The sequence below is a fragment of the Pantherophis guttatus genome, chromosome 3 (genome assembly GCF_059756535.1).
Source record: "Pantherophis guttatus breed Tessera chromosome 3, ASM5975653v1, whole genome shotgun sequence".
NCBI lineage: Eukaryota > Metazoa > Chordata > Lepidosauria > Squamata > Colubridae > Pantherophis > Pantherophis guttatus.
This window is the reverse complement of record NC_142065.1, coordinates 130,206,348-130,278,436: the sequence shown is the minus strand read 5'-3', so window position 1 is coordinate 130,278,436 and position 72,089 is coordinate 130,206,348. Positions and strand designations below refer to the sequence as shown.

General features: G+C 38.5%; 1 long non-coding RNA gene across 1 annotated transcript; it reads right to left on the bottom strand.

Annotated features, from left to right (window-relative positions):
- Window positions 1-13,180: 13,180 nt before the first annotated feature.
- Window positions 13,181-61,223, bottom strand: LOC117662455 (uncharacterized). The gene is made up of 2 exons (XR_004590412.2): window positions 61,178-61,223; window positions 13,181-13,645 (listed from the first exon to the last, which is right to left on the bottom strand). It is a non-coding gene; the product is annotated as an uncharacterized LOC117662455 (long non-coding RNA).
- Window positions 61,224-72,089: the final 10,866 nt, after the last annotated feature.

The window sequence follows — 72,089 nt, the reverse complement described above, 5'->3', positions numbered from 1 at the left end:
AAGAAAGGGCCGCAACTGGTGAATCAGGCGAACCTGATAAAAGGTCCCCCTGGTAACAGCCGTCAGATGTTCCTCCAAAGACAGCTGCCTATCCAGGAGGACTCCCAGATTGCGGGCCCTTTCAGTGGGGGCCAAAGACTCGCCCCCAATAGTCAGTGATGGAGTCAACTGGCTATATCGGGATGCCGGGAGCCACAGCCACTCAGTCTTGGAAGGGTTGAGCCTGAGCCTGTTCCTCCCCATCCAGATCCACACAGCCTCCAGGCACTGGGACATCACTTCAAGGGCATCGTTGGCATATTAGAAAGTTTTCCATGATTGTATGAGCTAGCAGGAAATGAATTCTAATCATAGTATGCTAGAATACCCATATTTATTGTAACTAATGAATATATCTCTACCTTAACAGTTATAAGTACCTTTCTGTATTATATAAAGTATGGAAACCTGGATTAAATGCATTTGTTTTCCTGCATGTCTGCATCTGTCAAACTTTCCACAAGGGTACTTTTCACTGGTCATTCTAAAGACTTGATTGGAAGTTTTTGTCTTAATATACCCTCTGATTTAGGAACCTTTTTAATACTTCTGTAATGCTTAGCCAGCTATCCTGTCTTGACACAGAGTTTGTGACTTAAATCCTTAGTTAAATTATTGTACTCTTTATTTTAATCTCATCCTGTGAACGTGTAGAGTTATGACTGTGATGTAGTCTTGGCTGAATTGATAAGTGCCTTGGGTATAGTAACTCAGCAATGTTTGAACAGGAAACCTGACATGGACAAATGACCCCTTCAGGCTTTGCTTGGCTTCCTGACTATTTCTTTTGAACTTTTCCTGCAATCTTCATCTTCTCTGCTGTTTAACCTACATTCTCAGACCATCTTGTTTAAATTAATCTACTGCCTTTTCTGCTGCAAAACTTGATATATAAAGCATAAAGTAAAACTTCACAGCTTGTGAAGTGCTCTCTTTTTAATATGACACTCATATATCAGTTATCCAAACTTGCCTTTTTCCTACAACTTCCAGAAAGAGCCTTATGCATTGTTGTATCATGGACCTCTAAATCTTGATAGCGTATCATGCCAAAGACATATGGGGCTACCATGACTTTTAGTAGGAAAAAGATGTAAACATCTAGACTTCAAACTTGGTAACTTTGCCTCCACTGAAAAGAATTGGAGTATGATATTAGATATCTCAGTACTGGAATTAAATACGTTCCAAATTTACCTTTTCCCCTCCCCTCTTTTCTCCCCTTAATTCCATTCTCCATTTTATATTATTTTTCTTAGTTTAATTAGTCCATGTTTCTACTCAAAATTATGTGTTTGAATTGCAATTTACACCCTCCATGGATTATTTTCATTGCAGTAGAATTAAAAAAACCCACCTCTACCTTTTGCTTTACATTCTAAACATTTCAAACCATTTCCATAACAACAAAGTAATCTAATCATCAAAACCTAAAAGCAAATTTCATTTTTTTCAATTTCAAGCGAAAATCTAGAGTGTTTCCAAGTAGAAACAAAACTAGATAGATTATTCTCTTTAATTAAAACAATCAGTTTTGCCACCTCCGCCACCTCCATCACTTTTGCATTATTCCTCTTTCTTATTTGATTAATTGTAATTTCTAGCCCCTACCAACATTGGCTCCATCTTTGTAGAAATAGTCTAGCAGTCTAATGTTAGATGTATTTTACTAATTTCTAAGTTGTGATAACAATAAAGCTTACAGTGTGTAGTATAATGGAGTATAAGAATACTTTAAAATATTCTTTTGGAGCTAATTTTCCCACTTTCATCTAGTACAGTAAAGAATATCTTCGTTTGGGGCCTTTTACAGAAACGTAAAATTACATCTGTTCATATGAATGCAGATTCTCTTAAAATTGTAAATCAGAATTCTATCCTGCAACAGAAGTGTTATTGAAAACAAAATAGTATATCAAGAATAATGTTGCCAGGGTTTTGTTTGGAAAATAATTTCTCCCTAGGAAAACTTTTTAATTCAGTTACATTGATCAAATTAGAGACAAGATTATAAAAAAATAGAGGATGGAATTAAAACATTGATCATGGTAAATGTATCTCACTCTCTACCATTTCCTACAGCCTTGCAATTTTTCTAACATGAGACTTGGTCAAATTCACTGTGAATTTAATAGGTGAAGCATGATTAATTTCTCAGATATAACTCCATGGATTATCAATTTCGAGATTGTTAGGGAGATTATAGAAGAGTGGTTCATTGACCAGAATACAATTAGGTCTTCTAAAGGTTTGATTTGGTTTATGAATATGGTAAAAACCTATCTGAGATATCTCAAATTTCTGCAGAGCCATGTTTCTCCAATGTAAAATATTATACCACTCTTCTTCAATTTCAATCCTTCCATGTGCTTTGGCTATAGTTTCCAGAGTTCCAGCCAGTAGGGGATTCTCATTGTGAAACTGGGTTTCCTCCCAGATAAGGGCCTAAGAATTATATCGTAAGTATATTTAGATATCAGGACAATAAAATTTATTTATTTACACATATATGTATGCAGGCCACTTGCCAGCGAATCCTTGGAGTCCTAAAGACATTGCACAGAAACTTTTTTGAATTAAACTAGAATGAATGAACATGAGCATGAACTGAATATTAAAAAGTCATGAAATCTGCACCATTAACTCTAAGCTTCCTCAAGTTAATTTCCAGCATATAAATGTCCTGCTTAGCTTATGTGTTAATCAAATTGATACTTTTTAAGTGTATCTCTTCCTATAGGGGAAAATGCTGATGATTCTTTTAAGGTTGGCAATTGGCAATCAGGTCTTAAAAATGTAGAATATTAAGCAAAGGGTGTACCTAAGTCTAGACAGGTCACAGTTTTGAATACAATTACAATAACTAATAAGAACCTAAACACTGGCTATAATTCTTTGCCTCAATTTGGGGCTCAATTTATTTCATCCTTTGATAATTTCACAAATCCCTACTACCCTCACAACAGCTTTACTTCTCTATTTTCCTCTTGGCATGGCCCAACCAGTCTAAAGCAACTTAGAAAAAGATGCCAGCAGCATATGACTAGCAGAAGCAAAGAGTTTTCTAAACAAGCGGGGACACTTTACCTTTCTAATTACCCGGGATTCCATTTTTATCTGTCATTCCCCATAGCTGTTTAACAATCAGCCATCAAATAAATGCTGAAAACCAGTCGACTACGAAACCTCAGCTAGAAATGCAGTTTCTTTAAAATTTATACCTGACAAGAAAGCGATCTGTTGAAACTGCCATCAGAGCATTTCTGTGGGCTTTGAAGATTTCAGGTATGTACTGTTTCTGAAAACTGATCACACAATATATATATTTATAACAAAATTCAACTATAACCAAATTCATGTCTGCAGGGTAAACTGTTTATTTATCCCTAATTCCATAGTAACCTATGAAGCTTTATTTCCACTTTTTTCTTTTGAACTCCCCTTACCATTTCTTTGGATTATACCTGTTCTCAGTCCATATGTCCTTAGCCCTCTTTTCTTAAAACGCCTCTTCTGTCTGCTTCTTCAATACTTCTTCAGTCATTTTTGCTTGGCTGAGTAGACTATCTTCCAGATTTATATTTTGCCTTTAATGAAACTCAGATCAGCATTCTTGACGGTTTTCTCTATTGTATCAGCTAAAATCAGCTAATTATTTTTGACCAAAGAAATCTACAGACCAGAGTAGCTCCTGTACAAGTATCAAATGCTGTAGATATCAATTTCTTTTGAATATTCCTGTTTTTGTTCTAGGATTTATTTTAGGACAAATATTATTCCAATCTCTTTAGTGATTTAAGGATCAAGTATTTAGTTAAGAAATATGAGTTTGGCATCATGTCCTGCAAATTCACTGACAGTGAGAGTACCCAATACAGCAGGGCTGTCAAACTCATGGCCCGTGGGCCAGATGCGTCACACGTTGGCCACGCCCCCACCAGGTTTAGCGAAGAGGAAAAAAGTCCCAATACGTCATGTGATGCCACCGTGACAATGCACATTTGACACCCCTGCAATATAGGGATGGTGAAAAAAAATCTATGTTTCTAATCTCTTAATATTTAATTATTTTATAGCTAAATATGTGTGATTAACTTGATCAAGAGTCAAAGTTCTCATGCTGATGCTATTTTGGGTGCTTTGTACAACGATTAGTGTAGATATCAGTGTAGTTACTTTCAATCACATACTTTTAATGAGTGGGCTAGTTATTACTGTAAGCAAGATACATTTTCAGTTGTGTCCTGGAGGCTTATAATGACATAATTATTTTCTATAATGTAGGTTATAATATAATGTGTACAGGCTAGAAAGATATCAGAACTGGCCAAGAGTCAAGGCAATGTTAATCCTGATGCCTATACCTTGACTCAGTTCATAGTAGGATTAATTCTAATGAACTATTTCAAGATAAGCTATGTTATTCTTCCACAAGTGATTGCTTTGAACACTCAGAAATATTAGCCCTTTTGGTATACTGGAGATAGGCTCGTTCTCTATCAATATTTCAAAAAATCATGTTGGTATTAATGTTGGTTTTGCTTTTGTAATTTTAACTCTCTCTGATTGGGAATATAGACAGATAAAATATATATAGTTGCCAAGAGACTTTTGAAATACTTACAACATTATTACTATCCCTTCCAGACAGTTATGGGCAAGTTGAAGCAACAATTTAGCTGTATGACATATCATGCTTTCCTCAAGCAATTTGGCCATCGGCTAAAAGTAAATATTTTTAGGTGTCTACTACATATAATTTCCATTATAAAATTGATGGTTTGTACCTATGGATCAGAATAAAGTCTACTCACAGTTATCTCAGAGTAAATTGAACTGAAATGTATTTATTTATTTATTTTATTTACTTTAAACATTTATACAGCTGTCATCTTGTATTAAGCTCTGAATGGCCCACACAATAAAACTACATCTATCTACAATAGATTAATATTAAAACAAAAAAACATTAAAACCAGGAGACTTGGCACACAGTTAAAATTTCCCATGTAGCCTACAACAAATTCACTTCAGAGTTTAAGACCATATTCTGACCCCTGTGTTCAGCCCCAAGACCTGGTTTCCAGAACTTTGGTGGCTCTGAACTCTGGTTGCTGCTGCTTAAGGCCAGATCAGAGGGAAATCCAGTTATGAGCCAAGAAGTTTCTCACAACATGTTTGATTATGAGTTTATAGCCAGTGTGGATGTGTGATAGATTGAATCATTGCAACTAAATAGCAGTGGCAGTGGGATGTTCTTTGGTTGGATGAGGGAATGTGGAACAAATTGAAATTCTGCCACTATTTGTAAAAGGTGGAAGAGAACAGAAGTGATATATTGGATGGCTGCACAAACATAGTGTTTTATTTCTTTTTATTGTAGCAATTATATATTCTCAGTGTCATAAAAAAAAATTTAGGTGCACATTATTCATTGTGGGGCAAATCCACTAGAAAGATATTAAAGCATTTAACTTCACAGCACTCAGCTTCCCCTTCCTACCTTATGTGACCCAGTACTCATGCCTTGACGTGTAGTGTCTCTTCTCTTATGTAAACACCCTTTTCTATGAAGTTTAACAGCACCCCCTTCCTTAAACACTTAAGAACTGACTTTTCTGCCAAGTGCTGGGGTAAGGTGATTTTAGTGAAGTGAATTTGTTGTGGACTGCATGGGAAATTTTAGCTGTGGTGCCAGGTCTCCTGGTTTGCAGCTCTAACCTCTACTCTGTTCCAAAATGTATGAGAATAGGTTTTACACGATGTGGAACTGGCAGAATATGTGGTTACACATGAAGATATTATTGCATAATTTTATATCTGTTGCATATTCATATTGTTTTCCTTAATGTTTTCAGACTGTCTGGGATGATCCAAGAGTTGTTTCTGTCTACCATGAAAATGTAAAAAAAGAAACTATTGGAAATCCCAACTGTTTATCTGGGCACCAATGCCATTTAGGGCATAACCATACTCTATTCACCTATGAAAAGAAGAAAAAAAAGCTAGGCAAAGAAAAACTTTGGATTTAGAATATTCTTTATTCATATCTTTCAAAGTAGAAGAGGATTTTTTGAAAAGGAGCAGTGTATCTCAACTCCAGTCCACATTTAAGAAAATTGGAAAGAATGCAGAATGATATGCTTACTACATATGGAGATTAGAGATGCCACCTAGAAGCAAGTAGGACCGTATCTGTCCCATCACATGAAACTAATGAAGTGGGTAGAAGGAGACAAAGATCCAGTACAGAAAGTGGTCAAGGGGAAATGAAGGCAGAGTTTCGAAAGACTTAATATAGAATGCTAATATACTCAGTTGCAGCAGTTAAATAAATGTGGCCAGGAATTAAGCAACAGCTGTATCTTCGAAAGATGGCAATTATCCATCATATGCTGGAATACAATCAAAATACTCAAAATTATATGTTCATAAATAAAGACAGCATTATACTCTAGGTTACCAGGTTGTGAGACTTATATTGATGTAGCCAAATCAAAACCAGATCAAACAAACAAACAAAAATAAGCTTTATATTATCAGCGGATTGGAACAGCCTCACCCCATTTTTGTAAAAATCCCATGTTTTGCTGGGGATCTCTCAGCAAAGAACTTAATTCCCAAAACAGCCTACTTAAAACTGAGCATGTTCAGGGACATAGAATATTGTAGCAAGGAGACTCAAAACTAGGCTGGGTAGAACAGTATGGAAAGATTATAGGCACTTGGCTTGAATTTTGTATAGAAGGATTGTATTTTATAGCATTTCACTGAAATATTCAGGTGTAGAACCTATGGGATAGTTAATCCCATTTAACTCAGTGGGACATTGCTTTGTGTGCAAATGCGTAGAGTAGCAACTGGTTATTGAGTTAAATAACATAATAGGGTACATTGTTTATCTTTCTTGCCTTTGGTATTCTTGTTTCTTCTCAGACATATATTACTAGAAAACACTCAAAGCAATTTAAAAAAGAAAGGCATTCTTAAAAGAACTTTCCCTTGTAGCACCCTGGTTACAAGCCGTCACTGCAGTGTAGAGATAAAGGGAAATGCTTTTAAAAGGAACTTGTTAATGTAGTATCTGACAAACAGCAGAGCCCCTCCACAGCAGAACTGTTTGAATACCTTTGTAATTTAGCTATACAGAATTGATAAGAGAACAGCAGCATCACTGAAGTTTTGCACTTAAATGTTCCATGTTTGTTTTGAATCTTTTTCAAAATCTCCTTCCCTCTCCAAAGAGTATGAGAATCCATGTGAGCTGCCCGAGGCTGAGACTATGAACTGAAAAGCATTTGCTAGAGAAGCACTCTGTGGATGCAAACTTTGATCTAACTACATATGTCTATGGTAGGATAAAATCAATTCTATCCTAAGGCAGGGGAGTAATGCAGATTTAGGAATAAATGCAGGCTTTTCTTTTTCTCTTTCATTGGGAGATAAAGTTTTGCAGGTTTCGAGATAGAAGATGATTTCCTGGGCTTACTATGCTACAGTAGTTACTGTATATGTGTTTGTAATAAAAAGATAATGACAAAAGTGCCTTCAAGTAGAATTTTGGTTCCTGTAGTGGCTACTTGGATACAATCCCCAGTTGCTTTGCAATAGCATGGGATTGGTTTGCTATTTCCTGATTCTTTTTGTTTCCTTCTCCTTTTCCTCCTTTTCCTTCTCCATTGTTGAGTTGAGTCATTGAATCCTGGTGACTGCCTGAAACTGCAGTTTCCTTGGCAACATTTCAGGAAACAGATACTTCTTGATTGCCCAAAGCCAATCAGTTGGTTTTGTATCAACTGGCAGAAGAACCCAACCTCTTGATTTCCAGCCTGGTGTCTTAATCACTACATCAAATCAGTTCTTTTGGTTTGCTATCATCATCTTCACATAATCTTTTAGGAAGGTTGGGCTGAGCTTTCCATTATCCAAAGGTAAAATATCTCCTGTTCCCTAACTTCAGTATTTGAGAAAATCACCCTTGTATCGAAAGGTACTTAAATGAAATTAAAATACTAATTAAAAAGATGTTGGAGTAATCAGCTCCAAAATACATTGGGAAGAGCTGTATGTGTGTTCGTACTTACAAATGAGTACAGCCATATAACAAGATACTGGATCAAATTATATTTACTTCTTCAGTAAAGCTATAGCTTATGCCTTCAAGACTTTTCTGGACCTTGGCTCCAAAATGATCACTCTTTCTCATGACATTTGTTTTAACTTAGTTGGTTTACTTTCTGCATCAATTGAAGGTGATGCTGAACAAACAGATGCTTTTAGTAACTTCAAAGGGAAAAAGAGGGAATCTATAAAAGAGTAGCACAGATCTTTTATTCAACTTTTTTTTAAAGTTCCTGTTGTCATTCAGAGGTCATTCAGGCTTGTGAGATTGGGTCATATTCAGGCAACAATAGCAGCAGCCCTATAAACCTGCTCCATGATTCCAAATAACTCCTAGAATTTCAATGGCTTATTGATTTCTAGGATACTTAAAAAGGCAGTGAACACTCTCAGGAATGAGCAACCAATCAACATAAAAGATGTTCAGCTTTTCTGATATGAACCAACATTATAGCTTAGCAAGATGACTAAAAGCAATAAATTAAAGCTACTCTAAACATGGCCAAATGCTGCTTTAACGGTGGCGATTGTGGTGGTTTTCAATTATTGAATTTGTTACAATGTAGAGTCTCCCAGGTACCACAAACTTGGTATATCATGTATTTGTAATAAGTACTTTATGCATTTTATTTGTCCGTATGCATTATGAATGCTGGATGACAAGCGCAAAGCATCTGTCCATTATGTTCTAAATCTCAGAATCTGTTCCAGGGACAGGTAACATGATGCTAGTGGACAACTCCCTTTTCATCATCTAGAAACCCCTGAACCATCTGGGTTTTTGTTAATTCTAACTGAAACAATCTATGGGGAATCGGTAAGCTATTATGTAAAACTTCTGCATCTAGAAGCGTTTTTTATTAATGGTGCTATGTTCATATATTAGGTCAATATTCCATTTAAGACCATGGTAAGCACATCCATATGCAATGGAAATCTATAGTACTCATTCCTAGGAGAAAAATATCCTTCCTCTGTCAGTAGTTCATTTTCAAGCTGGGAAGAAATCTGATGCCAGACAACTGGTGAGGAATGGAGGAAGCATTTTATTCTGGCCAAGATCATAAGCGGATGTTAGACAGCACTTGTGCTGAATATATATTGTCATCTCTTTTAATAGGTTTCTATTTAACATCTTTTAGCCAATTGTTATCAATACAGACACAAATGGACCATCCATTTTTTCTGTCCATGTTCTTTCAGCATGATCACTACATGCTGTTTTCATGAGCATGAGCTAGCTGGTGCAGGTATCCTTCATTTTCAACACTTAGAAAATATAACTTGTTAACCACAGCATCTACAAAGGCAATATCTAGCTAATCATAACACATAAGCTGAAAGCATAAGCCATTGGTCTTTCTTGTACACAGCTTTTTTGGTTTTGCCCCCTACTTCTTTATAAAATGTTGTTGCTAGTGCTTACTATAGATTTTCTGCCAGCCCTTCATGCTATTCTAAGCATTTTTGCAAGCAAATAAAGAAAATATTTCAACAACCCTGGTCTCGGTGGTTGGAGTTTGGCAAATTGCTGCTGCTGATGCTTTCACAAAGATCATGTGGGAATTATTGTAATTTTGCGTTGACTTTTATTCCTGTGTTGCCTTTTCAACTGAACGCAGAAGATAATGTTTTTCTCATAAAGCCTCTTGTGAATTTTAAGTGAGGATATTGTTTCAGGTGCTCCCAGGTTCACCTTATGGTCACTCACTCAACGCACTCATAGTACTGCTCAACAGTTACATTCAAATCACTTTCAAATGAACACTGAGGCACAACTAGTCTTTTGGAATACACAAAGAGCCAGTGAATTTAAAGTAACAGCAAAACTTTACTGGTTGCAGTGTACAATTGCTCTTTTTTTCACACATATACATTCATCCACACTTATCCATATCCTTTTCAAGTAGACTTTCAGGCACTAACCAGAGGGACAGAAGCCACCAAATCTGAATCCAAAGAGAATTCAAAGAAGGGGTAGGTTTCAGGACCCCCTTTATTGCCCCAAATCCTTGCTTTGTTGATTCATAGATACCCTTGACTTGTTGATTTTCAAGTCTGGTAGCTGTTAATGAGACTTGGGAGTGGGGTTTCCATATGCTGAGGCCCAACTTTTGTCTGGTTCAGATGATATATTTTTCTCTTGTTTAACAACTTGGTTCCTTTTAAACTATCTATCTGAATGGATCTTTTAGACAAGATTTCTGCCTCTTGTCCACCCTGCTTACATATCTGCTTCATTTTTAGGTATGGCAACTTCAGTTTAGTCATAACACCAAACACCAAGGTCACCAGAATAAATCTTTTGATATTTCAGGATTTGTATGTGGGGTTTTTTTTTGACATTCTCGCATAGGATCCTGCAGTGATTGAGGTACAGTCTGCTAAAACCTCTATTTTAAAATTTTTATTCTATATATTGGTTTGCATTTGGTGCCTGAAAATGTTAATGACCCTCATAGTAGCAAGTTCCACTAAAATAGAAATTTAGCTATTTTTCTGTATAATCTGAGAGTTAGACAAATTTTTACAAGCCACCACGGAAGAAGCTGTAAACAGTCTTCTCATCATAAGTGCATGAATGAACTGAGGGATTGTATACTTAGCTAATAGTATTTAAAGTTAAAAACTTCAAGCAACGGTGCTTTCATGGAGAAATTCCAGCATGTAATTCCTTCTGGCAATGTTTCAGTGTTGAGGGAACTGATTAAGCAAAATATCTTCAAGGTATTCTTGTTTCTTTCTGCTTTCTGACCTTTAGAGCTACACAGTATTTGTGGCTGCAGTAATTCCTGGGCAACTGGATTATTGTACCTTTCCTTTAAATCTCATTGAACTGCCAAGGTGCATTTTCTATCCCTTAGACTTTGTCTAAGGTTCAACCTAGATGTGATACAGTCATATCACCCTCCAATTCCTTCAAATACTCCAATACCCTCAAACGATCCATCTGTTAAACTGCTGAAGTTCACAGATGACACAACAGTAATGGTGTAATTCGAAACAATTATGAACTCGCATACAGATGGGAGGTTGAATAACTAGACTCGTGGTGTGACCAGAACAATCTGGAACTGAACACACTCAAAACCATAGAAATGGTGGTAGACTTTAGGAGAAACCCTCCCATACTACCACCTCTTACAATACTAGACAACACAGTTTCAACAGTAGAGACCTTCAAATTTCTAGGTTCTACCATATCTTAAGATCTAAAATGGATACCTACCATCAAAAAAGTCATCAAAAAAACACAACAAAGAATGTTCTTCCTGCGCCAACTCAGAAAGCTCAAACTGCCCAAAGAGCTGCTGATACAGTTCTACAGAGGAATTATTGAGTCTATCATCTGCACCTCTATAACTGTCTGGTTTGGTTCTGCAACCCAACAAGACAGACACAGACTTCAGAGGATAATTAGAACTGCAGAAAAAACAATTACTACCAACCTGCCTTCCATTGAGGACCTGTATACTGCATGAGACAAAAAGAGGGCTGTGAAAATATTTACAGACCCCTCGCATCCAGGACATAAACTGTTTCAACTCCTACCCTCAAAACAACGCTATAGAGCACTGCACACCAGAACAACTAGACGCAATAACAGTTTTTTTCCAAATGCCATCACTCTGCTAAACAAATAATTCCCTCAACACTGTCAAACTATTTATACTAAACTTGCACTACTATTAATCTTGTCATCGTTCCTATCATCCATCTCCTCCCACTTATGACTCTATGACTGTAACCTTGTTGCTGATATCCCTACGATTTATATTGACTGTTTTCTAATATGATTTGATTGCTTATTTGTACCCCATAACTATCATTAAGTGTTGTATCTTATGATTCTTGATGAACGTATCTTTTCTTTTATGTACTCTGAGAGCATATTCACCAAGACAAATTCCTTGTGTCCAATTACAGTTGGCCAATAAAGAATTCTATTCTATTCTATTCTATTCTATTCTATTCTATTCTATTCTATTCTATTCTATTCTATTCTATTCTATTCTATTCTATTCTATTCTATTCTATTCTATTCTATTCTGCCATAACCTCTCCTTTAACCAACCAGGGCCCATGTACCATTATTTCACAACCTTATAAATAATTTAGCTAATCCAGTCTATCCTTAGTGTAATTTATGTAGTAGACAAGAGATTTAAGTCCAGCCCAACTTGAATTTCATTGATTCTTATTTACCACCAATTTGCTTTGACTGTTAATAGTTCAGATTCTTGTAGAATAGAGGTGTCAAACTTGATTTCATTGAGGGCTGCATCAGAGTTGTGTTTGACCTCGGAGGGCCGGGGGGCATGGGGCATGGCTATGGGTGTGTGGTCATGATGGACATGGCTGTTGGTGTGGCTATGGTGGGCATGACATGGGATTCGTGTCAGGGGCAGCTGTGGTGGCCAAGTGATAAGTCAGGAATTCCCTAAAATCTTCACTCTCCTCCCTATAATCTCCTCCCTCCCTCCCTCCCTCCATCCCTCCCTCCCTCCCTTCCTTTTCTTCTATTTCCTTCCCTCTTCATTCTTCTTTCTCCTTTCCTTCCCCTCTTTCCTTATTTTTTCTTCCTTGCTCTCTTCCCATCTTCCCATCTCTTTCTTTCTCCTTTCCTGTCCCTTCTTGCATGTTCTTTCCCTTTCCCTTTTCTCTTTCCCTTTCTCATTTCCTGTCCCTTCTTGTATGCTCAAATGCAAAAGGGGAAACATTTCTCCTTTTGTTTTATTTTTAGTTTGTTTTGATAGACCTCTGCCAGTGAAAACACAGCCCAGGTGGGCACGCACTGTTTTTGCTGGCAGAGGGTTGCAGGAGGCTGTTGTGGTTGAAAATGGGGCACAGCCCCCTGAGCTCCATTTTCACTAGCAGAGGCACCTCAGTCTGGTCCTTTGCTGTTTCCACGATGGCCCCATGGGCCAGATCTAAGCACCCCATGGGCCAGATCCCATGTTGTAGAGAGTTTAAGCTTGCAATAAACCTTTATATTCATTTGAATTGCCTTGACTCCTGATTTCCTGCATTTGACAATTTATTTAATGCGTAACATAAATATACATTCAGATACATACCCCACAAAACCCCATTCTAATGGAAGTGAAGGCTTGATGGAATTCTGAGGACACCTTTCACTATAAACAACAACTTCAATGAAAGAAAAATATCTGCTTTGGCTCAAGACTCCATTTTGTGAGCAGCCAGCTGTGTTACGCTTCATTTTCTTCATAGTCTGTATCTCATTATTGGTTGTTAACAACTGCAAGCAAGTTGGTTAAGAAGTGTCTTCTTTAGGTTTTTTTTCCTTCTTCTGACAATTTCTGGCTGTGTTGCCTTCAGATCTTCCTTTCTTTTACCTTTTTAAAAGAACATCTTCCAACAGTGTAATTAGCAGGTCTCTGGACTCATTTAATGTGCAAAAAGGAAAGGATGGTGATAATCTCCAGCTGGTTTACATTTTGCATCAAATGAAACGTTGCCACTTTTGAAAAGAGAAAACATTTCCAGAAATACACACTTTAGTAATTTTTATAAAGTTTCACTCAGGGTAAATATACAGAGAACAAAAGTACTTTGTCCTACATGGCTTGCAGTTGAGAAAGACTGAGTGTGTCATAATTCATACTATGACCCTCTTTGTTTGGCTCGTATTCAGTGAGACTTTACAGGAACTCAGTCAGTTAGAATCTCTAGGCTGGCTTTGTTTATCCTTTGTGCTAAATTAAATCAGACTGCCTAGAAACTAGGATGAAACATTGGGAAGTGTTTTTTGTATTATTCATGTGAGAATTTAAAGAATATATTGCAGTGCAGAATCATCCCATGGCAAATTCTCAACTAGCTTTGTCCACTTCTAGAATACATTTTTCCCTCTTCACACTTTTCCCTTTTCAAAGGGCAGCCAGAATGTTATGCCCATGACTATTATTTATTAACTAGTTTCCTTCCAAGCTTTTTCATACCTCTCTCCTCTTAACAATGCTGTCATTTCTGCTCCAAAAGGATCCACATTCAGTTTTTAAATAGATAGATTACAGAGACCACATGTAGAACATTCGTTAGGATTTAGCAGACAGTAAAATAACCCAAACAACCAAAAGAGTCAGCTTAGTTGCCCTTCCAAAGCATTTAGGCCTCTATATCAGATCGCAGTGATACAGCAAGTTATTGGATCACTTTAATTACAATAGTAAAGGCATCATTTTCTGTGACACAGTAGAAGGCAAAGGTAAATCATTTTGCATTTTACTAAGAAAGCCACAAAGATAATAGGCAAGATAGTTTGATTAGAACAGGGGTGTCAAACTCAAGGCCTTAAATCTGTTTAAATGTGGCCCGCAGGGCGGGCCTCGAAATAGCAAAGGACCAGCCCGGGGTGCCTTTGGCAGCCAAAATGGTGTGTGTGTGGGGGGGAGGGCTTGTGCACACACCCATGCCCTGTTTTGACTGGCAAAGTGCTGCATGATCCTCATGCAGCCTCCCTGTGCCCCATTTTGGCCAGCAATGTGCTGCAGGAGGCCGCACAGGCTGAAAACAGGGTGTGGGGAGGCCACATGAGACTTCCCTCTCTCCGTTTTCAGGCTGTACAGCCTTCTGCAGCACTTGGCTGACCAAAATGGGGTGTGTGTGAGAGGCCCCACATGCCCTGTTTTGGCCAGCAGGATGATGCAGGAAGTGTTCATCCTGTCTCACTCCTCCCCCCAGGCTGGCCTGTGGAGGAGAACTCCAGTGCTGATCCAGCCTTTGAAGAAATCCAGTTTGACACCCCTGGATTAGATAGTGCCAGATGATAGGCTTTTCAATTGGATGGCACTCAATATGCTACTGAGGAAATGGTGAGGATTTTCAGAGTACTAATTTTGTTTATGCAATGAGAGTTTGAAGCTTTCCAGACTTCTATTGCCATGCAAGAAAAGAAAATGCAAAAGTGCAAAGAGAGAATTGCAGTGGGAACATGGGAAACCTAACACAATACACATTCACACTTAGATATCAGAAAATTAAAATGGACAAGAATTCAGATAGAAGACCATACTCTTCCCTACTCAGGATCTAAAAAACAAAGTGGAATGTTATTGCTATCATAGGAAGAATATAACAAGGATGGTACTTGAGTATAATGCAGGTCAGTACCGAATAATATCAGTGAGATTTCATGTCAGCCCTTTAATATGATAGTTATTCAATGTATGCTTCAACCACTGATGCAGAAGAAAAAGAAGCTGCTGAGTTTTATGGTGAAACTCATCAGAAATCAAATAAAATGTGCTGGTTGCATTGGACTGGAATTTCTATGTTGGAATTAGTAAGGAGGGAAGTATAGTTGGGCTCTATAACATAGGAAACAGAAATTAAGTAGGAGGAGACTGTATCAATTTCTGCTATACAAATTATTTTTTTTCTTTGCTAATTTTTTTTTCAAACAATAAAATAACATCTACATCTATGTATATACATCTAGATTAGTGGTGGTATTCAGCCAGTTCTATCTGGTTCAGGTGAAATGTTAGCGGCGGCTGTGGGAGGCTCTGCCCACCTGCCTGGAGATCATCAGGTCCCGTTTTGATGCTCTGCACAGGTGCAGAAGGTCCTGCACCTGCGCAGAAGTATCGTGCGTGAGCACGCTCACATTTGCGAACCAGCAGTGAAGGTAAATGAATACCACCCCTGATCTATATACATGGATGTCAGTATCATTCTATTGGTTTCTTCAGAAAGATTGGGTCCTAATGAAGATATAGCAGAAGAGACGCAAGTTTTATCTGACAAGACAGAGACAAAAATAGAGTTGATACTGACAGTGGATCTGCAAATGAAAGGCATGGGAAAGGATCAGTGGTGGGTTCCTTCCGGTTCGGCCCAGTTCTGCCGAGCCAGTAGCGGTGACGATATGACATCAATGAACCCGTTCTCTTTGTTTGGGAGCTGAGCCCTCCTGCCCCCCTCCCGCCCCCCGCCTGCCCACCCCCCGCATTATTCTTACCCTTTATTATTTTTATGGGTAGACCGGTGCCTCCAAAAACAAATGGGTAGACCGGTGCCTCCAAAAACCAATAGGTAGACCGGAATGCTCCAAGAAGAAATGGGTAGACCGGTACAGCTCTGCAAGCAGTTAAAAGCCTGGTAGACCAGTACCTCTGCTAAATCCTAAAGAATTGTCACATGACCATCACACCACACCCACAAAATAAGCCACGCCCACAGAACCAGTAGTAAAAATTTTTAGAACCCACCCCTGAAAAGGATGTTTCATTAGACACACAAAAGAAACTGGTGGATGCTTTAAAAATCAAAGGAGAATTACAAATAATAAACCAAGAGAGTGACCTGGATAATTATTTTATATTGGATTTACAAAAGAGGTTGTTAAAGCTTAGTTAAATCTTGTAAGAGGAGATTAAAAACAAAATTCAAAGAAATCAAGCTCTACATCATTACTTGAATGGAATGAAGATTAAGATTCTTAGAAATAAAAGAAAAGAAAAGAATGTTGGTTTACTTTATCAAGGATAAAATAGATAGGTTGTTCTTTCTGTCCACTCTTAATGGACTTTTTCTGGTAGCAAGTTTGAAAGGATGATGCTTTATGGGTTTGTTTATAGAGAAGATATGGGACATAGGATGAAGAGAGGCTTGGTTGTAAATCAAGAGGAGATAAAAAGTTGTTAAAATTGTTTATACCTATTGTGATGACATACTTGAGTGTTTTCCTATTTGCAGTCATCAATAAGATTCAAAATAGACAATATAAAGTATTGAACATTGTAAAACTGACTGAAATGGAATTGTGTACAAGTGGTGAACATTCGCCTGCTACAATGTATAAACTTTTTTTGAAATTTGAAATAGAAGAACAAATGAAAAATGCATGATAAAGTGGGTAAGGTGTTTTGTTATAACATACAGATGGAACAAAGGGAAGATATGTGGTTGAAGAGACTGAAATTTATATTAAGTTATAATCATAAACTTTTATAAAATGATGGACCATTAGTATTTATCAACAGAAAATATGATCTAGAATGCTGTAGAATGTATATATTTTTAACCAAAATCAAACTCCATGAAGTCATTGAATTGAATTTCTTAATAAAAAAGAAATGAATTAATCATATGATTGCATTATATAACTTGTAAGAAATTAATAATTAAGGAATGATCTAAACATCAGTATGTTTTCCCCCCCATAGGCTTGTGTTTATTTCTGAAAGTAATATATCACTAAACTGGAAAAAAAATACAAGAAGTGCTAGAGATGCTCAAAAAATGGGGAAAATAAGAAATATGCTGTAGGACACAAAATTCAAATAATTAGGAACTGAAATATTTAGCAAGCAAGTGGCTGTTTTTCTCCTCCCACCCCCCTTCTCTCTCTCTCTCTCTCTCCCTCCCTCCCTCCCCCCCTCTCTCTCTCTTATAGTGAATTCTGTAGATATTCTTAGGAGGGCTGTTATAATATCTTTGTGAGCACCTCTGAATAAGCCTTTGAAATGAATACTTCAAATAACTAAATAAATAGTTGGAGAGCTGGAATGTTTTAAGCACAAATTTCAAATTTCAATTCATAAACTAATCCCATTTCTTCTAGAGTATATTGCTTATTTTTATAAGGAAACTGATTCTAAGACTTCAACAGTTACATATTCAGTGTGTAACGCTTTATTTATTAGGATATAGATGCCAGCTACCAATAAAAATGAAACACTAACTAGCATATGACATATAACATTGTCATTACAAGTGTCTGGGTAAATTATTCTGCAGTTGAATGGCCAATACTTCCTGTGGTGATGAGATTCTTTTCTTTTCATTAAACAGCCATCAAATACACACATCCATGTTCGACAAATGAACATTTGACATGATTTAACATTTTCCAACCTTGTTACCTGCCCATATATTGACCACATTTTCTATGTTTTTGAATTTATTGCTTTTTCTTCCCCAAAGTAATATTTTCTCTATATTTCTTTTTACAGTCCATATTTTTTGAACTTAGAATTGTATCATGTAATTTGAAGGGTACCCTCTCAAACTTAATCATGGGAAGGCTTTGGATACATATGAATCCTAAAATTTTGAACAGAATTGGAGCTAATTGGGAAAGGTTTGCATTGAATAGATCTTGTATTAGGCAGCTTTCGCTCAACTCTGAACTTCCCTGAAACTCATTAGAGCTACAGTCCCAGCTTCATGAATCATTCTGAATTTGTTCAGGTTTCTTGCCCTGATTAAGCTATATGATTCCTGCATACTAGAGTCATAGAAATTGCAACGAGCAAAACGTATGGAGGTGTGGTTGGGAGTGAAATTGCATCCTTTCCCAGATTTGAAAATCCCTTTTATCACAAAATCACTGCATTTATTTTTCTGAAAGGATTCAGGTTAGCGTCACCTGCATGCTATATCAATTTTATGGTGTTTTCACACAACTGTCCTTTATGGAGACCATGTCTACAAAGCCTGCTAATTAACAATCCTCTTTCTATCTATTCATGTGCAACTTGTTAAGCATAGATCTTTCATAGTGGTCATTTCAAATGGCACTTGTTTATTTCCAGTGATAATCAGTAGGAATTATCCCAATGAGAGAGACAGATTTTGGATTTCTGAAGCAAAATTCATGTTTAGGCTTCCAATCAAGTGAATTACTTTGCTAATGGGATTTTAAGCCCAAGTTACATCAAACCAAATCAAAACCTTTGTAATAATTATGATAATTATTTTTGGTCCAGGAAATACCAATCAGGTACTTAAAAATATAAAGCAAAAAATATTTTGCATCCTTAGTCAAGAATAAAGGTTTTCAGGTAGTCAATGTTAATTAAATCTTAACAGTGAAACAAAAGAGTGCTTGCACTGGCAATCATATTGTTTATTTCCTTCATCAGAATCATCAGAATTTTCTTCATTATTTGCTATGTGTTATATGCCATTCTAATCTCCTCTGAGATGCTTAGAATGATAATGCTAAATAAGACAATGGCAAAACAAAGGAGCAACAAAGAAATACCTAACATGACCCCTATCCATAGGAGGAGGCTTTCCCTTTCCCTGATCTAAGCCTCTCTGGAATAGAGGGTTTCTGAAAGCCCAATAGAGTAGGAGCCAGTTTGATCTTGGGTAAAATGTTATTCCAGAGAAGAGGGCTAAACTAAAAAGAATTCTCCCTATATTCTTTGAAGATGGCACGTCTTAAGAGAAGAACCTGGAGATTTCTCATTCTTCCTCTGAGAGAATGCAGTTCTGTAGACATCTAGGTTTTAAGCCACGTAGGACTTTAAAGAGGACAACCAGCACTTTGAATTCTACCCAAAAGGGATATGGTAACAGTGAAGCTTTCCTAAGTGTTTCCTAAGTGTTACATTGGAAAATCTAGAGGCTCTAGTCATTAACCTATCACTGTATTGTGGACCTGCTGAAGTTCTAAATGGTCTTCAAATGTGTTGTTACGAATAATGCATTGCAACAATTCATTCTCTCCCTCCCTCCCTCTTTTTCTCTCCCTTTCCTCCTTCCATGTGTGTGTGTGTGTGTGTGTGTGTGTGTGTGTGTGTCTCAATTTTGGGTCCTCTACCAAAGGCTTGGGAGTTTGAGGCACAGCTAACTTAGCTGTGCCTAATATAACATTATTCTGAAAAGAAAGCTTTGATGTTATTATTGAGATCTGTTGGAGTCACTCCTCCAGCTTAAGAGTTATAACCTTAAGTATTCCTTCTACTACTAAGACCATTTTGACTTTACTTTCCACATCCTTTTAGTTCTTCAGCTTCTCATACTCTTCTTTCTGGTGTTATTATCCTGATGTTATCGGCACTGTACATCTATCACTGTACATCTATCACCACCTCTGTATTCTAGTCCTTGACTATTATCACAATGTCTGGTTGGTTGGCCAATACCTGCCTGTCCTTCTGGACATGGAAGCCCATTAGGAACTTAGCCCTGTTATTCTTCCTGACCTTCTATGGAATCTCTCATCTGGGCTTAGAAGGGTCTAGCCCAGTGGTGTCAAACTGGAGGCCTGTGGGCTGGATGCGTCATGCACAGGCCATGCCCTCCCCAGCTCTGCAAAGGGGAAAAACATTGTGATATGTCATGTGACAGCAATGTGACGCTGCAAGTTTGACACCTGTGGACATGTTCCTGTATACAAAGTTAGTTACTTGGTTGTGCTATTCAGTATATGATGTCTAGTGTGTTAGAGGGCCACAAATTAAGGTTTGGATGGCACGGTTACCTATGGTATGATTAAGTCAAAGTTAATGTTGAATTTAATAATCATTTTGCTAGATGTGCCATATTAAGAGTTTGGAATAAATATATAATAAGGTTTTTTTTAATGAAGTTGGGTGTCTCCCCAGGAAGTCTTTTTTAGCAAAGAAATAGTGTCAAAAACAGACTGGTGGACTTGTGGTAAAATAATACCTTTCAACTCTGGGGATCCTTCTCTAAAGTTGAGGGAAGAGCTAGAATCAGAAGCAGTGGTGGGATTCTGCCGGTTCTAGGGGGTTCGGCCGAACCCTTTGTTAAATTGCTGGCTCGCCCCGCCCCTTGCCCGGCCCCTCCGCACCACTATTTATTGCCAATAAATAGTGGTGGGCGAGGGGTGGGCGAGCCAGCAATTTAACAAAGGGTTCGGTGTTTTTTTGTAATTTTATTGGCCCGCGGAGCTTCAGCATAGGCTAATTAGCCCTTGCTTAGATCGGCTCCCGACTCTCAGCTGATTTGCTCTCAGTTGTTTTGCTCAGGGCTCTGCTGCTTGCTTGCAAAGAGTGCTGATTTTTTCCCCCCTAGCTATGCTGAAAAACGAAACAGAAAGTAAAGCAGGCTGTTGGCTTTGCTGTTGTTGCAACGTCGGAAAATTAGGCAGGCAGATTTCTTTTCTTTTTCCTCACCAAAAAAGGTAGGTGCAAACAATGGGAAATTTAGGGGAAAAGAGGAGAGTTCAAGATTTTAAAACACAAAAGAACAAAAGCTCTATTTAACTAGGGAATTGTAATAATTGAGATACTATTAATTGTATATTGTGTTGAAAGCAGAAATGGTTAAGTTGTGGTTTGGAGGAATATATGGGGGAAATTATTTGGTTTATTATTATTGGTAAATATAATTAATTGATTTGTAAGAAATTGGATTGCATGGAAATAATTGGAATATTCATGTTCATATTGATTAATATACAAAAAAGGTAGTTATATAACTAATTTGAATTTATATTAAACAACTGTAATATTACATAATTAACCAATGTGAGGATGGATATAAAAATAGATGACAATGGGAAGGGGTATAATATAGAATAGAAGGGAAAAATTGAATTTGATTAAGATTAGAGATGAAGATGAAGGGTAATATTGGTTTTTTACAAAAATAGATGAGGAATAAATATGGCAAAAAGGAAATATAGAAATTGTAAATTTAATTGAAATGACTAAACACTGTTTAAATTTGTGAACCGCCAAATACTCTGTTCAAAGAAAATACATTGTATGTTTGTATGTGTGTTTCTAATTATTGTTATTTATTCATATTTGTTCTCTTTTATTCTTTAAAGTTTAACAATTCATTCTTTATCTTAATATCTTTATATTTGTTTGGGGTTGGCTTTCTTCCCTTTCATCTTTTTTATTGTACAGCAATCTTTCTCCTCAAACCTACCACCTCTCTCTTTTCTTTCCTTCTTACTTTCTCTTCCTCCCCTTCTTCTTCTCCTCCCTACTTCCTCTTCCTTTCTCCTTCTCCTCCTCTCTTCCTCCCTCTCTTACCCTCACTCCTACTCTAATTTCCCTTCCCTTCCTTCATCCCTCTCTATTGCTGTATCCTTTTATGCATATGGACTACTCAGAGGGGTGAAAAAATTATTTCTGACTGGTCCTTGCACTTTTGACCAGTCCTCGAACTTACGACTGTCCTCACATTTTACGTTTTTGCCCTATCTTGTAACCATGGTGAAGAGAAGCAGTTGTGAAATGAGTGACACGGTTGTTAAGAATGCTACAATGGGCATAAATGATGACCAGTCATAAGTGCGAAGACCGGTCAAAAGTGCGAGGACCTGTCAGAAATCACTTTTTTCAGCCCTCTGGGTAGTCCTTTTGTGCATATGGACTACTCAGAGGGCTGAAAAAGTTATTTTTGACTGGTCCTCACACTTTTGACCAGTCCTCGAATTTACGACTGTCCTCACATTTTACGTTTTTGCCCTATCTTGTAACCATGGTGAAGAGAAGCAGTTGTGAAATGAGTGACACGGTTGTTAAGAATGCTACAATGGGCATAAATGATGACCAGTCACAAGTGCGAAGACCGGTCAAAAGTGCGAGGACCTGTCAGAAATCACTTTTTTCAGCCCTCTGGGTAGTCCTTGTGGGCATATGGACTACTCAGAGGGCTGAAAAAGTTATTTTTGACTGGTCCTCACACTTTTGACTAGTCCTAGAACTTACGACTGTCCTCACATTTTACGTTTTTGCCCTATCTTGTCACCATGAAGAAGAGAAGCAGTTGTGAAATGAGTGACACGGTTGTTAAGAATGCCGCAACGGGCATAAATGTGAGGATGGTCATAAGTGCGAGGACCGGTCATAAATGTGAGGACCAGTCAGAAATGACTTTTTTCAGCCCTCTGTAGTCCCTATGCAGATAGCCACGCCCACCGGTCACATGACCAGCTAGCCATGCCCACCTGGTCACATGACCAGCTAGCCACGTCCACCCGGTCACATTACTACCAAGCCACACCCCCAACTAAGCCATGCCCACAGAACCGGTTGTTAAAAAATTGAATCCCACCACTGATCAGAAGGTTATGTTTGCCATTGGTTTGCACATATCAACAATTGAAAGAAAGATTTAAACTAGATAAAAAGAGTTATGGGTTTGATTTTGTTAAAAATGAATTGAAAACCCCTCTATGCAGCAGCGATGAACATATTATTGCTACGGTTTATTTAAAAGTAACTTGAAATTGAATTTGAAAAGTGAACATGTAAAAAACATTGTATGATTCAGTGGGCAAGGAATTTTGGATATAATGTAATGCTTGAACAATGGGAAAATATGTGGACAAAAGATTTAAAATTCACATTAAAGGCTCCACCCGCCCGGATGTCATCAAATACACTCTGCACATGCGCGAGCGAACCGGTAGCAAAGGTAAGTGAAACCCACCATTGGATAAATTATCTAGAATGTATAAAGGTATCTCAAATGAATGTTGGAAATGTAAAAATAAAGAAGGGATCTTTTATCATTTAGGGTGGACCTATGATAAAGCAAAGAAATTCTGGAGTAAGATTCATATTTTAATACAGAAAATTCTTAAAATGAAGATTAAGATGAACCCAGAAACTTTCCTTCTGAGTTTAATGGAAAAAGACTTCGAAAAAAAATTTGGAACCTTGATCTTATATATGTTGATGCCAACAAAACTACTGTGTGCACAAAAATGGAATGACATTTCGATTCCCACCATGGACGAATGGCTACAGAAGTTGATGGAGCTGGCAGAGATGGCTAAATTGACTGTTTTGATTAAAGAAAAGAATATAAGTACTTTTGTTGCTACATGGAGACGACTTCTGGACTTTGTGCTTGAGGTGGAAAAAAATGACACTTTGATTTTGGGTTTTACTGATTAGATTGATTTGTTGTTATAGAAATGGCTAGTTTATATTGGTTTGGAAAAGTAAAACGTTGAGGTTCAATGTTAATGCTTTATTCTACCGCAACAGTGTCAATGCTTTTTTTCCCCTTTTCTCCCTTCCCCCTCATTTTTCCTTCCCCCTTTCCTTCCCATAGTGTCCTATTATTTGTATTTTTGTATTTTATTCTATATTCCAATTAAAAATGTTTAAGATCTCTGCTTCTGTGGATCTAGTGCTTAATGCCTGTTTTTGTGCTACTATAATCAGTGCCTCAGTGCTGTCTTTTAAGTCAGCCCTTTCAATCCACTGGTAAGATTTCCCAATGTCTGCCACATCAGCTATCAGTTGATGGTACATTCCACCCAGGCTTTTGTCTGACATGAATTCCTCTGCTTGATCTTCCTCCCTTGTCTGCTGGTGCCTCAGGTCTTCTCTTAGCAACTCATCTTTGGATGGCATCTTACTGATGTACTCTTAGGTATTCTGGGTTTTGTTCAGGACAATGGCTTTAACATCACCAGATCCCACCTACCCTGTCTGGTATACAGTCTCTGGGTGTCAGACTTGGGATCAAAACCTCTGTAAATTGTAAGGAGCTTTCAGGTCTTCACATTGGCTTCCTCCATGTCCTCTTTTGTCCAGTTCACTAAACCAACAGGGTTCCTGATAATTGGTCAGGCATATATGTTGATGGCATGGATCTTGTTCTTCCTATTGAGCTGAATCTTCAGGACCTGTCTTATCCTTTTGGTGGTACTTGGATGTTGCTGTCTTCCTTACCTCCTCATTGAAATTCCCACGGAATACCAGGGTACTTGTAGCTAGTTTGTCTGTCTATGGTTTTTCATCATTTAATGGAGAATAATATTAAAATAGTGCATACAAGACTGGGTTTGATAAAGAGTTGGACAGAATGAATCAGGGAAGTACATCTGCCTGAAATTGTCAGCCTCCTGTTGCTCTATTAAAGTTTAAGGTAAACTCAACTCTCCAGGTTGCAACCTGACATCCCTCTTGATGAAAAGCCTTTGTACTAATGTGTTTGGTGTCTTTTACAACTGCCTTGTGTTCTCCAGCTACAGGGCATTAAAATCCACAATTCTATGCCTCATTTGGGTGCCTTAGGGTTTTAATGAGAATGGAAAATGACCCTGCATGAATCAATGCTTTTGACAGAGACTGTAATGAGAATAGTAAATGGTGACAAATGAAACCATTCTGTTTCTTCTTTAGAAGTCTCATCATATGGCTCTTTAGTTGTCATGCAGGGAAGAAAGCAGTTATATAAAGGACTGCTGCAAATACATAGTTGCAAATTCTTTTTCTTTTTTCTTTAGCAAGATGATTGCTAAATTGACCACACATTTCAGCAGGTGTATGTTAATATCAGAGAGTTTACCTTTTAATCTGAACTCTTGTAGTCTATGAGAAATGGGTAGATGGGCCAGTAATTAGATTTGCCAGTCTGTATTGCAGGATCTATGCTTAAGATCACTCATGGAATTTCATCTATTCAGAGCTGTGTGGTGAAAAAGAGAGGGAAGCTGCTATCTTATTTTTAACATTTAAACACAGTATATCAGCAAGGATAGTTATAAAGCAGTTCATCATGTTACAGTAATTTAGGTATATGTTCCCAGAGTGTTCAAATGTTATTTTATAAATGCCAGTTCAGGTCTTTAATATGGATTTTTTCCCCATCTGTTGCCCTTTGCATGATTTGGGCTTTATATTTCATACTTTCTTCCCAAGCCATAGTTATTTACCATGCTAAGTAGGGATTGTGGAACAAGTCTGAACATACTAGCTTATGGACAACTGTGTAAGGCTGTCCTATGAATTCACAGCAGACAATTTTCATGAAGCCCTGTGGTTTAGCATATTGTATTTCACTATTCTACTAAATTGAATAAATGCCCAATTCAGTAATTGAAGTAATTTCCTCTAGGAATACCACCCTCCCCCCCAAAATACTATTACTTCTAATTGGCTTTTTTTGGGGGGGGGGCGGACATGCTCATTATATATTTCTGCTTTGTGTTTACTAACCATTAATTCCTCATGACTACTCATTATAATTTGAGGTGCTTATTTTTTCAAGAGGCCTTTTCATACAAACCCAATGTTTTATATTATTATATTATTTTCATGTTAAGAGAGAAACACCTGTTTTCCTAAGGAGGGGTTTTCAGGGAAAATGTTTATGGAAGATGGAAGATATTCAGGTTTTATGAGAAAAAAACAAAACAAAACCCACGTCACCATAGATCTTTGGGCTGCAGTTCTACAGGTGTTTCAGGTATTTTGGATTGTAATGGGATAAAAGACAATAGACTGTCATTTTAATATAATACTGTACTCTCAAAGTATATCTTTGCATCTTCTCCTTTGGAAAAGCAATTTTATGCTTCTTTAGAATCTTTAGAAAGTTGCCCGAGCCATCAAGAGCCGATGCACAATGGTTTTTAACAGGGGAGAAACAAGGCTTAAACCAGGACGTTTGGTTACACTTCATTTATTTTTCTTCTGAGCTTTACTCTCTGAGTGGGATTTGTTACAGTAATGATTATTATCAGGAAATATTTTTCTTTTTAAAGACACTTTTTTATATAAATCTGCCTCCGTCTTTCAAATAAAACCTTTATAAATAAACAATAAATGGCCATATTTGGTCTGGGGATCAATTACATAAATGTATATACATGCGTGCATACAGTACCTATATAAATTATATGTATGTAAAATTGTAAGATACATTATGGTAGCCTGTTCTGAGCCATTTAGAATATTTGGTAAAGATGGAGCATATGGCACACCAGCTAAAATTACTTCGTAATTATGCTTCATTTGCTTCTTTAAAAAGCAAAATAAAACTAATATTACAATTTCTATTTGGTTCACTGTCTTTTAACAACTGTATTCAAATACTGAATAAATTAAAAAGTGAATTTTTAAAAGTTGCATGGTATCCTTGAGTGGTTCAGGAAGGACTGATTTACCCAGGAGCGAGGCTGAAATAGATGATTTTAGCCTTGAGGATGTAGCACAAGTTGAAGGTTTTGCATTCTCTTGTTAAATCACTGTTTCCCTCCCAATCTATTCTTCCCCATCTCTACTGCCTTTTTAAAAATCACACGTCTTTATCATGCAAGTTAATAATGTACTGCTGTTATCACTGGCAGAGGAAATTGAATGCTGAAAAAGGCAGGGGCTCGCAATGCCAGGAAAAGGATGGATGCCAAGGTTTAATGCACTGTGAGGACGAATGTCTACATGGTGCAACAGAAGGATTGAAAATGTTGGTGCATCAGGAATGGTGATGTCTTTTGGGTTCTGTTTTAGGAAATAAAATCAGTTTGGCTGGAGCAAGAATGTTCAGTTCTTTACATACAAGTGCCATTAAATTTTAGGAAAACTTAATGTTTTCCTGTGTAAGGAAAAGTTCAAAGCATCTTTCTTTCTTTCTTTCTTTCTTTCTTTCTTTCTTTCTTTCTTTCTTTCTTTCTTTCTTTCTTTCTTTCTCCCTCCCTCCCTCCCTCCCTCCCTCCTTCCTTCCTTCCTTCCTTCCTTGCCTCCTTCCCTCTCTTTCTCTATCCCCCCCTCTCCCCCTCTCTCTTTTTTTTCCTTATAGGAGCTCCAAGCTGTTTATCTGCATGTCTGTCTTCATTGTTATTCCTACACCAGCAATCCTGTGAGATAGATTGGCTTGTGAGAGAATGACTTGCCCAAAGTCATCTAATGAGTTTCTAGGCTGACTGTGGACTTCAACTTGGATCTCTCTGGCCCAGACTAGATCAATATCTTTATGTTCAGTCTTCCTTTAAAGCAGTCTGGTTAAACTTCAACTTTCATTTTTTTTTTCATTTTTGTAAGTCCAGTTTTGTTAGATTTTGATGTTTAAAATGGGCATGTTATGCCCTATTTGTTTTAGTGATTTGATTTAAGGCAAGTACTGTACTGTTAGTCTAGTTTTTCCTTGCATTCAGACTTAACAAATTAACTTTTGCATATCAATACTTTAAAAGAAAATAACATGAATCAATACTGGCACAATGCAGACGGCTATACATATATTTGTGCTAACATTTCTTAGCTGATTTCTCTAGAACATGCTTCAACAAAACTAGAAAGCAATTTGTAGATTTGGTGCAGAAGAGTAAATTTAAAAAAGAGAGAGAAAAATGCATTGTGCAGAAATATTTTCTGATTGCAGGCCTATTTTCTGTGTTTAAAAGAGATGAAGAAAGAGTTACCACTATTTTCACTGGTCAGCTGCCAGCAGCGTGTGTGCCTATAATCATATTGTAATAAATTCTTTTCATTTAAAATTGCCTACAGCATGTCTGTTTTGAGGCCTCAGTCTTCAGTTTATGAAGTATTTCTGTTCCCAAGAATTTATTCATAAAGTTTGCTGTAGTGTTTAAAGTACCAGGCTAGAAACTGGAACACTGTGAGTTCTAGTCCCACTTTAAGCATGAAAGCCGGCTGGGTGACTTTGGACCAGTCATTATTTCTCAGCCCAACTCACCTCACAGGACTGTTGTGGGAAAAATCTATCTTTTAAAGTCTCTCTCTCTCTCCCTCTCCCTCTCCCTCTCCCTCTCCCTCTCCCTCTCCCTCTCCCTCTCCCTCTCTCTCTCTCTCTCTCACACACACACACACACACACACACACACATCTAGCTGTCCTTTAAAAGATAGATATGTTATGTCCTTATAAGGACATCCGCCGGGGGATTGGTTATTGAACAACTGTCATTAGCCAGCTGGCTGGCCCGAGCAGAATATAAGGAGGCTCGGGAGCCACTGCCGTCAGTCTGTTTTTCTATGTTCTAATAAAGAGTGCTGAATGGACAGCAGCTGAGTTGCGTTTGTTTCCAGCGCCGATCTAACACTGGCGACGAAGGACTAGAGAAGAACTGACAAAGAGCAGCGAGCCAATTGCCATCTCAATCAAAAGAGCTGAAGCACTGAGCTAAGTCACAACCATGTCCAGACCACAAATCTCGATGGCTCCATTCAACCCGAGCCTAGAGAAATGGAAGTCCTTCATGGTTCGCTTCAGGCAGTTCCTGGCGGGTAGCGGCTTCACTGACCTAAACGACAGCAGAAAGAGGGCACTCTTCCTGGCGCACTGTGGCTCGGAGGTCCTAGAGATGGCCATGGACCTCGTGGCACCACTAGACATGGAGCAGATGCCTTGGTCTGAGCTGCAAGAAGTTCTCCAGGACCATTACGCCCCAGCGAGCACTCCTCTGGCTAACCAATTTGATTTCCACCAGAGGAATCAAGCAGAAGGGGAGTCGGTCAAAGACTTCATCTCGGCACTCCAGAAGATCGCGGCCAGCTGTGAATTCGAAAATGTGGACGTTCAGCTGCTGGACCGCATCATCTTCGGCATGAGGGACAGCACAGTCCAGAAAAAGCTCCTCAGCCGAAATAAAGTGTCCCTGAAAGCAGTCATCGAGGAAGCCACAGCCGCCGAGTCCTCTGACAGGGCAGCAGCCACAATGATAAGATCCAAGGGGATCCACAAGGTCCGCAGGAATCCACAGCCATCATCTGATGAGACCTCCACGGGGTCGGACTCGGATTCTGAGATGGCCGTCCATAAGGTCACAAGACCCCAACGGTGGGAAAAATCCCAAGATGGCGGACGGGAGGAATGCTGTGCCAGCTGCAAAGGGGACCATCCACACACCAGATGTCGCTGGCGGGATGCAATTTGCAGACGCTGCCAGAGAAAGGGCCACATTGTGGAAGCCTGCAGGGCGGCAGAACCAAGTTTCGAACCTCCCAGAGCCATGGACCGTGAGTACCAGAGGGCATCCAAACGGTCCCAGTACCTGCGGCAATACGGCGATGGCCACCCCAAAAGCAGAGGGATCCACCAGACAACAATTGCACACGCTGCAGCCGAGGGATCCGACAAGTTCCACATGACCGTCCACGTGGAAGGGGCCCCATGCCCCATGGAAATAGACTCAGGCTCACTGTACTCCATCATAGCCTGGGACCAGCTTAAAAGACTCCAACCACGGCTATCCAGGAAACAGCTAGAGCCGTTCCAGGCGAGGTTGGTGGATTTTGGAGGGCATTCCATAGGCATCCTGGGACGAACCAACATCTGGGTGAAGTTCAAAGACTTTGAAGGAGACCTCCCCATCGCCGTCGTAAAGGAAGTCCGTCCAACCTTACTAGGCGTGGAGTGGTTCAAGCCCCTAGGACTCACGATTGGCGGAATCAACCAAATCCAGGCTAGCGCACTCGACCAGCTCCTAGAGGACTTCAAGGACGTCTTCGATGGGAGTCTAGGTAATTTTCTGGGGAAACCTATTTCTTTTAATTTAGACCCCACAATTGTACACATTTGGCTCAAGCCCCACAGAGTTCTGTTTGCCCTCAGGCCTAAGGTGGATGCCCAGCTAGATAAATTAATTGTCCAGGGCATTCTGGAGCCGATTGATCATGCGGCATGGGAGACCCCCCATTGTGACTCCCATGAAGCATGATGGATCTGTACGCATCTGCACCGACTATAAGTGTACCATCAACTGGGCACTGCCGCAGAGTGCATATCCCGTTCATATCCTGTTGCATTTGCTTGGCAGCGGGACCATTTTCGTGAAACTGGACCTGGCCCAGGCTTACCAGCAATTGCCAGTGGACGAGAGGACTGCGGAGGCACAAACAATTGTCACACACAGGGGGGCATTTAAGTGCAACCATCTCCAATTTGGAGTCAGCACCACCCCAGGGATATTTCAATCAATGATGGAACGCCTTCTCCAAGGCATTCCTGGGGTGGTGCCTTACTTTGACGATGTACTAGTCTCTGGAAACTTGGAAGCCCAACTAATGGAAAGGCTCAGGCTTGCCCTACAGCGGTTCCAGGCAAAGGGCCTAAGAGTTAGAAGGGACAAATGCGTTGTTGGAGTCCAGGAGGTCGAGTTCCTGGGCTATCTAATCGATAGCAAGGGCATCCATCCCACCAAAAGCAAGGTTAGGGCTATACACGAGGCTTCATCCCCCAAAACAAAAATGGAGCTTCAGGCATTTCTGGGACTGCTGAATTTTTACAGTGTCTTTTTGAACCAGAAAGCCACCATTGCTGAACCGCTCCACCGCCTGCTAGGGAAGGCGCTGCCTTGGAAGTGGGAAGAGGAAGAAGAGGCAGCCTTCCGAAAAATCAAAAGTCTCCTCTCCTCCGACAGCGTCCTCATCCAATATCATGAGTCGCTCCCACTGTTCCTGACCTGTGACGCCTCACTGTATGGGGTCGGAGCTGTCCTCAGACCCCCAGCTGCCCAACGGCCCCGAAGCCCCCATTGCTTACTTCTCCAAAACCATGTCATCAGTGGAGCGGAATTATAGCCAGCTCGACAAGGAAGCCCTCGCCATTGTAGCTGGCATTAAACGCTTCCATGAATACCTGTATGGAAGGACATTTACGATTGTCATCGATCACAAGCCACTACTTGGACTGCTGGCTGGGGACAAGCCGACGCCACCTTACATGTCACCCAGGATGACACGCTGGGCCATCTTCCTCTCAGGATATGCCTACAAGCTCATACATCACCCCGGCAAGAACATCTGCAACACTGACAGCCTCAGCAGATGCCCACTGCGAGAACCAGTCATTGACCCGGCACCTACCCTCGGACTTCACCACATAGACGATGACCAGACGTGCCCGGTGTCATCTGCCACAGTGGCAACCCACACACTGTAGGACAAGACCCTCAAACAGGTACTATCATGGACATTGAGGGGTTGGCCAACGGGAAGAGTGGGCGAAGAATTCACCCCATTCATATTGAGGCAGCACGAACTGGCCACCATGAAAGGCTGCCTCCTCTGGGGTGACCGGGTCGTGATCCCTCACACGTTACAGAAGAGCACCTTGGAAACCCTCCATAGTGGCCATCCGGGCATAGTTTGCATGAAGGCACTGGCACAGAGTTACGTCTGGTGGCCCGCCTTAGACAAAGACATAGAGGCATGGATCGCCAGATGTGACCCATGCCAAGTGATGAGACCAGCACCTCCACAAGCCCTGCTGACAGAGTGGGAGCAACCCAGTGGCCCATGGTCGAGAATCCATATCGACTTCGCAGGGCCGATGAATGGGAAATCCCTCCTCATTGTCGTGGATGTGTTCACGAAGTGGCTGGAGGTCTCGCAATGCCATCCACCACGACAGATGCCACCATCAAGGCACTCCGCCGCCTATTCACCACACACGGGCTGCTGGACATCCTGGTCTTCAACAACGGCCCGCAGCTCACCGCTAAAACCATGGAGGACTTCCTGGTGAGTCAAGGCATCAGGCATGCCCTCATCGCCCCGTACAGGCCAGCTGGAAATGGGCAGGCTGAGAAAATGGTACGGCTCACGAAGGACACGCTCACCAGGATGGGCCCAGGGGACTGGCAGGAACAAATTGACAAGTTCCTGCTGGCACAACACATCACACCGCATGCAACAACAAAGAAAAGCCCAGCCGAACTTCTGATGGGGAGAAGGCTCTGCTCACCACTAGATAGACTTCATCCACAGTACAACCCGAAAGACAAGCCAATCAACCCACCACCGGCGCGAAGCTTCGCTAGTGGAGACTTGGTATTCGCGCTCAATTTCCAGGGTCAGCCAAAATGGATCAAGGGCCAAATTGGAAGAGTGACTGGCCCAAGATCATACGAGGTGGAGCTGGACGACGGACGGTCATGCAGAAGGCACATCGACCAGCTCTGCAAAAGGGTGAGGGAGGTTGAAGGAAACCACCCCGATGAGGTAGGACTACCACACCCCGACGAAGTAGACCTACAACACCCCATCGAGGTAGACCTGCCACCACCTGGCGGGGTAGACCTGCCATACCCAGACGAGGTAGGCCTACAACACCCCTGCAAGGTAGGCCTACCCCACCCCAGCAGGGTAGGCCAGCAACCTCATGGCAAGGGGGACTACCAACAGCAACACAAAAATGACATGGTAGACCGGGGCCAAGCCAGCAGGACGAGTCACCAGGCCAACGACGACGATGGCCAGCGACCCCCCGGGACATGGGACCACCAGCCCCAAGACAAGGTAGACCGGGGACAACCCAACACGGGAAGCCAACACCAACCCGACCTAGTCGACGTTGACCAGCCCCACGAGGGAGACCTCCACCGGTATGATGAGGTAGGCCGATGACTGTCCACCCCCCTGAGTCCGCACCAACCTGGCAGGGTTGACCACCGACACCCCAGTGATGTCGACCGGCGCCACCACACTGAGGGCAACCAACGCCATTCCTGCAGGGGAGGACTACAACACCCCAGTGGGGAAGTCCAGCCAGGGGGAAACCCGCCACCATCAACTGCAAAAGCCACCTGAAGCAAGCCAGAGACAAAAGTAAGGAGCCGAGGGTTCTACCGGGATTCAGCTGTCCAATCCGACTCCGAGACAAACGACAGAAACCGACCCAATGTCATCCCGGCAGCGACAAGGTAATCCACCAGCTGCAGGGTGGACTGGCCACTCCAGCCGGAGGTGCTAGGCGAGGCCCCGCACACTCAACAACCGAGTTCTGGGTCTGTCCACCGGGGGGACGGGAGCCAGCAGGAGCCAGATCTGTCGGGAGCAGCACCGGAGAACAAACTGAACCGCGCAGGTCAGGTAGAACCATTGTTTGTCCTGCCTACCTGCGCGACTATGTGACTCACGTATGCCATGGAATGATTGACTGAGGACTAAGAGGGGAGGGGTATTATGTCCTTACAAAGACATCCGCCGGGGGATTGGTTATTTCCACCAGTGGGAAGTTTGAACAACTGTCATTGGCTGGCTGGCTGGCCTGAGCAGAATATAAGGAGGCTCGGGAGCCACTGCTGGCAGTCTGTTTTCCTATGTTCTAATAAAGAGTGCTGAACGGACAGCTGAGTCGCGTTTCTTTCCAGTGCCAATCTAACAAGATGTCTTAAGTATATATATTAATATATTAATTATTTGTGGTATACAAATACAACAAATAAAAAATCCCTGATTATGAAAATATCTACTATCATTTAAATTGTTATTAAAATGATAACAAAGTAAGTTTTAAATGATGAGATATAAACACATATAGTAAAATAAATATATGTATAAAATTAAAATTAATTATTAATTTTATTTAATTTTAATTTTATACATATATTTATTTTACTATATGTGTTTATATCTCATCATTTAAAACTGTTATTTTATTATTGTTTTAATAGTAATTTCATAATCATAAGTTTAATAATCATAAGTTTATTTGTCAAGCATATATAAGATAACAGGTAAAAGTATAAACATAATTTGAATACATGAAAAGAGTAAGTAAAAAGGAATATTAGGACAGGGACGGTAGGCACGCTGGTGCACTTATGCATGCCCCTTACAGACCTCTTAGGAATGGGGTGAGGTCAACAGTAGACAGTTTACCGTTAAAATTTTGGGGGTTTGGGGAAGAAATTACAGAGTCAGGTAGTGCATTCCAGGCATTGACCACTCTGTTACTGAAGTCATATTTTTTGCAATCGAGTTTGGAACGGTTTACCTTGAGTTTGTATCTATTATTTGCTCGTGTATTTTTGTGGTTGAAGTTGAAGTAGTCATTGACAGGAAGGACATTGTGGCAGATAACTATGTATTATGCTTAGGTCAGACTGAAGTCGGCGTAGTTCTAAGTTGTCTAAGCCCAAAATTTGGAATCTGGTGGCATAAGGTATTTTACTGCGGTTAGAGGAATGGAGGACTTTTCTCATAAAATATCTCTGGACTCTCTCAATTGTATTTATGTCTGATATGCAGTGCGGGTTCCAGACAGATGAGCTGTATTCAAGAATTGGTCTCACAAATGTTTTGTATGCTCTAGTTAGAAGTACAATATTACCAGAGAAAAAGCTATGCAAGATTAGGTTAACAACTCTTAATGCCTTTTTGGCAATGTTGTTACAGTGGGCTCGGGCACTTAGATCTTTAGAAATGAGTACTCCAAGGTCCTTGACAGAGTAAGGGTCATCTACAAGGTCATATCCATCTAATTTGTATTTTATGTTTTGATCTTTTTGCCAATGTGAAAGACAGAGCATTTGTTGGTTCAGATTTGAAGTTGCCACTTGTTAGACCAATCTGACACATAGTCAAGGTCTTTTTGAAGGGTAGTTGCAGTGTCGGTGGTGTTGAATAGTTTAACATCATCAGCAAAGAGAACACAGTTACTTTTAATATGATCACAAAGGTCATTTATGTAAAGTATGAAGAGTTTAAATTTAAATTTAAAAGAATTTAAATGATAGTAGATATTTTCATAATCAGGGATGTTTCATTTGTGGTGTTTGTACACCACAATTAATTAAGTTTTTATTAACCTTACATTTTTCTTAGTCATAAATCTTAATTTGACAAGATTACAGCCATATATATGCAAGCAATGAACACCAGTTCAGATTACATACATCCTTCATTTCTAAAGATGCACAATAACTATTCGTACACAGATACTTCACATAAGTATCTGTGTACTAATAGTTATTGTGCATCTTTAGATTAGGTCTTTAGCTTTATCAAATCATAGTATAACATGAGAATTAATCTGAGGGTCACCAAGAATCCATGTATTTAGCCTATATTCATTTCGCTAAATGTTTTCCAATGGAGACAGAGAGCAAGTTTTTTCTGATTAAATCTATTTTTTTAGTAAAAGGATTTAAGGAGTTGATCTTTTCTGAACTCTTGACTGTAAAGGTCTCAAAGGAGTCCTAATATTTAGGCAGGCTGCTGATGCATATAAATAAGAATATAAACCAGTGTAATCATTGCTAATAATAGCAATGGAAGGTCCTCTGATCCTACGTCTCTTCTTCAAGGAGAAATCCAGAACATCATCCCTGTGGGAAAATCGATCCTCATTCCAACATTAAATTTCCCAGAAATAAATAAGTAACAACCATGAGTTCTCCTACACATATTGGTAATAATAACATACAGGATGCATTGAGCTTCCACAGAAGAATTTGTGGCAAAGAAGATGTATATGTATAGCCCTAGGGAAATCATAAGCTAAAGACTGCTAACAGCAGCAAGAGTGCCTGAATTACAATTCCCATCTTCTCCATTTAATATAACTCTAGCTGGTTGGGGAGGTTGAGAATTGTAGAGCACCAAAGGCCCCTGGTTCAGAAAAATAGATCTACATGATATCCAGCTTTGCTTCTATTATCTCAGAACCAGAAGAACACAGTAAAATTCTTTATCCAACCTTCTACTATATTGAAATTTGCTTAAATGTCCTGTTTACTGTTCCTGAATTTTAATCCCTAGCAAAATGTGTTTCGTAGGCTAGAGTTCCTCATTTATTCTTTTACGAAGTGATAAAAGACAGGACTGCCCCATCTTTTTATACATTTATACATTCATGATATCATGTGCATGGGTGGGGTTTTAATCTGCTTCCTGCCTTAGGCAGTACTGGACCTCACAATCTTCTGGTTTCTAGCCTGGTTCCTTAACAGTTACATCAAATAGGCTCCTCAATGTCCATAGAGCTTTGTCCCATTTATTCTTGAGTTAGCAGCAATTCTGCAAAGCTTGTACCATTGCTATTCCAGAGACTTTGCACCATAGATACCAAAGAATAGATCTGATGTTTTCATCATACAAAATTCTAGCATCCCAACTTTTTCCACCTTATTTTTCATATCTGAACTAGTTGCCATTTTGTTATTTTTGTTGTTGCATGTTTGAACCATAAATCACAGAGTAAGAAAGTATGAAAGAAAAACATTAAAAAAGACATCCTTTTGTCTAGTCTGCAGTAATTTATACAGGTGTCTTGCTCCAACTGTCTCTGGAACACTTTCAAAACAATGAATTTTCCTGTAATATTCTGTTATGTTTGAGAACTTGTTGATGAACATCCAGTAAGTTATATCATCAATCTCCTTGTGCACAGTCACTCATGCCCTTGTCACCTCCCTTCTGGACTACTGTAATGCTCTCTACATGGGGCTCCCCTTGAAGAGCACTCGGAGGCTCCAGCTGGTCCAGAATGTGGCCGCGCGGGTGATTATGGGAGCAACACCAATGTAACACCTCTCCTGCGCGAGCTGCACTGGCTCCCGGTGGTCTTCCGGGTGCGATTCAAGGTGTTGGTCACCATCTTTAAAGCTCTCCATGGCTTAGGACCTGGATACTTATGAGATCGCCTTCTGCTACCGATAGCCTCCCACTGGCCAATATGTTCCCACAGGGAGGGACTCCTCAGGGTGCCGTCGGTCAAACAATGTCAACTGGCGACACCCAGGGGGAGAGCCTTTTCTGTGGGGACACCTGCCCTCTGGAATGAATTGCCCCTGGAGATCCAGATGATCCCTGACCTATACGCCTTTCACCTTGCCCTCAAGACCTTATTGTTCCAACAAGCTGGGCTGGCTTAAACATGAATTTTAATGGTTGTTTTAGTTTTTAATAAGGCTGGGGCCAAATTATTTAATATATTTTTTAAATGGTTTTAAATTTTGTATATGTGTGTTTTAGTATTGGCTGTGCACCACCCTGAGTCCTTCGGGAGAAGGGCGGTATAAAAATTTAAATAATAAATAAATAAATAAATAAATAAATAAATAAATAAATAAATAAATAAATAAATAAATAAATAAATAAATAAATAAATAAATAAATAAAATCTTCAAAACCTTTTCTTAAAACCTCCTTTTACAGAAATGACACCTTTCAGGTCATTTCCTTCTCAGATGAGGATAGGAGGAAATAGAAGATGGGTGTGTCGGTGGATGACAAAAATTAGAGTTTTTTCACTTGCAAATAATTCTCTCCAATTTGTGTCTTCTTTCTTGAATACATCCTGTGGGCCATGCCATATACAGTAACTACAAGGAAGCTGCCTCTTTAGAATCCATATTTGTGGATGTTTTCACAAAATGGCTGCGCTGTTTAATATGGGCAATCTCCAAATATCCCTTTGCTAGAACACAAACAGATGAAACTGATATGACTATCCTTGTAAGTCTTTTATGATGCTGTCTTCCACTCTGGTTTACCTTTGTCTTCTGTGCAGCAGTAGGTAGACACATTTTCCCCCAAAAGCCCTTAGTTGCAAACATCTACCAATTTCTATTCTAAGAATTCTATGTGAGCCTGTGCGCAAACAAGTGGCATGAAACAAAATAAATATGATGCTGGAGGCTGGCATTATTATTTTAAAGTATTTTTTAAAGTAAATTGCTTTAAAAACTTTCACAAAGAAGGACAGTATCAGCAGTTCTGGAGAACGGCAACTTTTTTGGAAGTCTAAAATAAATCTTCAGGGGGGCAAAATCCCTAAAGGTTAGGAAAGCTAGATTAATGAGTACTGAGCACAGTGGCTAACACAAGAAACTACAAAATGGGGCAGTGGGTGAGGTGCAGCATTGATAGCTGAATTCTTAAACAGGCAGTTTACCTTTTGTATTCAGGTTTTTGCCTCTTAATAGTTGAATGTAGTATCTATTAAAATTGTGCAGAGTTGATCTCAAAAGTTTTTTCTCCCTTAGTTTTTACATTTCATTTTAAGAAGTGGAACAAGGAAGAGAAAGTTATCCTGTTCCTATTCTTATTGTCCTGTTAGAACTGATCTTTTCAAATAGCCTGGGAGTGTATTAAGAGCTTAGTTGTGCATAGTTGCTAGAGTTTATAGATTGGCAGCTTTGATGTAGCTCCAACAACAGCAGGTGGTTTTCAAGGGGGAAATGTCATTCTGATGGAGTTGCCTGTCATCTCGGTAATGATAGAAACATTATCCAGACATTAGACACATGGGGGCTAACCTAGTTAGGGTTTTATCTCAGTTATCATTCATAAGATCTCTTGCTTCAGTATGACATTGCACACCATAATATGAACTAAATAAAAAAGGGGAGATGTAGTAGGAAGACCTCTGGTCAAATCCTGGCTTAACTTTGACACTCAGTTAGACACCTAGGATCATTTTATATATTTCAGTTAATTTTTGCTGAAAAAAGTTTTAGAAGGAAGTGGGAAAATCTCCACCTCAACTCTGCTTTGTCTGTGACATCCTGGATGTTGTAGGGGGGAAAAAACTAAGTTGGTTGATGGTAATAATCCAGTTTTTTGGTCTATTTTATTCTCAACAAGATAGATTTATAGAGATGCAACATTAAATGAAAATGATTCCATTTTATATCACTTTTTTGGGGGGAGAAAAAAAAATGATTTCAATGTTTTGTTTATTTTTGTGCGTATTATAAGAGAGACACCTCCTTTCTTTATGGAATTATTATTTTTGATACTTGGTTCTTTACTGTTAACATGAAAGCTGACTCTGGTTTTGAGATCTGAAATCCCTTTAGCAGCAAAATCTCTTTCAGGTTTTACAGAAGCTATTTCCATCAAGCTACTAAATCTTCCACTACTGTGAAGACTCTGAGGGGCAATTTCCCTTCTTCATTAGGAAACAGCATATAGACACATGAAAGTAATCTAGATACATTGGTGGGGGGATGAATTTCCTGGGGGTGCTCCCAACTAGCTTCTTTCTTAGATAACAGCCTAAACAATCTCACTTGCTTCATAATTTCACTTTGCTTCTATACTTCTATGGAAACATATAGATGTTCATTCCTATCAATTTTAATATTTTTCTTTTTGATGCTCTTCAATATTATCCTTATGTTTATCAGTACTGAATCATAATTAGAGCTTCTACTGGCTCCTGGATATGTTTTCACACCCAATGCACTATTTTGAAATCTTTTATTAATAAGAGCATAATTATTTGATTTGTGACTACATGTCCTTGGGTATCTTTCCATAAGTTTGACAGTGTTTTCAACCTGTCCTGTTTTGCATAAAAATTAACAATCCAGGTTGCAATATTTAGACTGGCCCAGATATTGCACCATTGCACCTTTTAAGATCCCCAAAGGACTAAGGATGATTAGATACTTGTCTTAAAACATGGGTGGCTAGAAAAATATAGTGCAGTGGTTTTCAATGGTTTCCTGCATTCCTGTTGGTATTGTTTCACATAATGCATTTCATCCTTACCATTAACAACTAACAACACTATTCTGAGCATGTACCTAACAATGATGAAACTTTGGCAGTTGCATGCCTCTTCATTTCAACTTGCCATTAGAGTAAGGGGAAGGAGGTGTTGCTGTCGAATGGGTTAGATGGAGAAATAAAACATCTACAATTCTACTGAAGACCATGGGAGCCTGGAACCTTTTCATGGACATCACAAAAGGTGTGGAGTTGAAGCTGATGGTTCCCATAACAAAGAGAATTTGTTTACATAGACTATGTGAGATGTTGGGGGCTGTATTGTTTTATTCTATGAACTGGTGTTTGGGAACCTCAGAGTTAGTTTTGCCTCGACATTACCGTACAGTGTATTCAATAAACAGTAAGATTTTCAGAGATGGAATGACCCTGGAGTTTTATCTGAATTCTCGAGCTGGATGTTGACAGTACCTCCACTTGAAGTTGCTACTGATAAAGCAACCAACTGTTAGTCACTACATATTTATAGCATTTTTCTACATTTTCTACCTGTTATTCTTTCTGTATCCAGATGCTGTAACTGGTAACTTCCTTGACAGTTCATTCAGCAGTTAACCATATCTAATGGCCATTTCACCATTTGCAAAATGGTGAGTTCTTCTGGTAGCTTAAAGCTTATATTCAGAAATACTTTATCTGAGCTTTCTGATTTTTGGAGAAAAACGTGTGAAATCCTACCTTGAAGTAAGATCCACTATCCTCGGAAGAGATTTCTTGTGATTAAACATATTGTACTAAGGATGATGTTGCAAAAATGAAAATGCAGTGGCCATCAGTAGCATCAATTTGCTTAAATCAACCAAGGAAAATACTAGTTATATTACAAATTCTCATCAGCACAGTATTAAGCAACAAACGTAAATTAAACCAGTAGCAATACAACAATTGCATATTTCAATAAAATAGCACTTATGCATATTTAATTTTTATGGCCTTTGGCAGCATATTCTTTTTCAGCCAGAGGGCAGTAGAATATAGATGATGCCATGTTTTCTTTACATAATAAATGGTGCATGTTGAAATGCTAATTTTTAAATTGAAATCATTGAAGCAAAGTGAACCTTAAATAACTTTAAAGAGGTGTTTCCCTCCCTAACATGATTTAATGTGTGATCAGTAATAGCAACATTAAGCAGAGAGGCATCAGAATCCCTCTGGAGACATACACTTTATTAATGTGCATCTCCATTCAGCACATTTTGAGCCTGTTTTGCTGCAAACACTTCAGGGGTAGATATAGGATACTGCTGATTAAGATTTGCTATTGCAAACTGCAGCATGTTGGTGAGAAATGAGCTGGACTGACCGACTTTCTTCATCATTCAAGTAAATTAGAATGCTATTAAGATTCTTTTGCTTTTGTAGTAACAGACATATCGTGTAAAGCCAAGCTATTCATTATATAGCAATAAAAATAGAATATATGAATGTCATTTGGGTGAAAGATCAAATTCTGCCCGAAAGTCTATATTACAAGCTTGATCTTCTCCCTAGATTCTTTTCTCCACCTCAGAAAAGTAGCCTACTTTATCTACTGATGTCTCTCTGATATTGAAATGGGATATTCATCTTATCACCTACTGTAAAATTCAAATTCCTCTTTTAGTCAATTTTCAGGAGAATGTTTTTGAGTTTATCTATCCTGCTCAAAACCACACTAAAGGACCAGTTGAATTATGGCTCTTGCTGAAGAGGAAGTATATCTCACAATACAACCTAGTAACTTATTACTTTACATTTATAAATTAATAAGAATGTTGAACCAAATACTGGATATCATGTTTTTGAGCTTCTTGTGAACTTGCCATAATGTTTTTGACGTTCAAAATCTTGATAGCCTCATATATCATAGGGCTGGAGGTGACCTCACAAAGCTTTGATCTTACAAAGCTATAGCAATGTCTCCCTCAAATACTTCATGGTAATAGGGCTAAAACAAAACTTTTGATCTTGTAAACAATCATTTCTAAGCATAGCTTTGTGCAAATTCCAATCTTAACTCTTAATATCTCTTTATGATTCTTCTTAACAATAGCTTTGATGGCTCCTTTTTTATGGGTCCTCTCCCTACAGTAAAGCCCCTGGCTACAAATTTTGTTAATAAGATATTGATTGATTATTGTGCCTTTTGGTTCATGCTTCTTTCGTTGTAAATAACATAGCATTAGGAAGCAAGCATCCCAATTTGATCTAGGCATGAAAAGTAGACTAACTCCCTGAAGATTTAATGTGAAAAACGGGAAATCAATTGCTTGACATTTGCAATCTTCTACATCTGCACAATTTATTAATAATGTTACATTTGCAAAAGAGGGCTGCTAACGTCTCTCCCATTTTTATAGGCAATGACTATTTTATTTTATGAAAAATTAGGAACTATTTGACTATCTGTATTTATGAAGAGCAAGTCAAAATCTGTTATGATTACCATGTTTTTTTCCACTGAATTATACAAGTGCAGCATAAGAACATTTCAATATCCTGTATCCCTAAAATAATTGGGGTACTTTAACAAAATTAATTATACATCTCTCTGGAATTCTTAAGAGTTCCCTAAGCTTGGTGGTTTGTAGACATTTTATTACCCAATTAGGTAACATCATCAGTGGTGAGTGAATGTTGGGTTTTCTGCCTGTTTATGTAGTAGCTTGTTGTGCCAGATTGGATGGGAATGTGATTTACCCCTTGGCAGTTCCTTTATTGAGTATTGTTTTCTGCCTGACTGTCTGATGTTGATCCCTTATTTGAGTGTTGGCTGCTAGTGGTATGTGCTCTAGTCTTTTTGTTTCCTTCCTAGATTTGTTATTGTCTCTTTTGAATACTATGAAAATGTGATTTATCACTTTGTGTCTGTTGATGGCTGATTTGTCTGAATATCAAGCTTCCAGGGTTTCTCTAATTTTTTCTTTTTAATTTGGCTTTATCTAAAATGCTAATAGTTTCCCAGTTGAAACTGAAATTGAATTAAGGAGTTTTTAGCATAATTTCTGACTTCTTGTTGGGGTTTGGGGACATGCTCTACTAGTCTCTTCCTTGTCTGTTCTACATAGGGGGATCTTGCATTATATGTTGCAGATGACCCCTATCCTGGTTATTGAGTCTTTCGACTTGCTGAAGATATTTTGGAGGGTTTTATTGTAGTTGGTTTGTGCACTACAAATCAGTTATAGTAGACTCTTGGTTGACACAGATGTTTTTGATCTATGGTTTTCATAGGTTGTGCTGGCTGTGTTGTAGCAGGTTGTGTGGTGAGATACTTTTTGATGAAGATGTGCGGATATTCATTTTGTTGGAGGTTTTATAGGTGGTGTTTCTTCTTTTTGGCTTTCCAGATTGTTGAAGCATGTTTGTGCTCATTTGACTAATGTTCTTATACAGTTCCTCTATGTGGGAAGTAGGTTGTTGTCTTGGTAGTGGAACACTTGGTTTGTGTGATTCGTTTAAAAAAAAATCTCAGGAAAATGGGAATAATGAAACCATTTTTATTTAATCCATAATTATTTTCTCTCACCGATCTAGGCATAAGGTCTGATGTCTCAGCCAAAACTGAACATAGGTAAGGTACTCTTCTACAGGTATATCTCAACTTACAACAGTTATTTAGTGACTGTTCAAAGTTACAACATCATTGAAAAAAGTGACTTATGACATTTACAACCGCTGCAGCATTCTGATGGTCACATGATCAAAATTCAGATGCTTGGCAATGGGTTCATGCCAGTGGTGAAATCCATTTTTTTTACTACCAGTTCTGTGGGCGTGGCTTGGTGGGCGTGGTGTGGCTTGGTGGACGTAGCTTGGTGGGCATGGCAGAGGAATGATACTGCAAAATCTCCATTTCCACCCTACTCCAGGAGAAGGATACTGCAAAATCCCCATTCCCACCCCACTCTGGGACCAGCCAGAGGTGGTATTTGCCAGTTCTCTGAACTACTCAAAATTTCTGCTACCGGTTCTCCAGAATCTGTCAGAACCTGCTGGATTTCACCCCTGGTTCATACTTATGACAGTTGCAGTGCTCTGGGGTCTCATGATCACCTTTTGTAAACTTCTGACAACCAAAGTCAATGGGAAAGCCAGATTCACCTAACAAACGTGTTACCAACTTAACAACTCCAGTGATTCACTTAACAAATGTGGCAAAAAAGGTTGTAAAATGGAGCAAAACTCACTTAACAAACGTCTCACTTAGCAAGAGAAATTTTGGGCTCTATTAAGGTCATAAGTCGAGAATCATCCATACTAGGAGAGTACCTGACATGAATTGTCTATACAACAGCTCATTCAACAACACAAAAAAAGAAGTAAAAGCAGTTCACCTTCACTTATAGAAATAATGTTGAGAATGTTGACTTATTTTCTTGCATTGCACACCAGGCTAGTTTAATTCATTGGGAAAAAAATGCATTAAACACGTATGGATTTAACAAACAGTGTTGATAAGAGTAATAGCAATTACTTTGCATGTATGATATCGTGTCAAAAATATGAATGGAATATGAGCATGCATCAATATAATGAAGTTGCTGCACGTACAAAAGAAAAATATTCAGCAGTTGAACAAATCGCAAGAAAAGAAAAGAAAAGAAAAGAAAAAAAGCCCTTGACTTAGGCTGTCCTTAGGCTGGAATCGTTTCTTTTGCTGATTTGCTGTAGCTTACAGCCTAGGACTCCAATTCTATATACATATTTACATGAAAATAAGCCTCATTAATTTAGGTAAAACTTACTTCTGAGTAGAAATGCACAGCATTATATACTAAAATATTTATTTATGATAATAAATTCCTTGAAACACAGGCTTGAATATCTTTTTAAATGTTGGCATATTTTATATAAATATATATATCCCAGCTTGCTTAAAACTGTTTTTTTTTAATTTATTCATTTTTCTGCTATGAAAATTTCATGCTAGCAGTTTACATGTTTAAAATGATTAAAATGATTTTCTGTTCTGTTCACTCTTCCTTATAATCCAGGTAGATAACAGCCTACTCTAAGACAGGCTTATTTACAAGTTCTTCAAACAAATCCTTGAAAACCTCCACATTTTATCAACTGTCTATGTGATGTTCCATGAACTTCATGTAAGATGCACATTCTGTAATTGAGGTTCCATGTCAGTATCTCCAATTATTACATTGGAAGTTCTTTTGAACCTCTTTTCTGAAATTTATTTTTTGCAAATACTTCAAAGCTTTTTATTAACAGCTTTCAGAGAATGCTAGGATTTTAATTAGTTCTTTTATTCATGGCATGCAAAAATTGTATTGTCTCCTCTACTCTATATAATAGATATGGACGTCCTTGAAAATGATTTAAAAGAAAATACCTAAATTATGCTATCTGCTGGTTGATTTGAGTTTGGAGAGTCAGGATGATTTGATAGGGCATGATTCTTGAGTAGACCAATTTAGGATTGCACTATTTTCTTTATTAGTTTCAAGGCCACATTTTCCTTTTATTATGCCATTTTAATAATTCAACAATGATATGAATGTATTTTTTAAAGTAAGTAATGGGCAGAGAAGTCATATAAATACAGAATTCATATGTGTAATTCAGCATCTTCTAAAGGACATTGAGTACATGATTTCAGGAAGGTCTATTTCATTATCAAGGCTTTGCTGTGAACTAACTAGAAAAAAATCAATGCAGGTTTTCTTTCTACATTAGATAGCTTTTGTGTTACATCAATACTGGGTGTTCACTGTTTGATTAACTACATTTCCTATTGTGGTTATACTGTCGTGGACAATAAGATGTATTGAATGGAATGGAATTCATATGAGCAACTGTATATTGTGATAAATATAAGAATACATATATTTTAATAAATAAAATTTAGTAATAACTTTTGCAATTTAAATTTCTACTCTTAATTACAGTCTTTTTAAGCTTCATACATGCCATTATTAACAACTACCACTGCTCAGAGAGTTGGATTATTTAACAGAAAAGAAGCACAGCTGTATCTGTAAGCAAGTTCTGTATTGTCAAGTTCCTATTATTTTGTACTGCCTGGAATTTTGGGTTGGTCTTGAAGGTTATCTATCTCTACAATGTATTGCAATATTCTAAGCCAGAGATAACCAGAAAATGGAATATTGCAGTGATATGCTAACCTAATCTGGTAAAAGTGTTTCATGTCAGATTGTGTTTCTAATGACAAACATGAGTCTTGAAGTAGCCCAAACTACTTACAACAAGCTTTTTCAACTTCACCTTTGAAACCTTTCAAAGGTTGCCTAAAGAGTGGTCTGAAGATCCCGGGGTGGCGGGATACTCCAAGATTCCCTCAGGGGTCTACAAAATCAAATTTATTTACCAGATTTTGATGACACATGCTAACATTTAATATAATATTATTCTTCTAATTAGAATTTTTATTTTTTTAAAAATAATTTGGATGAAAATATTTTATGTTAATATCTTATAGGTATAATCTTATATTTACATGATTCAATAAATAAACATTCTATAAATGCATCAACTTTAATTTTAAATATAGTAAGCATCAATAAATATAGTATAACCCATACATATCCAAGCTCTCTTGGGGTCCTCCATAATTTTTAAAAGTGGGAAAGGTTCCTAAAAGTAAAAAGAAATACTGTCCTAAGGGATGGACTTTGTTGTTGTGTCTTGCCAGGATGCTACAGATAGTGTGCTGATGGTACTTTGATATCACCAGAGTAGGCTGATTTAAATGTTTTGGCCTTTTTTTGACATTTTGTGTTAAGGATGAATATTTTTTTATTTCATCCTTTAAAGCTCCTACAATTGCCCCCCAAAATGTAGCTATTATGTGATGGAGGGGAAGCCTTTGGATCTCTAAATGAATGAATACTACGGACCTGAATAAACCATTTTCCAACAATATTGTCTGGTAAAAGGATTTCCAGTGAAGACAATGAGTTTGTGTTGTTGTCATTTTACTTGCTGCGCAACTATTCAAAGCCGATCTGAAACTGGGAACAGATATGACATTCTTATATTCTACTCCATGAGTGTTCCATGGAATAGAATACTCATAATCAATCACCAACTGCCATACGGATGACAGTTGATAGCCGTTTCCTTTATTTAAATGATTTGAAAACATATATGCTTATATGGCCTCTGTAATTGTTTTGGGAAAATTTCTGATCCATGATGTCAGGATGCTGATATTCTCCAAGTCTGTTTTGGGATTAGGCCCTTGTGATTGATGTTCAGCCAGTGTTGGCTGTTTTATATTTTTAAGCGTAATGTTCTTTTCACATCCTTTCCTATTTATGTGTCACCACCCTGTTGCTAACTTTTTAACTCAAATCCACATTTTTCACAGCCTGTGTAAACTATTGGTTAGCCCAGAAAAAGGCCCACCAAGGGTGAAGCAATGTTGTCCCCTTTGGATCTGAATACTGCACACATCTAACAGCAATCACTGGGGAAATAGCATTCAGGGGAAAATAGCCTTTTAAGCAATAAACACTGCTAAGGGAATAGCAATGAAAACTTGAAAAAGAAATCAGTAGGAGAAGGAACAGTCAATATGAAATGGCAATGAAAAGGAAAATAATGATCACTGGGAAATAATTGTCGGTGGGGAAAAGGCACAAGTGGTGTTGTGGGAATAGCATTGAACAATCCCAGGGGGCTAGCAATGGGATAGCATCTACACTGCGGTTTTAGGGGGACGAGAATTACATCCAATACGTGCTCTGTACAAGCCCTTTTCTCTGTTTTAAGAGAGTGAGCTTTTAACAAGCAGGGGTACAGCTACACATGTCTAAGTTTGAAAGTTTAGGCGTAACTTCCCTCCAGGAGCAGGAGGGAAAAGGTGGATTGAAAAGCCAGCCTATATGTAATGGACAGTGAGCCTACATAACATAGATTTTAAATAAATCAAAGGATGGAGGAAAAGGAAGAACTGATCTGTGTTTTCACTGGAGAGCTCTGATTTCAAGGATTGATGGTTGTCTGGGCTTCCAGAAGTTAGGAGGGATTAGAGTCCATTATCAATAGCTGTTACTCAGTGCATTTCTTAGCTTCCTGAACCCTCTATTTTGGAGCTGGGGACTCAAATCACTTCAGAGGATTGGCACAACTACACTGTTCTTTTGTCTGATCTGTATTCCTGCTAGCCAGTCAAACCAGATGGCTCTCCCAACTGTGAAATGCAATTTAAGTAGGGTCTGCTTTTAGGATGGCTGCATTTCTGAAATCTAAGAAGCCAACGTATTGGGAGAGGAAAATTGAATTTTGGGGAAACCCAGCACTCTTCTTAGGACAGCAACTGAAAGTTTAGCACAACGGAGGATCCCAATTTGTCTCTACCTGCTTCGCCATAATGATAAGGCTATAGTCATCTAGATAAATGCTGAGAACTGCATTACCTGCTCTTCTGCCTGCCTGGTTCTAGCAGTAACAGCAGCAAGTTTCTCATCTCTCAGCTTCCAAATGCTGAAGCCATCACAGGGAGGGAAAGGTAGTAGTTAGGCTTCCCTCCATTGGCTCATGATCTGCTGATTACTTAACAGCTGTAATGTAATGGCCTCTAATCAAGCTGAAATGAATAGAATCCAGTTCCTTGATTAATTCAGGGACTTCAAGTTTAGTTTTAGTTTAGTTTAGTTTTATTTGATTTGTATACTGCCCTACTCCCGGAGGACTCAGGGCGGTGAACAGCCACAGGATAAAAAACGTAAATACAAAATTTAAACCTGAATAAAATCGAATTAAACAATTTGGCCGAAGACAGATTTAAAACACCCCAATAAATTAAAAATGAATTAAAATTTATGTTTTAAAAAGGGAAAAAAGGGAAACAGTTAGGCCAGGCCAGCCTGATGGAATAAAAAGGTCTTGAGAGCGCGGCGGAAGGTGCATAGATCCGAGATCCTCCGTATCTCCGGGGGGAGCTCATTCCAGATAGTAGATGCCTCCACAGAGAAGGCTCTCCCCCTGGGGGTCGCCAGTCGACATTGTTTGGCCGACGGCACCCGGAGGAGCCCCTCTCTATGAGAGCGTACCAGCCAGTGGGAGGCTACTGGTGGCAGCAGGCGGTCCCGTAAGTAACCAGGTCCTAAGCCATGGAGCGCTCTAAAGGTGGTAACCAAGACCTTGAAGCGCACAAGGAAGACCACCGGGAGCCAGTGCAGCTCGCGCAGGAGAGGTGTTACATGGGAATGCCATGTCGCTCCCATAACCACCCGCGCGGCTGCACTCTGCGCCAGTTGGAGCATCCGGGTGCACCTCAAGGGGAGCCCCATGTAGAGAGCATTGCAGTAGTCCAGGCGGGAAGTGACAAGGGCATGAGTGACCGTGCGTAAGGAGTCCCGATCCAGAAAGGGATGCAACTGGTGAGTCAGGTGAACCTGATAAAAAATCCTCCCGGTCACGGCCATCAAGTGCTCTTCTAAAGACAGCTGTGAATCCAGGAGGACACCCAAGTTGCGAGCCCTCTCCGTGGGGGCCAGCAATTCGCCCCCAATAGTGATGGCACCAACTGACTATATCGGGATGTCAGAAACCACAGCCACTCGGTCTTGGATGGGTTGAGCCTGAGCCTGTTTCTCCCCATCCAGATCCGCCCGGCCTCCAGGCACCAGGACATCACTTCAAGGGCATCATTGGGGTGGTCCGGTGAGGATCTTTCTTGGAAAATTTCCTTCTCTGAGAACTTATGACAACTTATGGCATTATTATGGTGAGTCCTAAGAGATTTTCACATTCTGTTGCTGAATGCTGCCATTTTTAATGTGATATTTCAGGATTTAACCATTCTGGCAAAAAAAAAGAAAAGAAAAGAAAAGAAAAGAAAAGAAAAGAAAAGAAAAGAAAAGAAAAGAAAAGAAAAGAAAAGAAAAGAAAAGGAAAGAAAGAAAGAAAGAAAGAAAGAAAGAAAGAAAGAAAGAAAGAAAGAAAGAAAGAAAGAAAGAAAGAAAGAAAGAAAGAAAGAAAGTTATTCAATCTGGTTTGGCACTCTTGTATTCTCAAAAAGCTATAGAAATAGAAATTCTCTGAAATGGTATAGGGTTTTCTGCCTGAGCAGGGGTTTGGACTAGAAGACCTCCAAAGTCCCTTCCAACTCTGTTATTCTTTTAAATCAAATGTTTGATGGAAGTATTATTATTAAGTTTTAATTTTTTATATAAAATTACATCATCTACAGTATTTTTTTCAAAAATGTCTTCATTGACAGCTTTACCACCTCCAGTTACATTTGTGAAGGGGCTACATCAACTGTATGATGGCTGTGGAACTAGCAAGCTGCTGTAAATCCCCTGCTGAGCATTTTTTTTTAAAAAAAATATTATGTATTTGAATGGAAACAAGTTGTCATGCTTTCCTAGAAAGCAGAATCCCTAAGCTTTCAGAGCTATCTTCTTAACTTGTATAACAAATTTTGTCTTTCCCTGTATAGCAAGTATTTGGGGGCAGGAACAGGAAATGCAGGGGGCATATCTTTAACACCTCAAAAAAATTCATAAGTCTATGTCAGGAGAATCTTACTTTGAACTTCTATCATGGGAGATTTTACTCTGAGGCTACTGCAGATGGGTATATTGTGAGCTAAGTTATGCCGACTACATATATTTGTAATGACCTGAATAATCCTGTTTGAATAAAGTAAGATGAACAAGTTGAACTAGCTGAAAAAATAGTTATGTACAGGTAGTCCTTGATTTACAACCACAATTGAGCCCAAAATTTCTATTGCTAAACAAGACAGTTGTTACGTGAATTTTGCCCCATTTTACAGTTGTTAAGTGAATCACTGCAGTCATTAAGTTAGTAACATGGCTGTTAAGTAAATCTGGATTCCCCAATTGATTTTGCTTGTCAAAAGGTTGCAAAAGATGTTCCATGACTCTGGGGCACTGCAACCGTCATAAATATGAATCAGCTGCCAAGCATCTGAATTTTGATCATATTACAATGGGGATGCTACAATGGTCGTAAGTGTGAAAAATGTTCATAAATCACTTTTCTCAGTGCTGTTGTAACTTCGAACAGTCACTAAATGAACTGTTGTAAGTTGATGGTCATGTCTCAAACAAGTTCTTAAACTGTATATATAAAGAGTTTGTGTGTAATGTCTGAGTAGTTAAGTATGAAATGGGCAGATGACCCACAAAATTATTTAATTTCTATAGCTGCCTATCTCAACATTTGGATAGAGCTCAATTAATGCTCAGAACCCCAAGCATTAAATTAGGTGACTAGTCTCTACTGAATCCTAAACCAAAATAGTCATGGAGGATTTTTTTTTTTGTCCATTCAGTTATATCTGATTCTCAGAGACTGTGTGGACAAGCCTCTGTAGCTTGCCATTGCCTCCTTCCTAGGACTAAAAGAAAGTGACTGGCCCAAAGTCATCCAGTTGGCTTTGGGCCTAAAATCCTCAGTTTTCTGTTTTCTATCCTGATCAGTGGTGGGTTGCCCCCGGTTTGGACCGGTTCGCAAGAACCAGTAGTAAAACCGGCGGGAGGCTCTGCCCACTCATGCCCACCCAGTCGTGTCCTGACCCCATAGTCATCTACAGATAGAAGAGAGTGAGGATGCATCTTAATTCATTATTTGCACAGCTATTTGCTTTGAAAACAGGGCCAGGTGTATTTCAAATGAATCAATTTCCAAATGTGATTCCTGGGAGCAAGGAAAATGTGCATATTTTGCATTAAATGTGGGATCTAATTAGCTTAAATGAGGAAGTTCCAGATTCAAATCTCCATTCTTCAGTAACATGGGGTGGTGGTGTTACATTATCTCTGCTAGGTAAGAATATAATATCTTTTTTGTAGTGCACTTGGGTAATATGAAAAATCCACAACTTTCCTAAATTGGAGAGCAGCTGAAATGTGGGTTTCTTCCACATTGACCTTTGCTTCTCATCATTATCCAAATAGTGTGGGAAGAAAATATACAGCAGAAAGTTTCTAAGCAAAAAGGTGACATCCTAATGAACCTTGTGGAGTTTGTAAACCCCTTCACAATCTGCAGCATGTGGATAATAATAATGCACCATTTAGCCATACCCAAATGCCAATAGAAAGATACGTGGAGCGTATTCAAAAATTCTAAGACCGTTATAAAATGAATCTGTTATTATTTCATCCTGATATATGAAATATCAGGCAGCCACAAATTCCTAGGGCCAATCTAATACACTATGGAATAATACTGCAGTGAGAGACATGGGTGAGAAAGTTCATTTGAATTCTTGTTAATTGATAGGATTCAGACAAGTTTCCTTGCATTGAAACACATTTGGCTGTGACTCAAAAGATCAATTTCATTAGCTGCTTTGTTTCAGTGGGCAGAGAGCAGTGAGAGATTTTTATTATGTTTTGCTCTGCCAGCTCAAAATGGAATATTTTGATATTCCTTAAATGAGCTATTTCAGCTTGTCAATTTGATCTATGTTTTGGTGGTAGGGTGGGGAGGAGATGGGAGAGTTTATGTGTGCTGTATATTTTTCCCCCTCTTCTAAAAATACATTTTAAAAAGATGAGTTGCCCTAAAGGTTCATGGAACATTACAGAGGCTGTATTTATGATGTGCTTAGTCATGATATCATATTCCTTCTGGAATTATTTTTATATTAGTAGTAATAAAAATCTGCTTTTTAGGGCAAATATTGGGTTAAATATTGGATTAAATCTTGATTGCCATTCACTCTGCCTGTGTACAAATAGCTATTACAGCAGTTCCATCTTGAGCCAGTGATGCTTTCAATTCAATTTATAGACATGTAACTCATTTCACAAGAAATCAAGAGGACGTGGAGATTAATTTAAGGGGATTATAGAACTATGAATGCTGTTTAGGTGGTGCTCCTTGCAGAGGGCTTAACTAATAACAAATGGTGCGAGATTCTGAATGGATAAAATAAACTAATTTATAGAATTCAGTCCTGCAAGAGTGATGACTTATCCTAAGAATGCTTATTTCCAAATGCTTTATGGGCAATGTTGGAAATATGGAGGTCATTATGCTTTTTATTCTGATTTTTGGATTCCTACGGTAGCTGCACAGTGTCATTAGACAGAGTCAGTGTGCTCCAAGTCCCTTTGATTATCAGGACCTAGGAAGCACATCTTCTTTGCTGCAACACCTGAGCTCTGGAACATAGTCCTTCCAGAGATCCAGATAGCTTTCACCCCAATGGCATGTTGGAAGTCTTTGAAGATTTGGCTGTTCTCCCAGGTTTGAAGCTAGGATGAATGTCAAACCCCTATTGGTTGTTTTTGTTATACTGGTGTTCATTGACTTACAACCATTTGAAATTATATGGTGCTGAAAAAAGTGATTTATAACTGGTCCTCACACAGCCATTGCAGCATCACCATGGTCATGTGATCAAAGTTGGGCAATTAGCAATCAGCATTTATTTATAATAATTGCAGCATCCCAGGGTCTTGTGATCATCATTTGCGATTTTCCTAGCTGGCTTCCAACAAGCAAAGTCAATTTGTTTAATGACTGTGATTCACTTAACATCAATGCAAAAAAGATTGGAAAATTGGGCATGACTCACTTAACAACTCTCTTGCTTAGCAGTGGAAATTCTGGTCCCAATTGCAGTTGTAAATTAAGAGCTACTTGCATCATATCTTTCCCAGATATGCACGGTTCTTTTTTCTCTCTCCCTTGATAGTATTTTTTCTATTTTACTGAAAGATGCCTAGAGTTGCAAAGCCTCTAAACATATACATGAATAGATATATATATTGGAAGTAACTGAATGCAAAGATTCAGGTAGAAAAAAGTGAAAATATCTTAGAAGGATTTTTTTAAAAAGAAATCTTTCTTATTTCTATTACTAAGGTAAGGGTAAAGTTTCCCCCAGTCCTGTCCGATTCCAGGGGATGGTGCTGATCTTCGTTTTCTAGCTGAGAGAGCCAGATTGTCCAAAGAAGCTTCCATGGTCATGTGCCCAGCATGACTATATGCTGAGGCACACAAAACCTGTTACCTTCCCACCGAAGTGGTACCTATTTATCTACTTGCATTTGAATGCTTTTGGATTGCTAGGTTGGCAGGAGCTGGGGCAAGTAAGGGGAGCTCACCCCATCATGCGACACTTGAGTCTCACCCCATCATGCGGCGCTTGGGTCTCACCCCATCATGCAGCACTTTAACCACTGAGCCATTATCTTATCACAGTATTTTTGTCAAGTTCGCCAGAGAATTCAAAACCAGTTCCCAATACTTTCAGGAATTTAATTTGAAGGTTAAAAAAATTAATCTATTGCAGTTATACTATTATCAAGGCCATATTTTTCCTGATTGCAAAAGAGGGCTGTGAAAGCTGAACTATTGGAAAGTCTGAACAAAGAAAAACTTCACTGTTTTTCATTGATGCTTTGAATTGAGATTCTAGAGAAAAATATGGAAAATGCTTTGGTTGGAAGATGATCAAATTATTTAATACTAGGTGTTTCAATACTATATAGATCACTGGAACCTCTAATAATAAAACTTAGATTGAAATATTTTGGATAAATAATGATGGCAAGTCTTTGGAGAAGATCTTGATGTTTGGAAAACAAAAGCAATTAGAAAAAAGACTAAGAGTAATCAAAGTGGATAGATATATCACTGTTGCATAGATAAAGTATGGGAGTGATTTTGGAATCATTCCTGTAGAAGTGGGAAAAGACAATGTCAAAAGTGACTGGGTTGTGACTTTTTAGGAAAATCTCATTTATGTTAACTCATAACCGGATTTATTTGTATTTCATTCTGATCTAAATGTCTGGGACTTGGCCTCTTAAAAGTTATGCCCTCTGTTAAAGTTCTTAAATTCCATCTATTTTAAAGTAATCTTGTAGAAAACTTTTCTGTGAGGCTTTTCCAAAGAAGAGCATCTCTCACTATATTCTATCTGATCTAGACTCTTTTATGTTGCCTGAAAGATCACAGCCTAAGGCTATATGGCAATTTGTATAAGTTTTTGTTTGGGGAGCAAGGGATTTTGAAAAGTTGTCTGTTCCAAAGAAAACAGGTTATGTTAATATGAGGACAGAGTTGAAACACAATGCTGTGTAGCTAAGGGAATACTTATGTGCTGCTGTTTAAAAGTGGATTCTAAAACTAAGCCCTTTCCTTTTGAACACATAGCAACTTGTGGGTGTGTCTATCTGTCTGTCAATGTGCAGATGTTTAAAGAAACCAACAAATAATAGTCTTAATTTTACTTGAAAATCATTTAATTAAAAAAATGTGTTGACTTCAACACATCCTCAGCATCCCAGCACTTCAATTTTGGGAGTTGAAGTTTACATTTCTTAAATTTGCTAAGGTTAAGACACATGGAAACAAATATAATAGCTTTGAATAGCATGTGATCATGGGAACTTTTAGAAAATCTGTGGTTTATTGCTAATCATTTAACAATGTCAATGAGTATGATTTTCTTTATTCAGTAACTTAAGAGAAGAGGTCCTTACTTCATGGTCCTTTTAAAACTAAATTCAGGTCTAATTTTCCAATAAGCTGGCATTTTAAAAAGTTTAAAGAATGGGTCATAGCAGTGATAAAGGGAAAGGTATTTTTACTGAAAATGTAAAGGTCAGTGAGATCACTTAATAAAGGGAGCAATTTGTCACTGTGTATCATGTGACTGAGTTACATGCCGAACACTACCAAAACTATTGATTCCTGTGTGGGCTCGTGTTCATTTTGGAAAAGTTCCATCTCTTTGGAATTCATGAGGACAAATAATTCATTCCTCATCCCAATTTCAGACAAAGAACTGTTTCCTGGAGTGTGCAAACACTTTGAAGGCTGCAATACTTTTAATTATGGAGGTTTTCTAACACAAAAGAAGCAGACAGATTGTTAGCTGGACTTGGCTCATGTAGATGATAATGTCACATACAAACCTGCTTGAAAGGAATAGGAGGTTACTGTACCATATGCCAATGTCAAGTCAATTAATTTCTTGCTAATATTTCTGGGAAGAACCTTCAGGATAACTTGTACTGAGAGAGCACCTGTACAGCAGAGCAAAGTGGATGGGTTACAAAAATAAAAATAAAAAATGCATACTCGTGATCTAAGTTGTTTACTTCAATCTTAAGCAAAGGTCATCATTGTAAGCTATCATGAGCAACCTTTGAACAATCCCAGAGGTGCTGACATTCCACAAATATGTTAGGAAAATAAATTTTTAATGTTGGGATTGCTAAATCCTTGTCATCATGGCTTAGGACCTGGATATGTATGAGACCGCCTGCTGCCACCTATAGCCTCCCACCGGCCAATACGCTCCCACAGAGAGGGACTCCTCAGGATGCCGTCGGCCAAACAATGTCGACTGGCGACACCCAGGGGGAGAGCTTTCTCTGTGGGGGCACCTGCCCTCTGGAATGAACTGCCCCCGGAGATTTGTATGATCCCCGACCTACGTACCTTTCGCTGTGCCCTTAAGACTCATTTGTTTCAACAGGCCGGGATGGCCTAGAAAATGAATTTTAATTTAATTGGGTGTTTGTAGTTTTTTAACATAAGGGCCAAATTTTTAATATATTTTAAACTGTTTTTTAAATTTTGTGGGTATATGTTGTTTTAACATGGCTGTATACCGCCCTGAGTCCGAGAAGAACAGTATAAAAATGTAATAAATCATCATCATCATCATCATCATCATCATCATCATCATCATAGCTGTGACAATAGATAACAAAACTGCACAAAAATTCAAATTATATTAACTTGAAAGTGATTTATTGGAGTGGTGAATGTTTACTATTTAAAGGAATAACAGGATTAATAAAGAACATAGGTAAATTTTAGAACATGTGGTGAATCGGAGGTGCATAGAACTAGACTTTAAAAATTCTTTATATCCACCTGTTTATTGACATTTTGCTTCATTTCTGAGAGTTGTCCTAGATACATTCCTAAATGAGAAGCAGGATAAAACCAGTTCTAGGGGATACTGTTTTACTTTTACTAGAGATAGCAATACTAAGCTATCTGAAGATGCTGTGTTTTTCTATAACTATTGACAAGTAAAGAATTCAAATTTTTTACTACTGGTTCCGTGGGCACGGTTTGGTGGGCATGGCTTGGTGGGCGTGGCAGGGGAAGGATACAACAAAATCTCCATTCCTAGCCCACTCCAGGAGAAGGATACTGCAAAGTCTGCCACACTGTTCATGCATTGATATGTATATGTAAAATAAAATAAAACTTTTTTAAAAAAAAGAAATATTATAAAGCAGAAAGAAGAACAGGTAGGATTCCCCCCCCCCCCACCAAAAGATAAAAATAAAAACCCAGCCTGCCCCAAGCACTCCCAAGAGCTCAACAGAATATTTGATACTCCTAGTGAACATTATTGCACACATTCTTAAGTTCTTGGACATTCTTAAGTTGAAGTGTTGAAATGCAAAAAAAAAAAAAAGGTTATTCTATCAAATATTAAGATCCTCTAGATTGGAAAAGATAATTAGCTGGTCTTCGTTCTTAAGCATCTTCTAGTGAATGTTCCCATCTGTCACCTTTTGGGGTGGGGAGGAATAAATCACAAGCGTCCCCATGGTATCAACATTGCTGATCACGTCACTCATTCTTGTTACACCCAGAATCCTCCAACTTCCTTTTAATACATTCTTGTGGATGCTTTTGTCTGTAGCTCTGCCATCTCAGTTGAACTGTGAACAATGCTGCAAGATGTATGATAAAATCAGTGCACACAAGCTTTTGTGTGGGCTGTTTATCATCACATCCTGCATTTGCATTTATAACATCATCAATTAGAGGTACTAGGCACAACATAAACATGTGCAGTATAGTACTTTATTACTGATCATTGAGTAGTTCTGGTGTCAAAAGACACCATTTGAGTTGTTACCAAAATTGCTTTTGCCCATTTTTTTTCTTCTAAGAGATAATTTATTATTTCACTATGAGGAAGTGCCTAGTATATTTTATTGTGTATTATTGCATTTTATTGTTCCACTGGTGGTGGCTATTACTTTGTACACTTCTCAGAGTTAGTTGACTGAAATGATTTAGACATTCATACTTAAATGTACAAATAAAGAAGCAAACAAGCATGGAATACAGAATAATAATAATTCACCATCAAGGCAGCCAAATACAATAGAAACCACTTGGCTCAGACATGAACAACAGTATTGAGAATACGGTAGCCACCATAAGCATAAAGTCATATGCTAACTATAATAGTCAATTATTGTTTTTGTTATTTGTAAAACATCTGGCTTATTGTGGAGCCCTAGGTGCTCTCTGAGCTTAGTTGTTTACTTGTAGATATTTCATTCCTACAAACTAAATTTAGAGAAAAAGAAAAGAATGGAAAGAAAGAATAAAAAGTGGAGGAAAAAAGAAAAAGAAGAAAAGAGTGAATATAATAGCAATAACACTTAGACTTATATACCACTTCACAGTGCTTTATAGCCCTCTCTAAGTGGTTTACAGTGTCGGCATATTGCCTCTAACAATCTGGATCCTCATTTTACTGACCTCAGAAGGATGGAAGGCAGAGTCAACCTTGAAACGCTTAGAATCAAACTCCTGGAGTGAGCAGGGAGTTAGCCTACAGTACTACATTCTAACTACTGTGCCACCATGGCTGTTAGGTAGTCCTCTATTTGGGATCAGAATTTTGGTGGCTAAGTAAAGTGATCATAAAACAAGATGTCACATGACTGCATCATTTAGTGTCCACAATTCCATCTCTCCCTGTTAGGTCATTAACTGAGAATCAAAGATTGTTAAGTGAATGCCCATCTCAACCCATCAATGTCCATTTGGCCACTCTTGCCTTATAGGGCAGCAAGACTCAGCAACCAGTAGCATTTGCTCAAGCCCACACATTTATTTTGGTCCCCCTCAAGTGGCAACATTCACACACTTATTTTCTCCCTATAAGTGGCAAATGCCCCAGCATTTGTTCTCTGCTACGTATGGGGAGAAAATGAATACTGGAGCTTGAGCAAATGTTGCCTCTTGGGGAAGGAATGAATGCTGCCACTTGCTGAGGCTTGTTGCCCCACAAGACAGGATGAAGTATGGCCAAAAGTGTATAAATGGGGGGATGGGGGAAGTGAATGGGGGTAGTTGGAGTGTTCCTGAGATTGTAAGTGTGGGCAGGCTGCCAAATCCCTAAATTTAAATCCCTAAACCATATAAGAGCACTGCAATGGCTGTAACTTCAGGCAGTGGTCCAGTCCATTTTGTCAACACTGTCGTGATTTTTGAATGGTCCCTAAAAAACTGTTTGTAAGTCAAGGACTATCCTACACAAAAAAAAGGAAAATAAATATATAAAGAAATCAAATATCCATCATAACAAATACAAACACATTTAATAACTCTGCTCTCCCTGTAAGTTTAGACAGACACCACTTCATCCAATTGAGAGAGAGAGAGAGAGAGAGAGAGAGAGAGAGAGAGAGAGAGAGAGAGAGAGAGAGAGAGAGAGATCCTAACTACATATAGTAAAGCACAAACACACAGACATATGAATAATCATTGCACATTGTCCAGTATATCTTCCTGATACATGGGATATTTCATCTCTTCTTATTTTGAAAAAAAAATTACAGCTAAAGCATTGGTTTCTAAATTTTCAAAAAGAAGTTTAGTAAAGGCAAACATTGAAGCAAGGCAGAAATTCAGTGTTTTAAAATAGGGAAAAATTTGTCTCAGTTAATGAAAAGCTGTCAAATTCAGTGCGGTTTTAGTTTAGGGACTTTCCAAGAAGGGTTACTTTAAATTTCATGAGTAGCTTTAGGCTCTTTGCCTGCATAGTGTTTACTTGCTTCTCCATTCCCTGCATATCTTTTTCTTTTCCCTTTTCTTCCCTCTGCTGGCTCTTTATTTTTTGTAAGGTTTATTTCATCATTTCCTCCTGTGAGGAAAGCCCTGTGCCTTCTTCCACTTTAAACAGGGACCCTGAGATTCCTTCAAAATGCGATCACAATTAACTTGTGCAGTCAAGGTTGTTACTTTGGTTCAGTGATAATTCCAGTTAGCTACAGCATGAAAAGCAAAACATACATCACTGAGCAGGCGTGTTATGGGGGTTTCAATATATCTCAGACAGCACTATTTATACTATTAAGGCTTCATAACTACATTATCTTGCATATCTGCTGCCACCCATTATCCTTCATAATGGGTTTACACATCACATGTACAACAAATGTATCTCTATTTAGATGATATGAGTATTTTCTACAATAGCATCTCCTTATATTTTATTGTAAGGAAGGAGTACTTATATCACACTGATTATAAATTGATTGTAGATTGTAAAGTCTTTGTTAGCCTCTGCTGTTAGTTTGTATTGTGAAATAGTTCTCTGCATGAAACAGAAAATGTGTGTGGTTTAACCCCTACCCCCCACCCCACCCCCACTCCCCAAACAGATAGCTTTCCAAAATTCTGTCAAACCATTCTCAGTGCATCTCTTTTCTCTTTCCTTCATCCAGTCAACTGCAAATTCTATCAGGGTGGCAAATTCCACCAGCCCATCTTCCCCCAGCCCTGCTAGCTCCTTCCCTCCATTCCTGTTCCTCTGCTGCCTCCATTATGTCATATTCCATAGGTCTCCTTGCTTCCGATCAACATCTTCCTTTCTCTTCCCTTCCCCCCTTAACTTGCCCATCCTTAACTCATACTCTATGTGAGTTATAGAGCCGTGGTGGCACAATGGTTAGAATGCAATATTTCAGGCTAACTTGCTGTTCACTGCTAGGAGTTCGATCCTGATCGGATCAAGTTTGATTCAGCCTTCCATACTTCCGAGGTTGGTAAAATGAGGACCTGGATTGTTGGGGGCAATATGCTGACTCTGTAAACTGCTTAGAGAGCATTGTAAAGAACTATGAAGTGGCATATAAGTCTAACTGCTGTTGCTATTGCTAAATCAGTTTTTAACTTGTTATATTCCTCTATGGGGTTTCACTTATTTCAATTAAATACCTCGTCACTTTATTATAGTGAATTAGAAAGTATATATATTCTTCAAAAGTTTATTTGGACAAACCTGCCAGTTTAAAATAGTCCAAATTTCTCACAGCTAGATTAAAGAAGAGAGGCACTTTAGTGCAGTGGTAAAAAGGCACTTGGCTAGAAACTAAGACTGAATTCTGGTCCTGGCAAACCACCTCTGAAAACTTTTCCAACAAAACTGCATCAGTGTATGCTTGCAATTGCCAGGAGTCTGGATTGACATGAAGGCACAAAAAGAGAAAGATGAATTCATCTCAGTCTAATGACTGAAAAGTCACTGACCTGTTTAATTTACATCCTGCCTTGAAAATAAATTTTCTCTTCAGTACTGTATGTTGTGTATTAGCAGCCAGGAAAATATAGCTAGCCAACAATAGGCTCCTATGACATAATCAACATACAGTCCAATAGGAAGAAACAGAACAAGAGTTTCTGTTAACAGCCTGGGTGGCGCAGTGGACTAAGTGCTGTTAAAGTAGTACTTAGCTGCCAGCTGCCTGCAATTACTGCAAGTTCAAATCTCACCAGGCTCAGGGTTGACTCAGCCTTCCATCCTTTCGAGGTAGGTAAAATGAGGACCCAGATTGTGGGGGCAATAAACTGACTTTGTATAAAAAAGAGCACCACTTAGGGGGGCCCAAAAGCCCTACTAAGCAGGTATATACAAAAGTATGAAGGCTACTGCTTAATGCATTGTAAGCCACCCTGAGTCTCCAGAAAAGGGCGGCATATAAATCGAATTAATAAATAATAAATAAACAAACAAATGGCAGCAGAAGCAGTGATCAGTAACTGAAGGGAAGGAGGCATTCCAATCTCAATGTAAGACTGTCCCTTGAGGTTCAGGATAAATTTCATTTGGGATCAATATCTTCTAGATAAGAAGAACGGAACTAGAAGGAGAGGCTGTCCAATATAACTATTTTAACAAGATACAGCCAAAACTGCCAGGTATGATACGAAAATTATACAGAAAAATATTTAAAAATGTAGATGGCAGACAGAAAGCTTTGAGGAATACAAAGATTGTGCAACATGTAAGAAATTTAGTGGGGTTAAATGGTGATTGGGGTTTGGGGGGCTGATTAAATAAAAGTTGAAGACTAATAAAGAATGGAAATGTCTTCCGATTGTATAGTAAGAAAGAAAATCTGCACAAGTCCCTGAAGACTTCTTCGCACAGTTTTTCAGAAGTGGCTTGTCATTGCCTCCTTTTTAGGCCAAAGAGAGAGTGAGTGGCCCAAGGTCATTCAGCTGGGTTTGTGCCTAAAGCAGGACTAGAATTCAAGGTTTCCTAATTTCTAGCTTGATATCTTAATCATTACATCAGATTGACTCTCATGAAGGTTTAAGGTAAAGGTAAAGGTTCCCATGCACATGCGTGCTAGTCGTTTCTGACTCTAGCGGGCAGTGCTCATCTCTGTTTCTAAGCCAAAGAACCAGCGCTATCTGAAGACATCTCCATGGTCATGTGCCCAGCATGACTAAATGCCAAAGGTGCATGGAGTGCTGTTACCTTCCCACCAAAGTGGTCTCTATTTTTCTACTTGCATTTTTTATGTGCTTTCAAATTGCTAGGTTAGCAAAAACTGGGACAAGTAATAGGAGCTCACTCTGTTATGCGACGCTAGGGATTCAAACCGGTGAATTGCCGACCTTCTGATTGACAAGCTCAGTGTCTTAGCCACTGAGCCACTGCATCCCTCATGAAGGTTTAGGAGACTGTTAATGAGGTGATATAATAATCACTAGAGAAAACTGGCTCTTCTTGATCAAACAAACCAACTTTATATTCCAATATTTTACTTCTAATAGTCTTAATGTTTAGTCCATTCAAATAACGGACAATAGACTTTCTTCTCTAGGTTTAGTAATAATATTACCTTATTTACTTCATTAAGGCCGCAGTATTCTAGATGATAGTACTAATGCAATAAATTTAGAAAACTTCATAACTTTCTTTATACAGTATTTTCACAAAGATATAAAATCAGCCCAAGGCAATCTGATTTAGCCAAGTATTCAGATGAATTTGATGCATATTCCTAAGGTTGAGACATCTGAGTTTGAAATTTAGAACAGATGCATGAATATGCAATAAAAAGCATGACATTTTGTTTTAAAATTCACTGTGGCATTAATATTCCATATAGTAATAATCTACACCAGCTTTTAACAATATGGGATGAGAATGACAATAACTATTGGTCAAAGCCAATGGTAGGAGTTCTTGCTTAAACTATTAAGAGAATTCTTCTCTGCACAGAATGATGACCATTTTATTATCCCCAAGTTTTTAAAATTTGTTTGACTAGGTGTGTATGTGTATGTGTGTGTATGCTTGAGAACTTTGGTATTTTGCTGATATTTGCCATTATTATTGCAGCTGTTGATGGGGTCCTTTTGTGGGAAGATAAGTTTTGAGTGTAGTTGACCTTCATCCACTTTCCCTTGAATGTGACACACTGTAGAGATGGTTGCTTCAGGCAAAGGGAAAGAGAGCGAGATAGTACAGTTCTATAAGAGTATCATCAGGATAGCTGCTATAGTAATTAATAGTGGAGCAAACTACCACCTTCATTCAAATTGACACTTGTATTGAAAAAGGAACAAGTCAATGTGCTCTCACTGTACTTATGGGCAATAGATCAAATAATACATAAATAAACCACTAATGATAACAAAACAACTAATGAGACCAAACTGGGAGATAAACAGGAGGTATAATATATTAGAGCAGAATACCACAGGGTTATTCAAACTATGTGAAGAGGAAGAAGTAATTACTTTTTTGGCCAGAGCTAGGCACCAGCTGATATCTAGAGAAGCATCATATGTGAATATTTTACCTTAGTGTATACTTACATCCAAAAACATCAGGACTATTGAGATACAGTATTCAATGACAAATGATTCAGTAAAGGGAAGATACCACAATGGGCTAATTTCAGTACTTAAAGAGAAGGCAATGTAGAACTGATTGATTTCTACTTCAAGTGCCAGCATGGATCTTTAGCTCTGTGGGTAATCTGAAGAAGTGAGCATCTGCTTCAAAAAAAGAAAAAGAATAAACTTGAACTGAATCTGCTGCTGGAAATGTCTCCATATGGTGAGTCTGTGTGGAGCAATGACACGTTTGCAGGTAAGGCTTGCTGATAGCAATGCATGTGGGAGAATAATTGAACATTTTTCAATCACTGTATTGGCACAAATTACCCCTGTAAAGGATTGCTTGTAACAGAAGCAGCTGAGGCTTTGGTGAGGCCACCACCTCCAAAATGTCTGTCTCAAAAGAGGGGAAAAAAATCTTGATAGAAAAGGCCACATCACTTTGATTCAATATTCTCAAGCTATAATGTCCAAAAGAGAGTCACTTATTTTACATGCTCAGGTGGTTTGGAAAAAATGGGCAAAGGATTTGGAGAAAAGAGTTTGCATGTTTCTCAGAAAATATTTATTTCTTCAAATTCAACTTGTTTTATTTTTAAGAATGATTACTACCCATCCTGTTGGTAAAACATGGCAAAACAATTAAAGGTGCCTGCTTTCCACATCATATTTTATTTAATACAGAAAAACCTATACAATTGTGTGTGCCTGTTTTTTTTTCTTCTCTGACAGAATGAGGAAAGCACAGGCTGTCCAGAGCTATCAGTCTAAATTAAACAGGCCTTCTCTGCTTTTTTTTTAATTATTATTTTCCTCTCTCACCCCTTATAAAAGTAAAATTACAATCCAATCCATTTGCTGATGAAAAGACAGAGGCCTATTTATATGTAACCATATATGCTCATCAGGTTCCTGCATGTATAATTCAATTTATAAAACATAATGTGATGTAATGTTGGAAGAAAGGGTGCTTTCATTCATACAGAATGAGTTTCTGTGCCACCATCACAGAGCTATTACGCTAGTTTTTCAACTGTTTTTTATTCTTATTGTCTCCCCCGCTCCCCGCAGTTACTGCCTTAGAATAAAACCTTTTAAATATTTGTATTCATTAAATAGCATTTTATTTGCAGGATTCAGATAATCCATTCTATTAGCTTTTTAGTTCATAATTCCTTTGAAGAAACATACATATTTGGCGCACTTATATTCTTTGATTTACTGCATGCAATAATGGGACGGATTTCTGCTGGCATTTATTATAATTTGATGATAGTGTTAGTCATCAAGATTAAGCTTTTATTTTTGTTCTAAATCAAATCTTATTAAAATGTTCAATTAGCTTAACTGATCACACTGCCTTCCAAATGGCATCTTGCAGCGATAACACTTCGAAATTGGGAACACGGGCCCATTGTTGCTGGTGTTTGAGAAGTTGTTTTTACGTTTTGCTATATACCTGGGTGTATTAAGTTTGTCTCATATGAATCTGTTTCAAATAGCCTCCAGCAAAAATGTAAATTGGGATTTTGTTTATATAGTAGGACTAGAAGTGCATTGGTTTAGAATTTATAGTTGGCTTACTGCCACCTTTTAGTATGCTGGTATTTTAATGATTCAAGATATTTTAGTGATTTGATTTAGTGATTTAATTTGTTGAGCCCTTTCTAAAGCTGTTGATCTATAATTGGATTACAATATCAAACTATCCATCTCTTTTCAACGTGGCAATATAAGCCAATGCCCATGACTGAAAGTATCAAACGTTTAGCTCTGGTGCTCTATATCCGTACTTATCTTCTAAGTTTGAAAAAAAAAATGAGTAGTCATTTGGATAAACCATGTGTTTTGGAGTTGGCTAGACTACCAAAGTTACCCACAGTCAAAAAACTGGACATTTTCTTGAGAAAAAAAGAACAATGAAAGAAACTGAATTTGAAGTAAAACTGTCATAAGTGGGCTTCATGTTTTAGACAGCAGAAATAAGTTATAAAAATGAGTAATGAAGAACTACTTATATATTTATTTTGAAAACTTGCAACCACAAAAATATTGGACTGTTACATTAAAAAAAAATGAAATGGAATCTATTTGGTAAGGACTGGGAAATGCTTCACATTTAATTGCCAAAATAGTATTTTGTGCGGGGTAGAATGGAAATGCAGTACTTGTCAGCAACTCATTCAAGCAACAATGTCTAGGCATGTAGTCTTGAAAAAATATAGTTGCTTTAATGAGTCACTGATAGATATTGCTTTTGTACAGATAGTCCTCGATTTATGCCCACAATGGGGACTGAAAAATTCATTATTAATGAGTTTCGTTTAGTTTCGTTTAGTGTACTTCATTGATTAGCCCTTGGGCCATATCAAAGTGCAGAGTTCCAGATACAAATTATTACTAAAATCTGATAAAAACAATTTAAAATAGAATTGGATAAAATACAATTTAAAATGAAATGGGAATAAAATACAGTTTAAAATGAAATGGGAATAAAATACAATAATTTAATATATAAATAAATAACATATGATAAAATTATATTTTGGTATCACCCCTACAATCTACCCCAATCAGTCCTACGTGAGCTGCACTGGTTACCAGTGGTCTTCTGGATCCGCTTCAAGGTGCTGATACTTACTTTTAAAGCCCTACATGGCTTAGGTCTGGGGTATTTGCAGGACCATCTCCTACCCGCCTCTCACCGTCTTGTCCGCTCACACAGGGCTGCCCTCCTCAGGGTACTGTCGACCAGACAATGTCGGCTGGCGACGTCCAGGGGTAGAGCGTTCTCTGTGGGCACTCCTGCCCTCTGGAATGAGTTACCCACCGAGCTTCGGACGGCGCCTGACCTCCGCTTCTTCTGTTGAGGCCTAAAGACTTGGCTGTTTCAACAAATGGGTTGATGCTGATTTCGGGGTTTTATTATTTATTTGTCTCTGTTTTAATTGGTTTTAATTTGGCTTTCTTTTATTACTGTATGTTTTTTAACCTGTGTTAGCTGCCCTGAGTCCTTAGGGAGAAGGGCGGCATACAAATATTTGAAAATAAATAAATAAATAAATAAATAAATAAATAAATAAATAAATAAATAAATAAATAAATAAATAAATATGCCGATCTCAACCAAACCATTTTGCTCAAGTACTGTGCTGTGTTAAATGTTATTTCAGATTCTGGCCACACACAAGGTAAGTTGCTTTGGGGAATCCCAATGGGTCATTCATTTAGTATATAGTATATTAATAATGAATATAGTCATTAAGCAAAGCATCACATGACCACATCTGATTTTATGATTGTTTAGCTACAGTTGCATGGTTGTTAAGTGAGACATCAACCTGACCTCAACTTGTGTCCTTCCCTGCTAGCTTCTCCATTGACTCTGAATGTTGGAAGCCAGCTGGGAAGGTCTCAAATGGCAACCACATGATCATAGGATAACAAATGGTGGTCAAGCAAGCAAAGCATGATCACATGACCATGGGGATGCTGTGACAGTTATAGGTGTGAGGATTAGTTATAAGTAACTTTTTTCAGTGCTGTCAGAACTTTGACCAATCACTAAGTGAATGACCATTAAGCGAGGTAAGGTAGTATATAATACTACCTGAATTACAGAGTGGAAATGAAACTGAACTACAGCCTTTCTATTTAATAGCCAGAGTAACATAATGATGTATTTCAATCTCTGTGAACAAAATGAATTGCTTTGCATGAATCACTGTCAATATAAATTATTCTATATAATGAATTGTGTAATTAAAATGCTGGAACTCTTGACTGAACAGTTACTGCCCTCACACAGCCAGCAACTCATAGATGCAACCAAAAATGACTATCTAACCATTGCACAAAAGTGCCCTGATAATTTCTTTTTTTTAATGTTGTGTTTCTATGATGTTATCTTCATCTGTTTCCCAACTTATACTTAAGACACCCTGAAGTCCTTCTTATCCCAACACATTTTTTTTTGCCATGGATGCAATCTGACTTGCTTTCCCTACCATTCTGTTGGTGGCATGTCAAGGGAAGGGATTGACCCAATTCCCTTTGCTCCATTTAAGCTGGTACAGATATCACTCCTTCATTCTCGTCATGGTTCCTTTTTTCCAGAATCACTAATTTTAGCAGCAAGGAGAATTTATTTTTTTCATATAAGACTCTCTTGCTCTACCTCCCATGTTTCTGAGGCAAATCTTAAAAGAGAGATTAGGCTGATCAGATATGGATAGGACTAGACAGTGCAGTGTGAGAGAGATTTTCATTTCACAGTGCAACCATGCTATCCCATCTACTCTTATGGAAACGATTTTAAACATGGGGTTAGCACTTTTCTTAAATGCTACTAAACTATGTTTAAAACTAGATTGACCAGTCTACAATGGCAGGAGTCTTCTTCTTGTCATAATATGCAACTTTCACCCAGTTCTAGTTGAACTGTCAGGCACGTACTCCCCCCCCCTCTCTGTAGAAAGACTCCTACTGCATTGCATTGCAGAGTTGGGTGTTTCATGATGAAGAGGGAGATTTTTTTCCCAAACAAGCTTTGATCACACTTCCTATTCAAGAGGCTCTCTTTGATCAGTTTGTTTGTATAAGGCTAAATCTGAAACCGAGAATGTTTCGCCTCTAGAAAAAAATATTTGAGCTATGATTCAAGGTATCTCAAAAGAAGTAGGTTCAACCATATTCAGATTGGAAGGATCGGAGTCTAACTCCAGCAGCTCTCGAGACTAAGTGCCAGCCATACTGTTGACTGAAATCCAAATAACTGAGTAAGGTTTCCTCACTTCCTCCCAGTTCTTATATGGCAACGTCAGCCCCCAAATAGGTCTAGATGCTTCCTCCACCAAGACAAATATACATATAAATGCAGAAAAAGACATCTATCAAGGTCTGAATTGGCCACCATGTACAGCTGGTGTTTGTCTTAGTGAGTCATGTGTTGTGCAGCTCTGACTACTTTATATAAGATATAAACTGGAGAGGATACTGTTTTTTGTGCAGTTCTTCATCTACAGCATCATATTTTATGATGCACCCTGCTATAGCAACCTTATATTAATAGAACTTAAAAGTCAAGTTCAAAACCAGGTTCAGAGGCATGAAAGCTGAAACAGAAAAGATTCCACTGCAACTTGTTTTCTATAGAAGTGAAATAATAATAAAAAAATCAACAACCCACATTTCTCATAACACTGCCTTTTTTGACCTTCCTCTGATGAGCTCTTTTTCAAAAGAAACAACAAAACATTATTTAAGATCACATATGGAAGTCACAGATCCAAGATTAAAAAAGGATGCTGGCTGGTAACTAATATACCTCTTTTCCAAACCATAATGAGATACTCTTGTTTTCATTGTTTCCAAGGTACCCAATAAACTCAGTTGGATTCAAATTGGTAAAGAAGAGCCTTTGACAATTTAAGTTTAAACCTGATAAAGATGTGCCCGTACAAGTCATTATTTACAATTGCCATGACATTTTTCTCTAATGTAAGGATATGAAATAATGCTACTGTATTTTTTTTTAGAAACAGACTACAATCAAATGAGCAGACCACCTAACCTTTGCATAAGGTGACAGCTCTGATAAGTTTTTTCCTCCCTATTAACAAGCCATTGTCTGATTCAGTGAAATAATAAAATTAAGCATGCTAGAAATCCAATGTAAGTGATTTTTGAAGGCAAATGAATCTGAACATAAAACGCTTTTCTTTTTATCCTCATGAGCACTATTACCATGCTAGATTAAGCTGCTGTTCCTTTCTACGGTCCCATGAATGCATTTCCAATAGTGAAATTCAATCAATTCAAAAACCTACCCATTAGATCCCAACCATTAAAAATCAGAATATGTAATATGTAAACTTCAGGAACTCTTCCTGTTCCCCTTTTAACCCCCAAGATAATATTTCTGTTTTATTTGTAAAGCTGAGATCATATTTGCTTTCGTTACATGCATGTTTTGTGTTTTAATGTTACTTCAATTTAACCAGGCACACTCTAAAGGTTTTCATTTGGGAAATGGGATGTTGGGGAAAGTAGTTAAAAGGGAGCTTAATAGTTCTTTTTAATAAAAGTTAAAGTTAAAAGGAGTGAACAGGAGGAGGAGTCACTTTGAAAATAGTCACTTATGGAGCAGCCATTGTATTCAGGAAACAAGCAGTATTCCCTTGTATCCTACTATGGTGATGGATATAAAACTAACACTAATGTCAAGCATACTATAAATTCCAACAGGGGTTTATTAAAACCTGATTTCCTGTTGTGGCCCACCAGCGGCCTGCGCAGATTGTGGCTGATCCCGACAACAAGGAGGCTGGTGTGGTGTCACGCCAGCAGCCTGCGCAGCCGGCACTCACGTTGGACAGTGAGGAGGCTGAAGAGGATGTGGTGCCAGAGGCAGAGACTCAGCCAGGGCCTTCAGAACCTCCAGAGGCTCCTTCAAGTGGGGAGAGCAAAGTGGAGGAGCCTCTTCTCAATGCTCGAGCACGCAGGGCTGCCAAAAGGCAAGAGTGGCTACTCAGGAGGAGGAGGTCTCCTTGAGAGTAAGGCTTGAGGATAATTGGCCACTCTCTTAGCCTATTTAAGTCACACGCCATTAGTAAGTTTCTTGCTAGAAACAACTTATAATTATCAACAGAGCATTTTTGGACAAGTCTTATCTTGCTTTCTGGGCTGGTTGCCAATCTTTGCCGGACTTTGGTTTATTCTTGCTACTTAATAAATTTGATAAGGACCGTTGGTATGTGTCTATATCCTCGGGAATCCGGAGCTGGGGCAGAACATTTCCTTACCATTACTCAGATGATGCAAACTGCACAAGAAACACATTCAGGGTAAATGTATGTAGCAGTAAAACTATATCATTTTTGTTGTAAGCCACAGTCTTAAATGATGATACGTACACAACTATGCCTACAAAGATTGTCCTGCTGCAGATGTATGTGTTGTCTGTACAACTGCTAATGCTTGCAATGGCAACTTCTGCTACTTTCACAAACATGATATCAATAGTAGAATTACCTGGAGCGCTCACATATTGAATGTTCAACCTTTTGAACTGTTCATTGCACTCTGGTTTCAAATGATTGTGTGTGGTTGTGACCCACTGCTTTACTTACGGTGCAAATTGTATTGGGTTCCACCCCCAACTGGGGAAAAAATTGTTTACAGGTGAGTGGTTGGATGCAGAGCTCTGAGGCAGGTATGAGTAATGATTCTAAAGAAATATTTTTAGTCTCTCAGGGTGTTGCATAATACAGAGATTGAATCTATTGCATTTAATATAATTGTTAGTCATGTACATACTGCAAGACATAAGCCTCCTATGCCATATTCCTAATCTTTTGTAAACACTTTGTAAAATTGTAGGAGTCCATCATAATCTAAGGAGGTCTATATCCTTGAGCAATTCTAGATATCATGCAAGATCTAGTGCACAGCATATTTTATCCATACTATTCTACAGTTGTTGGCATAAGATTAGGCAGGGCTTCACAAATAGCTTGCTCTGTCGGCAAACTCCTTCATTTATGAAATGAATTAAAGGGACGTCTGTAAAATTATGAGCTTGTCTGTTTATATTACCATTTTCCATTAGTACTATTGCTAATCAATCATACTGTACAGTATATAATAAGTAAAAAACAAGGTGATTGCCTTCTTTTGGGGATATTATTCAGAAACAATTTATCAAATTTTTAATCACTATCCTATTGAATGTTTGGTTTTCCCACAATTTAATTTGTGGTCACAAATATCCATTACAAGGTTGGGGCCTGGTTGGGGTAGACAGCACTGGGTTGTTCTCCCTATAGATTACTGTGAAACTGTGAAACAACAGCTGAATCCAAGTAGCTCCTTGTTTTCTTTTGGAATGAATCAGCAAAACATAAGAGCAATTTTCTTGTTGTGGAATTGTTGGCTCATATAGTTTGGATTTCCTTGAAGTAGGAGCACTGATGTTCCTGTTTTGCTATTACATAGCCTCATTGCAGCTCCTCTGCTTTACTGGTAAATGTAGTGGATTTAATGGTCCTCAGGAATTGTCCAAAATTATCTGCAGCTGGATCCAGAGCTCCCTACTGTTAGCACTCTCTTAAAAATTAAAAGCCTCTGTTCCTTTCAAAGTTTTGTATTTATTTTTAACTTCCATTCATTAACCAAAAAAAGGTGTCAAGGTCCTTTGAAACATGGCCATGAACCTCTTTATAGCAATAGCATTTAGACTTATATACTGCTTCACAGTGCTTTACAGCCCTCTATAAGCAGTTTATAGAGACAGCATATTGCCCCC